This window comes from Coffea arabica, chromosome 11e (genome assembly GCF_036785885.1).
Source record: "Coffea arabica cultivar ET-39 chromosome 11e, Coffea Arabica ET-39 HiFi, whole genome shotgun sequence".
Lineage (NCBI taxonomy): Eukaryota > Viridiplantae > Streptophyta > Magnoliopsida > Gentianales > Rubiaceae > Coffea > Coffea arabica.
In genome coordinates this window covers 29,415,089-29,487,177 of record NC_092331.1, presented here as the reverse complement: position 1 = coordinate 29,487,177, position 72,089 = coordinate 29,415,089, and the positions used below count along the sequence as shown (strand labels likewise).

The following is a 72,089-nucleotide window of genomic DNA, read 5'->3' as shown; positions in this document are numbered from 1 at the left end:
CTACATTAATGCAATCTTATCTTTCTTTTTCCTCTCACATCAATCAATCTCACTCTCTACTTATCTCTTAACACCCGATAAATTTTACACAGTATCCGAAACTTAACCTTATTGGCCGAATTTTTCCGAACTTTTCGCACTAGTGGGTCCCACGTCCAATATATATTCTTAATTTTCTAAAAACTCTCCAATACTAGAAAAATTATCTAAAAACTATAATTGCTCATAAAATTTATCTAGAAAATTTTCCGGATACAGAAAGTGCAGAAAACAAGCCATGAAAAATGCGAAAACCTAGAAAATGCAATTTACGGGTTCTCACACTCTCTCCCTCTTAAAAGAATTTCGCCCTCGAAATTTTACCTTTCAAATTTAAAGTAACCAATGGCCTGTACCTTCTTCGTCTTCAGAGTCAGAAGAAACGAGATTCTTCATTCCAGTCCCTTTTCCACTTGACGGTCCAGGGTCGGTCTTGGTTGGTTGCTGGGTTCCTTTCTTTTCACGCGCTTTACTCGGGCAATGAGCAATTCGATGCTCGGCGCTCCCACAGCACAGACATCTCCCTCCTCTTTTCCAACAATTCTCTTCAAAATGATTGGATTTTCTACAATAGCCACAATATGGTAGAGGAATTGGGGTCTGATCTCCTTGTGAGATATCTCTCAGTGGTCCTTTTTCCCTTGAGTTTCCTCCCGGCGTATCCTCCTTAAGTGTCTCCAGAATTGTCACACCCCTAGCTCCACGACCCTTCTTCGCCAAGGGCCTACCTTGCTCACCCTGTTCTGGCAATTTACCCCTTTTCTTGCCCCTTTTCTTGGCATAGAAGATCGTCCCCTGTGGCCTTACAATTCCTGCCCTTTGAGCTTCCTCTGGCGTCCCCATAGAAGTATTACCTTGTGCCATTGCTACAGTCTCCTTGGAAATCTCTTCGTATTTCCTCTTTAACTCCATGTTTTGGTATAAGAGCTCAAGTTTCTCCGAATACTCTTGCTTCCATTGCCTTTCCCAGTACTCGGTCAGCCTCCCTTGAACCTCTAGTTCATCTCGGAGAACCGAAATTTTCTGATACGGATCAATCCAATGTGTCATCTTACGGAAGTGCTGGAACTTGGGTACTAGCCTGTCGGCCAAAACAATGAGTCATAATACATTCCTAAGTACAAGTGGCATTCTCGATCCTCGTACAGTTATTGTTTCCCTTTTCTTCTCTTGATTCTTGGCCTCGCTTAGTTCCACGGCCACGACCACGTCCACGACTGCTTACTCCTTACATATATATATATTTATATATATATATATATTTTTTTTTTCTCTTTTCTTTTTCCCCTTTCCCCAAGGTAATTCAACGCATAACCACAGTAAAGTGACAAAAGTAATCAAATTCTAGCACACTAATTACACCAATGACATATGCACATATAACACACCATGTATCAAGAAAACGGTTAATCAGATACACCAATACATGCCAAATTAGACAGATAATCCTATGCACAAAACTCAAACCACTGTTATGTCATAGCGGTATCAAAGCAAATCAAGAGTAAAGGCGATATAGTCCCAGACCCAATTAAAATAACCCCGTCTGATCCCTCACGTCACTTACCATGCAAACTAGATATCCAATAACCTCATGGACTCATTCCAGCCAAACAAAGCCTATTCATGTTCCCAATATGCAAATCTCACATACTTAACACCGTTTCAACTCTGAAGTACTCAGGCACAAGAATCCGAAATAAGACAATTCACCTCTCGAGCTGGCCAGTCCCAAGAGTAAATCATCTATATTACAGATTCCTACCCGACATACATATCTATCTTCCTCGAATCCCATGATAAAGATCTTTACACTTATGGCATGTCTGGTTCATAACTTGCGCTCAAACGAGCACTTAGACATATTCATGAAATCAGGACCATACACCACTTGGCCCAAGCTCATTCCGCGCAGAGACCACGCGAAGTGGCTCTGATACCAATTGTAACAGCCCCACTTTCCCCTAAGGCGAACCAAAGGGGTGAGCGGACTGCCTGCCCAGCTCTCGCCAGGACTCACGATGCAGACTAGAACTATCTATAGCGATCCGGAACTTACGAACGAGCGTAAACGAGTCAAAATGGTAAAATAACCCAAAATTTTAAAAAAAAAGAAATTCGAAGTCGGCCATGAATAGTGACCGACCCGTCAGAACCCAACCGAGATAGCCAACAAACATTCACATCTGAACTTTAGCGTTTACAAATCAAAATGACATACAAAAGTTTTCAAAAGTTAATATATACACACGGTTTGCCAAATCAAAAGAGAAAACGCCCCAAAAGTACACTTAGGATTTTAATACAGGAGCTATACAAAAGATATGTTCAACTAGCTCAATTTGGCAGCCATTTGTCAAATCCAGACCAAAAGAGTTTATTTTCCTGTAAGGAAAACAAAAGGAACGGAAAGGGGTGAGCTTGCGCTCAATGAGGTACCAAACAGATAGCATTAAAATCATGGCATTTCACATTTAACAAATCAGATACACATGTCAGATGTAAAGCAAAGGAACCAATGATTCAAATCAGAAGGATACGGGTGGCTCTCAGGAGCCAAATTTCCAGCGCAATACTTGATCCAAACCGGTTGACTCTCCGTCAACGTATATAGAACTAATGCGTCCGTAGACCCCTCTTATCACCGAATTCCGTCCACCAAACACCCCTTTACCGGGCCCGCTCACCTCAAACGAACAAAATGGTAATACTCGAGTATACCCGGAATCAAGGGTCTCAATACCCAAAATCCCCGAACAGACTACCGTGGTTCGTTATCTAATCGTCCAGGCCCTTGCCGGCCCGACTCGAATAACTTAGCCACAGGATTGAGCTCATAGGTCATAGAAATCCGAACAGATGCAGACACAGATAACAGATTCAAATTTTGCATAGAACTTGGCACATGAACAGACTAGAGAACGAGTGTGATAAAGTACACCCTCGTCTCGAACAAATAAACAGATTGCAGAGCAGAAATCAAGTTAAACAGCAATGGAGGGGAGTGGTACACTCACCGGCTCAACTTCAAAAGTTTTTACTTCAGATTGGCCTTAATCGCCAAGAAACCCTAAAATAATCAAAATAAACCAATTGAAGGTTTCATATCCAAAATCGAGTAAACGGAATGCACAAGTGAGGCTCGACTACACGTCGTACGCCTTGCCCAAAAATACTAATGCAAGGGTGCAAAAACATGATTTTCTTGGAAACAAAAGATAACATGAAGACCTAGGGTCAACAACCCAAAAGCCCTTCATTTCCATCAAAAGGCAAATCCAACTTAAAGAACCAAACGGCCTAGAAAATCGGACAGCATTTCCCCTAAATTTCTTACTTTTCCAGCCATTAAGGCTTCATGATTTCCTCAAATCAGTCCTAAAACCTCACACAAAAGTCATCTCATTTCCCAAAAGCCGTTCACTAGGCTCAAAGCAATACAAGTACAAAAGTTAGCTAGGAAATGACCGGAATAAGAGTAAGCCTTAAAACATGCAAACAAGTACAATGAGACTCGATAACGAATCATAAAGCCATGCCAATCACAACCCCAATAGGGTTTCATATACATATATAAGCATAATAGCAAACCAGAAAATCAGAAAATATAACTCATTTGATCAATCAACAAAAACAGGTTTGGCCTCCGTATGCGGTAATGGCACAAAATGCGCTACGCTTATCGGATGAGGGCGTAAGACCCACCATCTCGAAGCTAAAAGACAGGGCTACAACAATGTAGAAGGCCTCTCAGTCCAAATCCTAGCACAACTAGGTCAAATGTGCCAAATACTAAACCAGAATTACCAAAATAGGTTTGCAAAACACACAAAACTGTAATGAACACAACTCAGTATATACAAGTCCAAATGCCGAAATTACAAAGGAATAAGCTAGCTAAGACATCCAGCTACATATCATCAGAAGACACCAACTTCAAAATCCAAACCAATGCCAGTCAAAATAGACAATTACTATCGCAGTTCGCACATTCTGTTCACCCAGAACAGCAACAGTAAAAACGGCATAACTCACTCTACACTACTCTAAATGCCCTGAAATTTTGCAGGCACTTCGAACTCATCAATACCGACAACTTTCATGTTTTGAGGAAAGTCCAATTCGGCCTCTATATATGACCTAAAATTTCGGACAGAATGTTCAACCAAGAACCCTAATTTTCCAGAAATTCTTCCAAATTCAAAATTGATTGCAATTTCCTATCATATGCACCTACTAGAGCTAAAGCCCCTTATTACCAACCATCAAAAACAACCACACCATCAAGATCATATGAAACCAGAAAATTCATCATAAAATTGAAAACTTCACCAAAACACTTCAAATCAAGAAACAAGTCACATAATCCATCACTTTAGGTCCCATTAAGCACCATATAAGCATCAATAAGTGTAGTAGAATGTTTAATCATCACTTACCTAAGAAATAAGAGAAGAGGAGTTGTAGACCACCCTAGCTCTTCAAGAAAACTTCACCAAACAACCTCTATCACCAACTAGAAAGATTTTTATGGAGTAGAAATGGATGTAAGCAAATGTTTTTGGGTGATTTGCACCAAGTAGTAGCTAGAACTTGAAGAGTTTCTTCTTCCTTCCTTGCACAAGAGGTTCGGCCAACAAGAGGTAAGAAATGGTAATTTTTTGTGCATTTTTGAGATATTTAACCAATTTTTGGTCAAAAGTCAAAATAGTGAATAGTAACTCTTAAGTCAAAACCAATGTAGTGGTGACACTTGTCACCTACATTAATGCAATCTTATCTTTCTTTTTTCTCTCACATCAATCAATCTCACTCTCTACTTATCTCTTAACACCCGATAAATTTTACACAGTATCCGAAACTTAACCTTATTGGCCGAATTTTTCCGAACTTTTCGCACTAGTGGGTCCCACGTCCAATATATATTCTTAATTTTCTAAAAACTCTCCAATACTAGAAAAATTATCTAAAAACTATAATTGCTCATAAAATTTATCTAGAAAATTTTCCGGATACAGAAAGTGCAGAAAACAAGCCATGAAAAATGCGAAAACCTAGAAAATGCAATTTACGGGTTCTCACAGTAATCTGATTCCAAGTGATAGATCTCGGAATTGTGATTCAAGATCTAACCAGTTATATTTGGAATAGGACTATTTCTCCTTTTTTTAGTATTTTTAAGGCTCATGTCTTGAATGCTAAATTCATAACCTTGTATTGGATCCTGTAAATAATAGCTATTGGAAGAGTCCCAGTCTTAACTCTATAATTAGCTGTTTTGATATTTAATGTTAAAACATCTAAAATATTTTTATCTTCCAAAGTGACTATAAAATTTGAAAAATAATCAAAACATACTGGTTCTCCACAAAGACTGATTTTTGACGTACCTAGGAGGAAATATGTAGCCTGTTGCACTTTTTATTCATCGCAGTGCAATCATTGGCGATACGGAAGTGGTTGGTTTGAAAAGGACAACTCGGTTTGGCAGTTTGAAAGCCCCGCCTCCCATTGGCCTAGCGTGCGTGGAATGGTCTTTATCTCATTTTAATTGGTCAAAGCATTTTTGTATTTGTGTCTGGAAATATTCAATGACCAGTGCATAAATAGTTTACCAGAAAAAGGTTAAGGCATTTACAAATATGCAATCTAAATCATCAAAAGTTATTCTGATCTAGAATATGGTTTCACAAATAAAAAACTATTAAATTTTGAGAAGTTAAAACTGTGAGACAATGTGATCAGTTGTGCATGAAATTTTGAAGTGTATCTTTCAATATTAAAGGTGCACAATGCCGAATTACAAATATTAAAATGCTTCAAAGTACTGTAAACTTCATATAATATACAAACTACTGCAATTAGACGCCTTCAACTCGATTATGTACAATATATCTAACAATTTGGGCTATCACGAAATTCTTGAATCTTGACTAAAGGTTCTGAAATGGTTCTCGGACATGACCTAGCCAAATGGTTATGTGATTGTGCATAAAGACAAATTGTGGGGGACAGGACCTCAAAAATTCCATTTTGCATAAGTTTGTCTATAAGTGTAAATAAGTTAGAATAGAATGTAAATACGTTATAAATAGAACGTAAATAAGTTGAAATATAGTAGAAAAAAATTTTAAATTACCTCTTTACTCTCAAATGAAGTAAATTATAACTTGTGAAGCCATGGATCTAACCTCTGACACACGTCATCGAAGCCTGTTATGTACTCCATCCGTCCCAATATTAGGGACGTTTACAGGGAATGCAACTTTTTATGTACAGTGGTATCATTATTGATAGTCAAGCCTTTGTTCCAAATTTACCCGGTCGCAAGTACAATGGTCAGCTGCACTTTGTGTTTTTCATGGAGTAATGATTTCGTGGATCCCATCTTAACCAAATGCATCCTGCATCCCTTTGTATGTTAGAGACACGCGCTATTATTGGCCTTATAAGGTGAGAGTTAGTCTCACGTACTCCTGTGGCCTCTCCAAATGGATAATAAATAGCACGTTCCACCAAATTTATTTGGATTTTCTAGCACATGCACTATGAGGGCAACCATGGAACGTTAGAAGGAAAATAGTGTAGTGTGACTCTAATTTTGGAACAATGAAAAAGGTGAAACATGACATTAACAATGGGATGACGAGAGTATAATATTGAACAATTACCAAAAACCAATGCAAACTAAGATAACTAATTGAGCAATCGTATTTTGAATAGGAATAGACTCTACACCACAATGTGATTCCATGTTGGTCGCAAGGTACTTTTAGTACATGACTTTGGATCTTCATTTGATTCCAAAGCATTGCTATACTAAGCGAAAAATTAACACCAGATTCCAAAGTAAATAGTATGAGCCCTAGAATTAATTTAATCTATGCAAGAGAAGAAAAATAGGGACTGTAATAAAGTGGAACATCTTCCTTTTTATCTTGGGCAAATTATCCAATTGGCCCTTGAACTCTTTGTCTAGGTAAAACTAAGCCCCTCATCTATTTTTTGCTGACTTTAAGCCCTCGAACTTGTAAAATTGGGCACCCGTGACCCTTTTAGCCAGTTTCTCCGGTTTTGCAATCGGAAGGCCAATTCACACGAATGTCATTGCCCTTCTTCAAAGGGCATTTTTGTCCACATCTTCTAAGCAAAAAGGGAACAACTCCTCGTCCTTCCCTCTGCAAAACCCTCGCCGCCGCCGCTTTCTCAACCTGACCCTCATCCGATTTTAACCTTGCTTTGTCTTGAGATACATCAGCTCCACCACCGGCAAAATCAAGCCGTACAAAGCCGCGGCTGCAAGCGTCATGAGGAACCCCAAAACATACATCTTGGTGGACTCACCCTTGGGCTGGTCACTACTGGTGTGCATAGCCAGAACCCTAGCTCCCACGGCCAGCAAAACAATGGCGTTGACTGAATATGCAGCAAACTTCTGCTGGACAAGAAGGAAAGCAAAGACAGCAGTAAAAGCAAGCTATGAAGCAATGATGATGGAAGAGGTCGAAACAGGGAGCCGAGCCATTCCGTAGGCGTACAAGTAGTCGCCTATGCTGGTCAGGAGGCCGATGACGGCGGCAGCAATGAATAGAGGATATTTCATCAATACTAGCTTGGTGTTTGGCCTTTCAATTTTGCGGCCATGGAAATAGGAGATGAGTAGTGGGATGGCAATAATAGGAAATCCTACGGTTTGTAACCAACCGAAAGCCAGATTCTTTTGCCTCTTTTGACAAAGTAGAGACGCATGATTATAGAGTGATTAGACCAGTCTTTTGTCCTCTTGATTAGTTTATAAATTTTTTCTCCTAGCAAACTAGATTGCGTCAGAAAAACAGCTCAATTGAACCAGTTCAAGGTCAATGCATACAAAAAGAAAAAAGGAAAGAAGAACCGATTGGAAACACCTAAGAAGACCCTCAGGCTTAGAAGGGAGCCAAGTACTCCTCAAGGCTTCTCGGCGATCTAACGAGGAAAACCCCGTCTGAATTCCGACGAACCCAAGAAGCTTCCGCCGCTCCGTGCCAGTGGCATTTCCGATGCCAGAGTCTCCTCCTCCGAGTCGCCAAGTGCTGGAAAGAGAATAGAAGGCTCTGAAAGTGTCCTGAATGTGACCACAGCGGAAGATAGGAGCGGGCCTGGGGTGAAGGACGGCGAGGAGAAAGAAGCTGATTCCGGCAACGCCGATGAGGAAGTAGAGAGCTGAAATTACGGTAATGGGTAGGGGAGTCCGAGGTCGGGATGGGATTTGAAGTGGTGAAATTATGACTTGGCCGGAAGTGATGAATTTTTCTGCTTCGATCTGTTGAAAGTTGAAACTTGCCAAAGCTGCGACAAAAATGCCCTTTGAAGAAGTACAATAACATTCGTGTGAATTGGCCTTCCGGTTGCAAAACCGGAGAAACTGGCTAAAAGGGTCACAAGTGCCCAATTTTACAAGTTCGAGGGCTTAAAGTCAGTAAAAAATAGATGAAGGGCTTATTTTTACCTAGACAAAGAGTTCAAGGGCCAATTGGATAATTTGCCCTTTTATCTTTATCAATTAACTAATTATATTTTATATTTTTTTCCTTAAAAAATTCATAAAGGCAAAAGGAAATATGGACTAGTTAGCTGTTCAACAAATATATGAGCAGAAAAATTAGAGATACGATAGAAAATGTGCTCAACAAATAAGTGGAAGAATTCTAATCAATTATATTCTTGTCAAGAGATTTACGAATTACGTTAGCTATGCGTGTCTATACAAGAGTTTGCGAGAATTAGTTCGTCAAAATTTGACTTAAAAGAGCTTGCATGCAAATTCGTCAACATCCGTTCCTTTGATTGAAGAAGAAGATGCAAGATCTCTCAGCTCTGATAGGCTCCTTCCTAATTGCAAAGCCACCTTCATCTCAAACAATTCACCATTTTCCCGTCTCTCCATCAAGTTAGATTCTACTGATTCTTCCATGAGTTTAAAGAAACCGGCATTGCTCCTGTACATTTCGAAAACCATACCAACTTGTCCTCCATGCTCTAATGTGTTGACAATGCTTGCTAATGCACCACCCGCAACTCCAAGCATGGCTGCCAAGTAACCAACATAAGAAGAATAACCCACGTATGCAGAACCAATTGCTGCTAGCCCAGTTAACAAAGGACCACTTATGGCTAACAATTTGCTCAGCTTCAAGGCTCTTCACCCAGCCTCAAATAGTCTGCTTTATCTTTTTTTCTTAAAACCTCAACAATTGATCTCATTTCCTTCTCAAGTTTCAAGTTCCATCCGTTGGAATCCACATTACTGGTAAGCTCTCCAACTTGTCTTTGCCGTTGTTGAGGCCACCATACCGCTGGTTCTACCTTAGATGGGAACTTTTCAAGCATTATGCCGAGAATGGGAAGTGGATAGGCCTTGTCAAGAGCCAAAACTTTCTCCATTGATTCTTTTACATCATTATCTATTGGTTTGCCTATAGCTATGGTGGTCTGAATTTGATTATGCAGCTGCTGAAACAGTCGTGCAGCATTCCGTTGCTCCTCTGCCAATTGGGATGGCTGAATTTTTTTCATTATGAACAACATCCCTGTTGCTGACAGAAAACATAAGAGTAGAAGACAGCTTTAAGGCCGATACAGGAGCACCACTAACTGCAGTTGTGGCAGCAATACCGGACATTGTTGCAGCAGCAAGTGTAATTGCATTGATGGATGTCAAGAGTAGGCTGTTCCAGGTATTTCTTTGCTCTCCAATATTCTCGTGCATCTCCACTCTATCTGCAATAGCCTCCAATATTGCATAAAGCTTGGCCATGACCAATGAATCAGCTCCATCAGTATCATTTCTTGTAAATTTGCTATCACTAATGGAGATGGCCTGTTTCTCTACAATGGAAGTAGTCAAAGAAGGAAAACTTCTACTGAATTCTATCTCATCCACCAATCCTCTGGTTTGGAGATTCAGAAGAGGAATATTCATTTTCTTTGATTTTGGGATATCAAGAATTGCCAAGATAGAGGCTTTCTTGCATAAATCAGGCGCTGAATGGGGAGATAAGTGCAGGAAGCCTGAAGCTTGAAGGCTTACCATCTTTATTCCTTTTGTTCGAGTGAATTTGGGTATAAACTCGATCAAGTGGTCATCTATATATGCTGTCTGAAATATTTTGGTTTCTGCTTGTGTAACTAATGAGTTTGAAAATGTAATGGCATGATTCGAGAGGATCCTAAGGTGTACATATATGGAGAAAGAGGGCATGTAGTTGACAATCCAACGGTTTGACTACTATATAGGACAAGATTTCAATGTTTGAGTGGGATCACAGTGAGAGAATTGGCACCTTGGATTGACTTTCAAAATTATTGTCCCGAGAAAAAAGTGTTGAAACAGCCAACATGGCCCAAAAATGTATGGACCTTTGGCCATCTAAGCCCTTTCAGCATTTATCTAATCCAGTCGACCTTATAATATTTTCTGTCCGTGCAAATTGTAATAGCAGCTTTCAAAGTTGACATCCTAACCTACCACATAAAATATGAGAATCCTGAATCATACTGATACATTTTTATTGCCTTCATGCCGAAGAAAGAGACAGGTTATGCTATTTTTAGCGGTCTGAAAATGGTCAATCACATGGCCATGGAAAATTATGTTTCTACGGGTAGTTAAATTTTGAAAATTCCAAAACTACTCTGATGGGTCCTGCATTCATAAGTGTCGTTTCTCTGCATCAATCTCTTATGGTGATTATATTATGTCTCAGTTCTTTAATCAAGAAAATATTTCTCTGGTGGTAGAATTGGACTCGACAATACATACCCGGCCATAAAATCATAACTGTTATCCTTTTTCACTTAAATCAAGGATTATATAGTACAAAGCGGCCGTCTGATTTTGTGAATAGGTGAACATTACATTAAATGTATTATCATGAGCTAAAGTTTCAAACCAATAACATCTAATGGTTATATAACAAGGTTCAAAACTTTGACCACTGCATTACGTTAGCCCTTAAATCACAAGATTTGTTTTCTGTGAGCCCGAAGTCAGAAGATCCTAGCATGAGATTTGACTGTAACAAATGATTTTAGATCAATTAAAGCATCATTAAGTAGATCTTGTTTGGTCTGAAGCAATTAAAGCCTACAGATCGAAACGATTAGAAACACAGGAATCAGATGTATAAAGAACTATAAGAATCATCACATTTTACCAATAATTTTAGTTAAAAATTATACAGATTACATTAGATATATATATATATAGAATAAAAAATTTTCATCAAATTTTATTAGTAATCCTAGTAAGAAACTATACAGATTACGTAGCTATTCATGTGTGTACAGGGTTAATTTACAGGAATTCATCAAAATTTGACAAACAACCTATCAAAAAAGTTTGCTTGCAAACTCCTCAGCACCTTCTCCTTTACTTTTTGGAGAAGATGCGAGATCTCTCAGCTCTGATACCCTCCTTCCTAATTGCAAAGCCACCTTCATCTCAAACAATTCACCATTTTCCCGTCTCTCCATCAAGTTAGATTCTATAGATTCTTCCATGAGTTTAAAGAAACCAGCATTGCTCCTGTACATCTCAAACACCATTCCAACTTGTCCTCCATGCTCTAACGTATTTACAATGCTTGCCAATGAACCGCCCACAATTCCAAGCATGGCTGCCAAGAAACCAGTATGAGAAGATGAACCCATGAATGCAGAACTAATTGCCGCTAGCCCAGTTAACAAGGGGCCACTTATGGCTAACAATTTGCTCAGCATCAAAGCTTTTCCACCCAGCCTCAAATAATCTGCTTTATCTTTTCTTCTTATAACCTCAACGATTGATCTCATTTCCTTCTCAAGTTTCGAGTTCCAGCCATTTGATTTCGAACAGGTCTTGTGGGCGGACTCTTTTGCTTGCTGAGGCCACCAAAATGCTGGTTCTACTGTAGCCGGGAATTTCTCGAGCATAACACCAAGGAGAGGAAGTGGATAGGCCTTGTCAAGTGCCAATACTTTCTCCATTGCTTCCTCGACATCATGACCTGTAGGACTGCCTATAGCTATTGTTGTTTCGATTTGTTTTTGCAGCTGCAGGAACAATCTTGCAGCATTTCGCTGCTCTTCTGCTAGTTGGGATGGTTGAATTTTATTCATTATGAACAACATCCCTGTTGCTGCCAGAAACATCAGCGTGGAAGATAGCTTCAAAGCAGCCAAGGAAGCACCAGAACCAAAACCAACCGCAGTTGTGGCTGCAATACTGGACATTGTTGCAGCTGCAAGAGTAATTGCATTGATTGACGTCAAAAGTAAGCTGTTCCAATTGTCTCTTTGATCTCCAATATTCTTATGCATCTCCACTCTATCTGCAACCGCTTCCAATACTGCATAAAGCTTTGCCATCACTAATGAATCCGCTCTTTCATTTTCATCACTTTTCTTTGTAAATTTTTTGTTGCCAATGAAACCTCTAGCCAACTCCAGCTCCTTCACCAATAGTCCAGCTGACTGGAGATTGTGAAGAGGAATATTACCAGTCCTTGATTTTGGGATATCAAGAATCGCCATGATGGTGCCATTTCTAGATATCTTGGGCGCAGAATAAGGTAATGAATAATGGAATAAGGCTGAAGATTGAAGGGTTGCCATGTAAATTTGATTCTAAAAGAACCTGTTATAAAAAAATAAAAATAAAAAAGAAATTGAATCTATTAGGCAATAAAATGACCTGAAGATTGAAGTCTTAGTTAGGGATATATATCATAAAATTAATGTGTCTATGAGTTGTGATATTGGGATTTTGAACTTTGAAGTGCCAAAATAGGATATGATAATTTGGAGAGGATTGAAGGTGGCGTGTATATATATATAGGTAGAGAATGTAAGAGTTAAGTCGAGACATGCAGTTATAAAGTTCAACCTTTGAATCGATTCATCGTTGTTAGACTGTTTCTAAGGTTGGATCTCCCCCTGAAAATTGGCTGCTTGATTGACTTTCAACGTAACACTGCCAAAATAAAATCGCAAGTAGTCAATTTTTTTACACTAGTTTGCCGTTTTAAACAGCCCACGAGGCAACGAGACAAGGGAAAGACTATTTTTTTAAGGAAATGAAGTATTGTGCAAACTGACAAAATTTCGGTGTAAATTGATACAATTTTAATATAAACTTGATTTATAATTGAGTTAGTGTAAAATTCACGATTACATCAAATAAACTTGATTTATAATTGAATTAGTGTAAAATTCACGATTACATCAAATAAACTTGATTTATAATTGAATTAGTGTAAAATTCATGATTACATCAAATATATTAATTTATATTAAAATTATATCAATTTACACAACTGGAGAGGTCTCGGAACCATGAAGAGAATAGCTATTTCATTTTCTTATGATGAGGTTTGCAATGCAGTACATGTTACGGCAGTAGAAGAATAAAATTCTCGATCTATTAGTTTTGAAAAAGTCCATGTACCTAGCTTGAGTGTAATTAAGTGATAAATGCAAGTTTAAGTCCATGCTTAATTTATATTTGAGACATTAAAATGGAAAAAGGTCAAATGAAGCAAAAGATCTTGTATCACACTTTTTGTATATATTATAATTTGTCCTTTACGAATATGCTTTTTTATTCTTTTTTGTTTCCTTAAGTTCCAGTAACTAATGTTGGCTGAAAGCAACATACAACAAATTAAAATATATATATATATATTAAAAAAATAGAACTTTTATGAATTTCTATTGTATTTTTTTGTTTTTCTATTTTATACTATTATTTTAACCCATTTAGGTTTGTTTTTTCTCTCTTTTTTTTGTTTACCTTCCACTTTTCGTCCCCCCCCCCCCAATGCCCTTCGCACCTCCAAGTGTGACGCATGGGATGCCTAACAATGAAAAGATTCTAAGAACTTTTTCCTAATCACTAGACTAGCACCTGTGGTGTTATCAATTTTCATTGTTTTTAATTACTAGAACCTTTAAAAAAAATATTTAGAATATGATGTTTGTAAAGGGAAAAAGACAATACAATAAAATATGGCATAAGTAGTGGAATAGGAAGTAGAACACAAGATTTGAGGTGAATTTGAGATATTCTATTCCACTTTAATTTCGGTCTCACATTTTATCCCTCCTTCTATATGCTATCACGTGTCTTCCTATAAAAACTAATGGTATCTCCTTGTAAACATTGGTCACCAAGTCTGTTATTTTAATTAAGCAAAAATATAACTCAGGAATATTTGTGTCACATTAACCATTTGTTTGGCTTGAATATGTAAAATTAGCAAATATCAATTGTATTTGATATAGAAAAATAGCGATCTTTTACAGCACACAAGATTTGCAACATTAGACAGGCATCTAGAGTCCAAAATAACAGAATATAAAAAGATTGATTGTGCCATTTCAACAAACATCAAGTCTTGGTAGCAAATATAAATTAAATCAGTGCATCAAAAATTCAGGGCCTAATGCGCATTATAAACAGAAGAAACAATTTACAGAGTAATACTGTCAAGCATACAAAATTCGAATTCTGAATTTGATATTGGAGAAAAGTGTAAAAATCCTCCGCTAGAAACAATTGCTTAGTGTCCATCACGTTCCTCAGGTAATCCAAGGACGATGTGGATATGTTGTCTCACTTTCAAAGTTAAAAAAACAATTAAATAAATCTATATATAAGATGAATGACGGCATATTCAAACCAGAAAACCAATGGTTAAACTATAAACCAAGTCAACCAAAATAATATTCGTATCTGAAATAAATAAATAATATCAGAAATCTTGTATGCTGGTTAAAATTTCTTTGATGACCATTTCTTGTTCCCTGACATTCAATTTCAAGGTGAAATAAGAAGCGCGTAGACAATAACTCAGACTCTCCAGCCCAATTGCAACTGATGACGGTTTAAGAGAGGAGCAAGTCATTTTTGTTTGGTTCTAAAGCAATTTATGATAACTGATTGAGGAAAAGATTTCCAAATTAAATTTCTTAAAGCTATTCAAATAAGTGGTTACGACAAAAAAAAAAAAAAGTAAAATCACATCAATGAGAAGCAAAATTTTCTGTAAAATATATTTACAACTTGAAGTAAATTAAACTAAAACTACGTATCGAATAGACAGGAACAAGGGCCGATTCGGGTTTACAATGGCTTATCAAAAAATACTTAATTGGTAGAGTTTTTAGTCAAAGTACTTATTTAAGTGCTTGATCATATTGTTTGAGTGCATACTTACACAAATGCTTTTTCTATTTGACAATGTGTAATTTTAAATTTCTAAAACATATTTATCTCTTCATTTAGTTCAAAATTTATAATAAAATTGTTAAATTTAAATTTTTTATTTTTTGAAACACAAAAGTTACTGTAATACTATCAATTTTAAGCTAACCAGAACAGCATTATTAGCCAAAACTCTATTTCTAAATTCAAAAAATGATACTCATCAGACATTTTAAAAGTGTTTTCGTCATCCAAGAAAAACATTTTTAGTAAAAGTACTGCAACTCCAACCGGTCTAAACATGATTTTGACTAATATCAATGGGTTGTGTAATCACATTTTGACTCCTTGTGCTTTTCAGAAAAATATAACGTCATTGCATATTCTTTGCTAATCACAAGTCTATGAAGTCTGAACCTGAGGCCAAAAGCGCGCGTGAAATGGTCTCAAACTCTCAGCTTGCGTTTGGTCAAATAGTTTGCGGTCACCACCATGGCCCGACCCATTCAATGCTTGACCAAATTCAATTTCTCAACCAGTCGTCAAGGCATTTTCTATTGCCCCCGCGTACAGGTGACGAGGATTGAGCTCTATATGGCTATGGGTGCCATTCAATGCTTGCAAATTACATTTTCCTGGAGAATACAAGCGGACCACTTCTTATAAAAAGATCGTATATTTGAATTTTATTATTGATATGAGAGCTATATTGTTGAACAATTTGTAAGAATTTCTGTAAGTGGCCTATGATCCGGAAAGTATGTGCAAGTGGTGGTAGTGATTTGGGTTGAACTTACCCAAACTTTTTTCCTGCCAAAAAAAAAAAAATTTACATTTCCTTGAGAACCCGGTTCTTATGTCTACACAATTATGATACAAAGTATCTAATTACGGTTTTATTCTCGGTTATTTACTTTAGTTGTTTATAGATTTTGATTACAAAGAATCAGTTTTTTAAACATTCTCGTTTATTTTTGTATTTAAATTATAGATTTTTTTTAATGACAAAGAAAGCTAAAATTCATATTCAGTCAAAGAATAACTTTTTCTGATTCAGAACATAGATTGTTTCAATATAGCCTTCTAGCTAAGCAAAGATTGGAGAATCCTCATTAGTCTAAAACATGTTCGTCAATAAGGTACTTGTTAAGAGTAGGTAATTTCCTGAAAACTCAATTTAGGATGCTAAGCGTAGATATGGTGCCTCCTAGATCTGGTAGAGTTTACATAGCTTGCTTAATGAGGCTTAGGGAAACAAGTGGGGAATGGCAAATCTGTGTGTATCTGAAGGAAAGATTGATTAGAAGGAAATTATTTGGTCATATTGCATCACCTAAACCCCCTACCTGTCAGATTGATAAAGTCGATGTTTTCATTATTAGTGAGAAATGGAAAACAAGCATCATTAGTTCCCTCTTTCTAATAATGAAGTAGGATTGATTCAATGTTTACCTCTCTGCTCATATTATGGCAACGCTAAATATGCTTGGATTTACTCATCCACAAGTTTCTACGTACACTGCGAATTCTAGTTATGTCAATGCTAAAGAATGCATGCAGGAAAAGATTAAAGACAAGCAGCAGAGGGAAACTCTAGCATAGATAAAGAACACTCGAAAATTTGGCACCAATTCTTGGACCGTAATGTCAAGCACGAGATTAAACAATTCATCTAAAAACGTCAATTTCCTCTCTGCTAAAGAAGAGATTTTCTGGGGAACAGGTCAAAGTGATCCTTGGTGGAAATGTTGTGGAGAAAATGCTGAAACTCTAGAGCATGTTCTTTTCTACTACAAACTATATAAATATGCTTGGAAGCCATTCCTCTGAGATGGGAAAAAAATTAAAGAACACATATGAAAATTCTAAAATTGGTGAGAGGCTCTTCAACAAGCTATGGTAAAAAAACATCTGACAGAACAGAAGATATTGAAGTTACCTCAAATCTCCATGCAAATCTAGAAAGCTTAAAAAAACTAGTCCTTCAATGGGGATATAAAAAAAAAGATACGAGCCAGCTGGTTTCTAAGAAAGCTACAGAAGAGTGGGGAGAATTCAAAGTTGCCAACTTGAGGGGAGCTCAATATGGTAATTGATGCCCCAATTTGGAGAACAACCAGCTCCTAATCAGAACTCTCCAAGAGCAACGTGCTATTACCTTTTATACAGATGCTGCTATGGAATTTCTTAAGCTCAAGTTTCGACTTGGTATTGCTGCTAAAGAAACTGAAACAAATTCCTATCCGCTTGGTACACAACTAACCAACGACGGAGAGATCCTTCTTAATGGATGCTTATACTATTTGTGAACATCTTTGCTTGAGGGCTTGGAAAAAAATTGGACTTCAATATTAATCCTATCAAAGTATAAATTCCTCATTGATAGGATTAATATTGGAAGCAACCACTACTCTCCCTCAAATGTCATTATCAATGATATTAGTTCTCTTTGGAAATTCTTTTAGCAGTGCACATTGTCCTCTGCAGGAAAAAATGTCAATTTCTGCGGTCATGACTTGACAAAATTTTCCTTAAACCTTATTAATAAAATTAGATGAAACGACAGCTTCCTTGTGTGACATAAATTAGTGGCACAATATAATTGTCTTGCAGTTGTTAGTTTATAACTGATATTTTATGCACCCTTATTGATGCTAGTATTAAGGGACATCCAATACATGTGCAATTTGAAATTAATTTCATACAAATTTTCTTCTTGACACGAATTGTAAATTTATCATTAAAAAATTTTAGTTTATTATTATTTTGTTAATAAGGTTATAGTTAATTTAATAGTTGCAATGCTTAGAGGTGATTATGTGGGCAAAATATGATTAGGTGGTTAGAGAAAAAACTTTATAAAATTTTCAAGGGTAAAATTAGAAGTTCAAAAAATGGCAAAAAATGTTTATACCATCACCAAGACTCTCTCTTTATATATAGTAAAGATACGGGATGATGAATTTAAAAAAAAAAAAAGAAAAAGAAAAATGAACTTGTATAAAATGGTCTAACTTATACAACTACCTAGTTGATTTCTTAAATCTTTTTTTTTTCAATTCCTTTGACCTCAATGGTGTGCCAATCTTTCTTTCCTATGTCCCTCCTTAATCCCTATAATTTTGATCAATATACTTAATTATAACCATTACTCCAGTCCATCATTTATTTGTTAATTAGTAAAACTAGAGAATTAATCAGTGTAGGAGCTTCACTAATAGCCACAACCATTTTGAATTGAACTGTTTACTATTAAAATTGCAGTGGCTTGGTTTAAAAGGCGGTAACATTTTTGAACGTCTAAAAGAAGAACAAATAAAAAAGGCCTCAAGTAATGGTTTTTAGCATTTAAGAAAAAGGGGAAAAAAGATTAAGGAAACATTTGCGGCATTTGCATCATAACGAATCTTCTGTCTTACTTTATGTGTCACTCTTTGTGCCACTTTTTATTATATTGCTATTTCTCCTTCATAAATATTGTATTTTAATTCTTTTTTGTTTCCTTAAATTCCAACAATTATTAACTGAGTAATACACAAAATTTAACAAACTCAAAAAATCAAAATACACAAAAAAAAGTGATTTTTTATTTTTTTATTATATATTGCATTTTAAGACTATTGTTTTTTTTTTTTTACTCAGTTAATAATTGTTGAATTTTAAGAAAAAAATTAAAATATGATGTTTATGAAAGAAAAATAGCAATATAATAAAAAATGGAACAGAGATGGTATAGAGAGTGAAACAGAAGATCCGTTGAACCTCCACATACTATTTTAAAGATAGAATATATTAGTTTAGATGGCATTTGTTGAGAAATTTTATCTTAATTTGGACTAACTATGCAGCAAGCCCAGTAGTTAGTTTTTGACCAATATAATATCACCAATTAAACTAATAAGGGCCCCACAATCGGATTTGTATGTTCTATGATGTGAAATTAATTGGCTGCATAATGTTATTTGTAGCACTTTCATGGATCAAAAACTAACTATTAGGCTTATCATATAGTTGGTTAAACCGAGATAAAATTTTTGTTTTTTTCGTCCTTCCTTTCAAAAATTAGGGTAAACTATAATTAAGTGAAATAACTAAGTTGGGGAAGGGATGGGTTAGATGGTACAAAGGAAGCGAGTATAAATAAAAAATCCTGAATTCGAAACTTCTCACTTATATTACAAAAAAAAGTGAAATGAGTAATTTTGGGGGGGGGGGGGGAAGGGGAGGAGGATTGGGTTGAATGATGAAATGGGAGAGATTGTATCCTGAATTTAAGACCTCTTACATATTAAAAAAAAAAGAAATAAGCAAATGCAGAACTCTTAGATAGTGTTTTAAACAAGATTTTCCTATATTTGCTCCTCTTCGTGTAGAAATTGATAGGAGAGAGATTTGAATGTTTGGTTATCAAGAAACTTATGGGACCTATCAAATAAGATTTTCCTGTAGAAATCAACAGAAGAGTGAGTCACAAGAAAGTTCCAAGCAATTAGATTTCTTTTACAACTCTTTTCTTTCGAAACTATTTCCTCCATCCAAAACTTCTACATGAATTAGAACATTTGAGACCTCACAACTCAAATTTAAAAAAAAAAATGCTTGTAATTAGACATTTTATTTTTATTTTAATTTATCCAATTAATAATTTGTTGAATTTATATGATATTCATGTAGACACCAAATTTTTGAAATATTTCAATATTTTCTTGAAATTTCATCTATTTATTGGTTCTTTATTTTCATGCATTCTAATGCGAATTTTTCTTATTTTTGTAGGTTTTCTGAAAAGAAGAAGAAGAAAAAAAAAGAGAAAATCCAAAAAATGAAAAAGGGAAAAAGGGAAAAATCAAGAAAATCAAGAAAGGAAAAATCAAACTCAAAAGAAAAAAAAATGAAAAAAAAACAGAAAGGAAAAAGAATAGTTGGAAGATGCCAACAAGTTTCCTAAGACTTATTCATTTACCTTTTCTTTGACCCTAAGTCATTACACATGTCACACACTAACCCACCAACACTTTTCTCAATTTTATTTTTGTTCTTTTCTCGGCTCTTTCTAAGAATTCTTTTCAAACCTCACTCATATTTGTGGTTATTTTCTCTCAGTTCTTTTTGGCTCAAAAGGAAAGAATAATCACAAAAATAAAAACAATGGACATAATTTCTTCTTTCTCCATTTTTCTTTCATTTTCTCTCTCAGTTTCCTCTTTGCAAAAATCTACCAGCACACACACCCCTCACAAGAACACACTTTCACCACTCTTCCGTCACTCCTGTCTTTGACGACAACACAAACGGAGGAAGAAACAATCTATGGATTTGGTAGCTTCATTGAAGATTTTGCTAAAGCCGTTTAGTCGGAGTCATCCTTCCATTAAATTTTTGTAAGTTTTCCCTCATATTCTTCTGTATGGCCATGGCTTAGGCTTCGTTTGGGAGTGGAGGGTTTGGACAGAAAAGAAAGGGAAAGAAGAGAAAGTTAAGTTTTCCTTCACTTGTTAGTTTTTAGTAAAAAAGAAAAGAAAGGAAATTGCAGGATTTAAAAGAATGAATAGCAGTCAAAACTTTTCCTCCCAAATTGGAAGGAAATAGGAAGAAAATTTGAGGGAGATTGTCAATTTTTTTTTTAAAATGCCTATTTTGTCCTTAAAAAGGTTTTGAACAAATATTTAATGACTTCCATATCCAAAATCATTCTACTAATTCTCAAAACTCCTAAACAATATAACAATCTCTTCTCTTCTCTTCTATTCTCTCATAACTTAAGTTTTCCCTTCTTTTCTTTTCTATCCTAAACTCCCAAACTAAGCCTTAGTCTTTCTGATTCCTTTCATGTTTCTAAATGAGAAAATTACCTTTTTGATGGGGCTGCTTTTGCTTGTTAAAAATGACTTATTTACGCTAGCACGGAGCATGGAGAAGATTTCTTGTTTAAAATTTGGATGGTTGATGCGCAAAATCAAACGAAATGGGTTTCTTGAATTTGAATCTGTCTTGCTTTAATTTGTTGTATTTTTTGCTTTTTTATTGTTAAATTAAGTTTGTGATTGCTTTAATTTGTTGTATTTTTTGCTATTTTATTGTTAAATTAAGTTTCTGATTGCATTATAGAATCAAAATGAATTTTTTTGTCAATGATCATCATCCATACCTACTCCTATCCCTACCTATTCGAAGGGGCCAACTACTTTAGAGATAATTGGTTCAACATAGATTGTCTTGGTATGATTTGTATGAGTTTTGGAGTTGATTTGAGAGTACTTTTTGTACATTTTTGGTAAAAATAATATCAAAAACGCGCTCTAAGCAAAAAAATCGAATAGGAATGTGGATTTTGGTAAATTTTGGTGACAAAAGCGGTGGTCACCAACGGCGACAATGATCAGCGATAGTGTCACCACCGGTGTTTGCCACGGATGACCATGATGGAGAAGAAGCTACTAGGGAAGAAAGGAAGAGAGGAAAAAGAAATAGAAAAGAAAGAAATGAAAAGAGAAAGGAAAGAAAAGAGATGGAAAAGGAAAAAAAAAAAAGAAATAAATGGCTTTTAACAAAACTACGTTGTTTGTGGGGGCATGGCATCAAAACTGCATCATCATGTTTAAACTCATTTAATGTGTATTTAATTCAGAAAGACATATGTGGGTTTTGAATAATTTTACTATGGCTTGAAAGCTTTAAATTTCTTTCATATATGTTCTTATTTTATTTGCAATTTGGTCCTAAACTTTGTACTCAGTTATTTTGACCCCTAATTCTTTGCAAAATTTATTTTAACACCAAAAGATTTCTAACCTTTCCACTTTAGTCCCTAATTGTTTCCTTTCTTTAATTGCTAATTATGCTTCTCTTGAATGCATCTAATTTGCCTCCTTGAGTGTTTTAAGTTCCTCCGTGTGCTTGGCATAATAATGTGAATTTAGTATATCTTAATGCTCTCTTTTAAAGTATTTCTAATTAAATTGTTATGTTGATCCTTTTGTTGACTCTTGAGCATTGATTGGTCAATATTCGCTCATCTTAGTCATTTCTTCAAACAGGAGGAACCCCTACAATCTCTTAAATTCTTGAAAATAGGTGCTCTTAGGTGTTTCTATGTGTCTATATACTTTGTGTTTGTTATGCTATTTGTCTTATTTAATTTGAGTTTTTTTTATTGATTTTCATGTTTATTTGCTTAATTTAAATTCATTATTTGCTAAAGGGTTGGGCTGATTTGCTTCGGAGTGATTCCCCTTCCTGCAATATCCACAAACTAAGCAAGAAACCGATATCTGGCCTCCTCGTGGGGTTCCTCCCGATTGTCCCCTTCCTAATTGAGTTCCTCCTGACAAAGCCCCTTCCAGTTTCATTGGCGTCAATGGCAGAAGAGATGAAAATCTTACTCCACCCACTCATCTACCAGCTTTGGGAGGTGGTGCATCCTCTCTAGATTTTTTAGGGTTATTACTAGGCATGCCCCTTTTTTGTGCTTGGAAAGCTCTCAATTGGGATTCACGCTCTCCACCCTTTGGGATCTCTCAAGAGCCTCCCCAAAAGTATTTATTGAACTGCAGTTAGGGCTTCCTAAATTTCTAGGTTTAACCCTTGGATAAACCGTCTTTTCCACTTTTTGTTTCGTGGCAACCAACTCCAAGGCAAACTTCAAAAGTTTAGTGAACTGAATCTCGTACTCAGTAATACTCATCAGTCCCCGACGAAACCTTATAAACTCATTCTCTCTCTTTTCCTGGATAAGAGAGGGAATGAATTTTTCGTTAAACTCTTAGATAAAATTCATCCAGGTCTAAGGGACTTGTTCCCTTTTGCACTTGGTCCTTATAACATTCCACCAAGAGCATCCCGCCTCTTTAATTTGGAATATAGCAAAAGACACCTGTCTTTCCTCTGAGTATCTCATGGCTTCGAAGATATTAATAATATTCTCTAACTAGTTTTCAACTACCTCTGGATCAGGATCCTTAGAAAACTTGGTCAGGGAAAACTTTTGAAACTGCTCTAGAACCTTATCCTCTCCTATTTTTTGATCCCTAGGTTGGTTCGCGAGTCCGGGCCCTTGGTCCTGCCGGGGTGCTAAGCGTTCTAGGAGATCCATCATTCGATTTAGAGTCACAGCTACTTGGTCTCCTACATTGGCACTTGGTTTGCTGTTTTGATCGGCTGTGAATTCCTGATCTCCCTTTGTTTCTATGGTTGTCTAGGCCTATGCCCACGACGTCGTTCCCAAATTTCATATCTCTCACAACCAGTCAATATATGAATAGGTAATAATCATTTATGCATGCATATAATAGTAGTTAATTACAAACCAGAAACACATTCACTTCATATATCATTACTACAAAACAAGTTCACAACCAATTAAATTACATCATAAAGTAGAGTCAATTATAATACATAGCAAGTTCTAATACACTTAGTAAGAAATCAAACAACCTATTAGTGCAAGTACATTCTTCAACACCAAAACAAACATGCCAAGGTTCCAATCCACCATCCCGTACAAAAGTTTTGACCTACTATTTGTTAGATCAATCCATAATAGAGCTAGTGGATTGTATCTCTTCAACTAGTTCAACTTCATTTCCAACCCTAGAAACTTCTTCCCCCGGTCTTCCCTGTCTAAATTCACCTCCACAACTTCTTCAATCATGACCTCATATTCCGCCAAAATCCCTTCAGTCCTATCCCTTACCTGTCTTAGTATCCTAGTGAGGTGGTCATTAGTCTTCTGCAACTGTTCATGCAAAACATTGGTTCACTTTTGCTCATCTATCACATTAGTTTCCAACTCTCGAATCCTATCACTTTGCATCCTCATGACTCCCCTCATTTCTTGCATTCTAATATGAGCTCTCTCATTTGCTATTGCTAGCCTTTGTCTCTCATCCATTATAGCTAGTACCACTCGATATGGAAAGGAGCAAGTCCTCTAATAGTCATATCGACTAGTCATCCAACACCCTAGAATGTACTATCAAACAGGTGCACCTGGTCCCTCTTGAAACATGATAATCTGACGTGGCCCTTAAGGCCTCCCATGTCTGCCATTTCCTTCTATTCTTACAATTACAATTAGAATTAGAATCTTACTCAAACTTACCTAGAAATCTTACACTTAATATCCCACTCTATTAAACTTAATTTTTACAGTTATATAATTTTTACAGTTATATGATATCACATGTGATAACTCCACCTCACCCTAAGGCGCACCCTAGGGCTTAATGGATTGCTTGCTTGACTCTCGCCAAGACTCACTATAATAAACTCTCAAAATAACATTTACTCTACCAATTCAACCATGACATTCACACATATATACAAACCAACAGGATTAAAGTGAGAATTTATCCACTAATTCTCATAGTATAAGTTTGTCTACAATAAATAAAAGTTACAAGCTATGAAAACTCAGCTTCAAGTCTAGGGTATAGGTTTGTGAAAATTTCCAAAATTTACAGTCTTTAATTTTCTTCCAAAATCACCAAGTTTTCTTGTTTAAATCAAGTGAAATACTACATGCATGCTAAGATTAAAGTATTAGGAGATATATTGAGCAAAGATATGTCAATTCACAGCCAAATTTTTTGAGATAAAGCTGGAAAAATCCCGGCTTTCTCTCCCTCGGCTTTCAAAAACAATTTTCAGCAAGGTTTCTTCAAGTTTTCCTTCAAAATCACCAACTTTTTCACTTGATTCAAAGGTAAAACACACAATACATCATATAAAGCAAGAGATAAGACATATAACATGATTTCCTAGTAAAATCTATCCAAATTCGAATAAAAAAGCTGTAAAACTAAGCTTTCTTTTCCCGCAGACAAAGCTAGAAATTTCCAGCAGGAAAACATTTTTCAAATGAGGTTTTTTCCTTTTGCAAAATTCCTTTTTCTTAACTCAAATCCAATATGCAACAAGTATCCAAGTATATTGAGAGAATGAATGGTATTGCTAGCAATTTTTTTTACCTCTTTTCTCACAAATGAAAGCTAGAAATGAGCAGGCAGCTTCTCTTCCTCCCTCTCAATTTTCAAGTGTAGAAATGAACCAAAGTTTCTCTATTTTCTTCCCTCCACTCAATTAGTTTGGAAGCAAGGAGGATGTATTCTCTTCCTCACTCTCAACTCTTTCTTGTTTTGAGAGGAAAAGAAAAAAATGGAAGCCAAGTTTCTCTCTCTCTCTCTCTCTCAGGTTCAAGGTGAAAGAAAGACGAGAAATGTTGTTAGTTTGAAATGAGTTTTATTCTTGTTCAAATTTTTTTGCGTGTCATTTTTGCGAAGTGTTCATGAATTTAACAAGCGTTATCTTGCATGCACAAGAAAGCGTTATTCTGCAAGGGCCATGCATTTCTACACTATTATACTATTACCCCACTAAATTCTTATTCTAGCTAGTATTAATTTCCATAAAGGTTGATCATACAATAATTTAAAGTACGCTTATGCACTTAAATTATAAGGAAAGCATTCAAACACTTAATCAAGCAATAATAATGTAAATATAACGCATTCAATTTTTAAATAAAAATATGAAATATATGGATTAATTTTTCGAGCCGTCACACTAGGCAGACCTGGGTAAGTTTGAGATTGTGGGATACAAATAATAGAGTGGGATGTTAAGTGTAAGGTTTCTAGGTAAGTTTGAGTAAGATTCTAATCCTAATTGAAATTGTAGGAATGGAAGGAAATGGTGGGCATGAGAGGCTTTAGGAGCCATGTCGAATTATCATGTTTCAAGAGGGATCGGGTGCATCCTTTTAGTAATACGTTCGAGAGAGTTGGATTGACTAGTCGATGTGACTGTTGAAGGACTTGCTCCTATCTGGATCGAGTGGTATTAGCTACAGTGAATGAGAGATAGAGGCTAGTAATAGCAAATGAGAGAGCTCATATTAGAATACAAGAAATGAGGGGAGTCATGAAGATGCAAAGTGACAGGATTTGAGAGTTGGAAACTAATGTGATAGAGGAGTAAGAGCGAACCAATGTTTTGTGTAATCAATTGCAAAAGGCTAATGATCAACTCACTAGGGTACTAAGGTAGGTAAAGGATGGGACTGAAGTGATTTTGGGGGAATGGGAGGTCATGATTGAAGTGGTTGTGGAGATGAACTTAGACAGGGAAAACCAGAGAGAAGTTTCTAGGGTTGGAAATGAAGTTGAACTAGTTAAAGAGATAGGATCCACTAGCTTTTTTATGAATTAATCAAACAAAATAGAAGGTTAAGACTTTTGTATGGGATGGTTGGGTTGGAACCTTGGCATGTTTGTTTTGGTGTTGAATGTGCTTGCACTAATGGCTTATTTGACTTCTTACTAAGTGTACTTGAAATTGCTATGTATTGCAATTGACTCTGCTTTATGATATAATTTAATTGGTCATGAACTTGTTTTGTAGTAGTGATATCTAAAGTGAATGTGTTTCTGGTTTGTAATTAACTGCTATTGTATGCATGTATAATTAATTATTACCTATTCATATATAGACTAGTTGTGAGAGATATGGAAGTTGGGGGACGACGTCATGGGCATGGGCCTAGACAACCCCAGAAACAAGGGCGAGATGGGGAATCCGTTGTCGATCAAAACCGCAAACCAAGGGCCAATGTAGGAGACGAAGTAACTATGACTCTAAACCGAATGACGGATCTCCTAAAATGCTTAGCACCCCAATAGGACCAAGGGCCCGGACCCATGAACCAACCTAGGGACCAAGAGATAGGAGAAAATAAGGTTCTAAAGCGGTTTCAAAAGTTTTTCCCATCCAAGTTTTCTGAGGGTCCTAATCCAAAGGTAGTTGAAAACTGGTTAAATAATATTATTAATATCTTCGAAACAGTGAGATAATCAGAGAAAAGATAGGTGTCTTTTGTTGTATTTTAATTTGAAGGGGTGGCATGTTCTTGATGGAATATTATGAAGACCAAGTGGGAAAGGGAACAAGTCCTCTGGACCTGGGTGAATTTTACCTGAGAGTTTAACAAGAAATTTATTCCCTCTCTTATCCAGGAAAAGAGAGCGGATGAGTTTATAAAGGTCCATCAAGGAACGATGAGTGTTGCTGAGTACAAGACTCAGTTCACTATACCATCGAAGTTTGTCCTAGAGTTGATTGCCACCGAACAAACAAGGAAAAGGCGATTTATCTAGGGGTTAAATCTAAAAATTCAGGAAGCCCTAGCTGCAATTCAAATAAATACTTTTGGAGAGGCTCTTGAGAGAGTCGAAAAGGTGGACAGCGTGAAGTCCCAATTGAGAGCTTTCCAAATACAAAAAAGACGCACACCTAGTAATAACCCTAGAAAACCTAGATGGGATGAACCACCTCCCAAAAACTGGTAGAGGAGCGGGTGAAGTAAGATTTTCACCTCTTCCACCATTGACGCTAGGGAAACTGGAAGATGTTTTGTCAGGAGGAGTTCAATTAGGAATCTTCTTCTGACGCTAGGAAAACTTGAAGGAGTTTCATCAAAATGAGCTCAATTAGAAAGGGAACAGTTAGGAAGAGCTTCTTCTTCGAGTCTTGAATACCTAAAATATAATAGATAGATTATTTTTTATAAAGGTTATAATTAGATAGGCAAATGTAATTGATAGGTTAGATAAATTTATTTTCTTCTATTTCCCCCTTTAGATTGTAGTTAGATCTCCTAATGTAAGAAATAGATTTTGTGTTTTTATGTGACTTATGCACTTATGTGCTTTACTTGCTCTTCTTAAGATCTTGCATCTAGATATTATACTTATGTATTATGTGCTCTATATGCTCTTATGCGTTTGGTTGCTTTAATTTATACTTTTTATGGTCTATTATAGATAATGAATGCACAGCATCACCACACTAATTCAATGCTAGTTGTAGTCTTTCTCATTTCCTTACTAGTTCAATTATAGTAAGGACATGTAAAAATGGATTAGTCTAATACTAGACTGATAGGCTCCTTTGTGTTTTAAGTTCATGCATTGTGTACCATTCATTCCATGCATATTTTTATATTTTTAGTATTTTTTTCATTTGCCTATTATTCTTCCTATTTTATTCCCTTAACTGATACACATCTAAACCGTGTCATTTGGACTTGTATTTCACTTAGGAAATTAGAAAACAAATTAATCCATTTGCTTGTTTAGATTAAAAGAGTCATCCCTCTGAGTATGGAAATGAGTGATTATGGTTATTTTAGCCATAAATTCACATTGACCCTTCATAAAAAGTTAAATTATGTCATGAATCTTGCTTCCCATACCCATTATGTTGTATTTTCTTTCTTTATTCGTTTATACTTTTGTGTACAAATTATAATTTTTATCTTTTTTCAATCACATTTTTGTATATCTGTGATTCTTTTAAGAGGTTGTTCATTGGGTTTTACAATTAATGCGATTGGTACCACTTAGATTTTAAAGGGACATTTTGTCCCTCTCTAAACACCCCCTCAGACTTAGGTTCATATCTATATAGAAACATCCAAATGTGATAAGTTTGAGAGTTGCATTAGGAAAATTTTTACTAAACCCCGCAACTAGTTTAGGTTAGGTTGAAAGAGTGTCTTAGATTTGAATCAATTGAATCCTTGTCCTTCAACTAGTACTCTCAAATCTTTTTCTCTTATTTCCAAAAACTAGGAGTTGTTTAAAAAGGGGTTTTTTCATTTACCTTTTCAAATTATTATTTTCATGGTAATTTGGTACACCTAAACTCGATATCAAGTGGAAACTCCTCTTTTCTGAAAATATTTTTTAAACTATTATTTAGATAAAATTGTTGCACTTTTAAAAATCCCATTTTAGCCCAGTTTCCCTTTTTTTTCTAAAATCAAAAATCCATTTTTGAACAACATCACTTTTTTTATTCTAAAAAATGGGGTGTGATAGTTTGGCGACTCTACCAGGAGACCATTAGTGAGTCCAAGCGTTTGGTTTGTTCACATTTTCCTTTTCATACTCTTTTCACATATTGCATTTGCATATCTTAAGGTTACATTTTTTTAGGACTTTTTTGTATCTCACACTCATATTCGTTCCTCGTCCTCCATGTATGTGATGAATAATTTTTTATTTACTTGTATCGCACTTTGTATTTGGGTTAAGAGGAGTAGTTATCCTAGAGTTTTCATGCATGCTTAATGGTATTAATCTCTTCTCTCGAATAAAGCACTTCATACATGCATACATTATTTTTAACCTCTTTATTGTTTTCTCGTGGGTGCTATCCTACTCTCCTTGTGGGATTAGAATCGATTTTCTTAGGTATGTGGATAGTATGTCTTGCACCCATAGTTATACTTAGGGGGTTACTCAAGCCATCGACTTGAGACTTTGGGATTGATAATCCTTTGCCTTTGGGTCTAACGGTTTGGGGACCTGAAACCATATCAAGTTTAGATGCATTAATGAACTCTAACTTCATGCATCTATCTAGAAATTATATAGGATAAAGTCTACTTTACCCTATTAGGGACACTAGATACAATGGGAGAGATCCAACCATTTTCTTTATTTTATACTTCTGTACCAATTGTTATTCCAATTTGCTTACATAATTTTTATCAAATGAACTAACCCTATCTTTTTTCTTTCTTGCATGCATTCATAATCCTTAAAAATAAGAGTCCTAGTATGATACTCATTTAGGAAACTACCTTACTAGATAGGTTGTTACTCGTTTAAATTACACGTTTATTATATTGAAATTCTAATGATTGGATGTCATGTCTAGACCTACCCCGACATGTCAATGGGACTTCTTTAGATCATGTTTAATTTCTATTACTACATATTTATTCGTTTTGATAAATTGTCATCATACATTAACCATAGATGAAATGCCACATAGTGAATCCAGCGTTAGGAATAGACTATCCTTTCTGTTCCAAATATATAACCCAATGAGACTTGCATAATTATTTTTTTTTTGATACTATCCAAAGGAGTAGCGTACAATGTAAACGTAGGTTCCAATCCATTTCATGCTGATAACATTGAAGATTGTGATGCAACTTTTACACACTAGAATATACGCCTCTAATAATCACTTTTTGCCCCTTTTTCTCAAAGTTGGCAAAATTTCTTGCATAAAGACACTAAATTGAAGAAGTTTGCAAATGATTCCCCATTATTGAGATAATAACTACTTCGAGATCAAATTTTTATTTAGAATACTCTTAGGCTAGTGCATTTCACAAAAATTGGAAGGTTTTCAAAAAAGTCGAAAACTAACGTAGTCAATCCTTGACTAAACTGTTAATAACATCCATTTCATTTGAGCCAGTTTTCCTAAGTCATGCTATTTATTGAGGCTGCAATCCATACTTAACTAAATAGACTAGTCAAGACATTGCAATCATTTCAAAAATAGTTCTTTTTACGCTAAATTGACCTTTAACATCTTTTCATGTGCCAACCAAAATAATCAATCCATTCGGATTTTGTCCTCTTTCCATTATTCCAAGCATCTCATATCGTTCCAATTAGTTCAATTTTTAGATTTTTTTCCAATTAAATACAAATAAATTAATCGAATCTATCAGGTATTGTATGGTACCTATCTTAGAGGATTGCATTCTTCATGTTAAGCCAACTCTTGGCATAAAAAAACTCCCCTATAGGACATGCGCACTGTTTTACAATTCTGCTTACTAACTTTGAGTATTTTTCATTTTTGTTTTTGCCTTCCCTGCATTCATAAAGGATGTTTCAATAAGAGAGAAGAATTTTTCCTACATTTGGCAATTTTGCTTGGATAAAGTTTTGAAATTAGAAGTATTACTTGATTCTAGAGTAGATACCACAATTCAAAATATGGAAAATTTATTTAGTTACATGAAAACCCGACTTTAGAGGATCTTAGAGATTTTATGCCATAGAGGTTCAATGGCTTATTTATGTAAAAACATTTTGGTGTTTCCAACATGATTTTGTCAAAAAAAAACAAAAACCAAAACAAAACAAAAGGAAAAGTAGAGGTATGTTTTGTAGAGATTTCTCTTTTTCTTTTCTCAGTTGTATTTCAATTGAACAAAATTCTTGTTTCAAATATTTGCAATAATAAAGTTATTCATCTAGACTTTTCTTGTTTTGTAGTTTTGTAAATATTTATGCCCATTCAATTCTCTTTTACTCATAGGGAGACTTTATGATGGACTTTAAGAAACGGGGCTTAGTTAAAATTTTTAATTCTGCCATTTTTTTGCATGAAATTTACAAGTGCATGTTTAAGTTTCTAAAATCATTGCATGCACTAAATTTGTGGCCTAAGGAATTCAATAACCCAAATGGATCATTCGAACTTATTAGTTTTTCTTAAGAAACAAAGCACGATGGGTTTTCCCTTCCATTTTTATTATTCACATTTCGCCTGACCCTATTAAGTCTCCAAAATCAGTAGATTAATTACCTTGGTTGACACATTTCAAAGTAGAGCAATTTTTATTTTAAAATGGTTCATTGTATCTAGTTAAATTCAATCCATATCTAATTGAAAGCAAAAATGCTCATTACTCTTATTTGTTTTGAAAATGCTTTAGGCGTTCATTTCTCTATCAATATAGATTTTATCATTTTTTCTCTCATTTGATATGTCAGAAGTACAATTTCATTTCAAATAAAAGCCTTGGTGATCACACACTTACATTGAGGGATTTTTGAATGACAAGAAGGAAAAGATTTTAACAATGGACTGTTCTTTATTTGGTTGTCATGTGATATAAGAATGATGTTTTGGCCATCTTTTCTACTATCTAAAGACTGTTATCCTTTGTATCCCTGTTTCAGCCTAAAATAATGGTTTATTTCAAAAGCACTTATGATCGCACCCCACATTGAGGCAAGAAATTTGAAAGTTTTTAATAATAGCAAAGATGCTAAATTTGTTAGAAAAGATGTGAAGTATTCAAAAAAAAAGTTCATCTATTCTCTAAAAGTTAAGGGTTTTGATTCAACCATCAATGTTAGAATTTTGGTATTAACAAAAAAAAAAAAAAAGAAGGACAAAGAATAGAAAAACAAGAAATTCAATGCCAAAACCCCACCTTTGATGAAGATAGAAGTCAAATACAGTACAAGATCTTTGATTCCAAGCCCAACACTAGGGTAGTTTTGGAAGAAATACAATTCTAAGTGTAATATCCTTGAATGTTTTTTAGCTACCATCTTCAAGCCATATTACAAACTCATGAAATCCATCATTGACTTATCTTTCATAACAACTTGAAGTGAGGATTAATCTTTAAGAGATCTACTAATCATTCATGATCACAAGATTATAACCTATTTTGCTATGTTTAATTATCTCTTTTACCCATATATTACGAAACCCATAGAATTTGTATGTTGATTGAATTCATAAGAAAACAGGGAACTGTTTGCTTTCATCAAGATAAGGTATTAAATGAGTTAGATGCAATTTGGGTAAGAAGCTAAGAGAAATCCTAATGTATAATCTTTAACTATTATTTCTCTCAACTTCCTAAAAATCTGAAATAATACCCACCTAATTGATCTTGAAAGATGAGCTAACAAGACAGAATGGCCTTTCTCCCCCAAACATTGATCCTAAATGAGGAACAAACTTATTGCAATCTCGTCTAATTTTGAGAGGTTCATCATGAATTCTCCTATATGAGTTTAAGCATGACATTTTTGGCTTATTTTTCATTGCAATAGTGTAATTTGTATTTTTTTGCATGTTCCCAATGATACATCAATACACATTGCATGTTAGCATTTGACTGTTTTATATATTTCATAGAACACAATTTTTCTAATCCATGTCAAATGAATGGAGAGTCATTCATATTAAATTTTGTTTTACAATAAAATGCCCCAACCTAGAAAAGTTTTGTATTGTATTTGCAAGGGTATTTTCAAGGGTCAAGCAATACATCTTCAAATCTATTACTCAAAATTTGACTTTGATAAGTCAACACTTTTATGAGTAGTAATTGTTGCATTATTTTCTAGAATAAAGAAAGAAAATTTCTTGAAAATTTAAGTGCATATTGCACTTTGGCAAAAATCCCTACTATGTGCAGGTATTCATGGTTGAGAACGAGGAAAAAAAAAGTTAAAAGTTTGCAAACCTAAAGGCCAATCACGAATGAAATAGCAATAATGTCACATTCCAAAGTGGACACAAGGCTTATTAATTTAGAAGGAGCATTTACTCTAGCAACCCATTTTGAATTTGCCAAAAAAATAGAAGAAGAAAAAGAAAAAAAATAGGAAGAGAGAGAGAGAGAGAGAGAGAGAGAGAGAGAGATTTTCCCTTTAAATCTTAAAATTTTTACAATTAAGCTTTTGGATTATTTTACTTTTGGGATGCATTTCTAAATTGGAACAATTTTTTGATTGTTTACATTGGGCCAATTTTTATTGAGAGAAAATTGAGAAAATCTACAAAAGAAAATTTTCAATAAAAACAGGGGCAAATTTTATTTACAAAACAAAAGAAGGCAAAATTTGAGAAAATCTGTAAAGGAAAATTTTCAATAAAAGGGGAAAAATAGGACAAATCTTTTTGTTAATAATACTTTACATTGGGGTAGATTTTAAGGAGTGATTTCAAATTGATTTGATAGCGATTCGAAATTCATTTGGAATCCTCCTATTGCATGCACCACTACTTGACCATCGGTTCTCTCTAATAATTTTGGAAGAAAACTTGCTGATCAAGAGGAGAGTGGCGTATAGCATCTTTTCCAAATCCCTTAAAGGAAATGTTTCACTTGTTTTTCTTAAGTTTCAAAAACTTGACAATTTTGACTTTCCTCAAAGATTGTTTGTTTCTTTTACTTTCTTCTTCTAAAGGTTGAAAACTCAAAAGATTGCCAAAGCCTACCGGGTAAATGTGACATTGCATACATTCTATGTTTATTATGTTTGAACAGCTTGCACTCTAATTTTCATGTTTGACAATTTAGATTTTGTACTTTCTTTTATCCTAGTAGCATGGTATTGCATTTTTAATTTTCAGCCCAGCAGGTTAGACAATGCATTTTACATTTCAAAGTCTACCTTGCATATTTTACTTTCTCTCCCACTAGTTGTCTGGGTTCGACTCCAATCCCACTGATAAGTGCATATTTTATGTATTTTTAGTGCATTTTATTAGTTAGTTTTGGTGTATTTTAGTCATGTTTTTAGCTAATTAACTAAGTTTTTGTGAAAATTTGCATTTTTTGGTTTAAGTGATAAAAATTGCATTTGCATGGATTTTAATGGTAAAAATTTCATTTTTTTGTAGGTTTAAGGATTCAATCATCAAATGGCATGAATTGAGAAGATAATTGGATGATTGATGATGGTTTGAAGTGATAAAAAGAAGACATGAAGTCCAAAATATTCAAAGGACGAAATGCAAGTTTTCCAGCTTTGAAATCTTGTGGTATTTTGACTATATCTTGAGTTACAAGTATTGGATTGAGGTGACTCTTGTACCATTTTGAATTGAGGTGACTCTTGTACCATTTTGAAGACAAGAGATAGATCTACATTTGGTATGAAGACATCGAGATCCAGTTCAGTCGTTTTCCTAGTCAAAAAGTCAAAATATAGAAGTGCATTTTTCATGGTTGAAAGCTGAAACAAAGTTCTGACCAGTTGAGGGTATTTTGGTTATTTATTGGTCCATAGAGCTCCAAATTGGATGATTTTTTAAGCATTGGAAAGCTAACTCAAAGAGTTACAACTTTTATGTTTTATACAAAAGCTAGTCCAGCCTCTAGCATCAAGGAAATATCAGTTGAATTTGGACAAAAAACAGAGCAAGGATGAATTCTGTCTAGAAAAGTGCAAACCTGCAAAAAGAGAAAAACCAGGGGTTAAAATGTGGGCACAGGCCACGTTTTCTACCCGCGTTTTAGTGGATTTCGATTGCAACTTCTACTCTTTTCACACAACCTTTTTGACAACTTTTTCTACAAAGATTCCGGTTGGAAATGATCAGATGAGCATGGAAACTTTGAGAAGCAATCTTTGAGAGTTTCAAGAGTCAAAAATGACACCTAGAAACAACTCATTTGGCTCTTAAATTCCTCTATAAATATAGGCATTGGAGAAGATTTGGATGAAGATTTAAAGAGCAAAAATGGAGAGTTAGAGCTCATGTGACAAGGGTGACGTCTCTTCTATCACTTTCTCTTTTGTATTTAAGTTCATGTTTAACTATAATACAAGTTTGGATTTGTGTTTTTATCATGTTTAGCTAAAGTTTATTCCTAGAGTTATGGATGAACTTTCTATATCTTGTTAGTGATGTTTACTTGGTTATTTGGTGATATTATTTTGAACAAGTTATTTATCATTTTTGCTTTTCTAATCATGATTAACCGGCCATTAATTGTGATAATCTTAAGGTGTTAAGTTTGCAATGAGAATTGGAATTTAACACTAGTTCAAGGAAGTGATAAACCTAGGGAATTCACTCACACAGGTAGAGGTACACTTATGTGGCTTTAGTGACTTGTTTCATGTAATTTCATAAAAGAAATGAACTTGTAGTTGATTTCATAACCACGACAGTAAGTATGACTTAACTACAAGTATAATTGATTCACTACGAGAGTAGGTTTCACATACATTAGGAAATTATGCCATAACTAACCAAGATAATAGCATTCACCTAACTGGCAACTTCACTTGCAAGAATAGTAAGGAATTCCATACTTCTAGGAAATTTCTATTGTATTTTTATTACTTTTATAGTGTAGATTTTATTTCTTGTACTTGTAATAGTCTAAATAATAAAGGAGTTTGAAAAACATCGGTAATTGACAATCTTCCTTGTGGGATCGACACCAATACCCCTATGCTCAATAAACGACTCGTATACTTGCGAAAAATCGTGTGTGAGGTATTTAGAAATTTATAAACGTAAAACTTGATTATGGATAAACTAATTATATATGTATACCCCGCGCTCGCCACCCACTAGCAATCTAGGGTTAGGGTTCATTTTATATTTCTCCCACTAGTTGTATTGGTTCAGATCCAATTCCACCAACAATCTAAGTCTGGGGCACAATTTATATTTCTCTTGCTAGTTGTTGGGGTCGAGTATAATCCCACCAATAGTCTATGCATTGTATATTTGTCCCACTAGTCGTTTGAACTTGGGTCTACTAAATGGTCTAGGTTTAGGAATCATACAACTTTTAAATTTACTATTAGCAAGTTTTGGCATCCACCATATACCCTTTTTCCTCCCCATCTTGGCAAGCTTTAGTGTCATCGTGCACCCTCTTCCGTCCCTTCTTGGTGAGTCTCGGTGTCCGCCATGCACCCTCCTTCCTCCATTTCTTAGCAAGTCTCAATGTGCCCCACACACTCTCTTTCCTCTCTTCTTGGAGAGTTTTAACGTCCGCAACTCTCTCTCCTAATTTTTAGTGTAGTAATTTTGTGTCATCGCACACTTTTCTGTAAGCACCAAATTTTTGATATTTTTCAATATTTTCTTAAAATTTTATGTATTTATTGATCATTTATTTTCATGCATTCTAATGTGGATTTTTCTTATTTTTATAGGATTTCTGAAAAGAATAAGAAAAAAAAGAGAGAAAATCAGGAAAAGCAAAAAAAGGGAAAAAGGGGAAAAAGAAGAAAATCAAGAAAGGAAAAATCAAACTCAAAAATAAAAAAGATAAAAGATAAAAGGAAAAAGAATAGTTGGAAGATGTTAATAAGTTTCTTAAGACTGATCCATTTACCTTTTCTTTGGCCCCAAGTCATTACACATAGTCACACACTAACCCACCAACGCTTCACTGATTTTTATTTTTCTTTTTTTTTCTCGGTTCTCTCTAAGAATATTTTTTAGATCTCACTCATATTTGGATTTTATTTTCTCTCAGCTCTTTTGGCTCCAAAGGAAAGAAAAATCACCAAAAAAATGGCAGACATAATTTTCTTCTTTCTCCATTTTCCCTACATTTTCTATGTCAGTTTCCTCTTTGCCAAAATCAACTAGCATATGCACACCTCACAAAAACATACTTTCACCACTTTTTGTGCATTTTTGTACAAAAATATAATATCAAAAACACGTTTTAAGCAAAAAATCAAGTGGGGAAGTGGATTTTGACAAATTTTGGTGACTTGAGGTGGTGGTTGCCGGTGGTGGGCAAAGGTGGTCAGTGTTGACGCCACTACTAGTGTTTGCTATGGCCGATGTGGAGAAAAAGCTACTGGGGAAGAAGGAAGAGAGTAAGAAGAAAGAGAAAGGAAAGAAAAAAAACAGAGAAAGGCCAAAGAGAGAGAGAGAGAGAGAGAGAGAGAGAGAGAAAAGGAAAAGAAAATAGGAAGTAAGTGGCTTTTATCAAAACTACGTCATTTTGGGGGACATGGCATCAAAACTACGTCATTCCACTTAAACTCATTTAATGCGTATTTAATTCAAAATGACATATTTGGTTTTAGCCCTTATTTTTGAATAATTCTACTATGGCCTAAAAACTTTATATTTCTTTCATTTAGGTCCTTATCTTATTTATAATTTGGTCCCTAAACTTTTCGTAATTGATTTTGGCCATAATTCTTTGCACAATTATGTTTCAACCCAAAAAATTTCTACCCTTTGCCATTTAGTCCCTAAAAGTTTCTTGATCTCTCAATTGTGATTGTTTCCTTTCTTTAATTGCTAATTATACTTCTCTTGAATGCATTTAATTTTCCATCTTGAGTGTTTTAAGTTTGTTTGCATGTTTAGCATGATAATATGAATTTCATACATTTTAATCCTCTCTTTTAAAATATTTCTAGTTAAATTAGTGCCTTGATTCTTTTGTTAATTCTTGAGTATAAATAGGTTAATATTGAGTTGTTTATTATTATTATTATTATTATTTGATGGATACTTAAATACCCAAAATATAATAGATAGGTCATGTTTGCAAATGTTGCAATTAGATAGACAAATGTAATAGATAGGTTAGATAGGTTTATTTTCTTATTCCCCCCGCCCCCTACATTGTAGTTGGAGGAAACAAGTTTTGTGTGTTTATGTGGTTTATGTACTTATGCACTTGCTTTTTTTAGGATTTTGCATCTAGATATTATGCTTATATACTATTTGCTCTATGTGCTCTTATTTGTTTATTTGTTTTAATTTATACTTTATATATTTTAATATAGATAATGAATGCATGACATTATCATACTAGTCCAATACTAATTATGATCTTTCTCGTTTTCTTACTAGTCCAATGCTAGTAATTAAGTTTAGAAGTGGACTAATTCAACACTAGATCCATAGGCCCTTTGCGCATTAGATTCATATGTTGTGTGCCATTTATTCCATTCCATGCATATTTTTTCTTTTTTTAGGATCTTCTCGCATTTGCATGCTATTTCCCCTATTTTATTCTCTTACTCCATAAGTATTCAAATCATGTCATTTAAACTTACATTTCACTAAGGAAATTAGAAAACAAGTTAATCCATTTACTTGTTTAAATTAAAAGAGTCACCCCTTTGCGTATAGGAATGAGTGATTATGCCTATTTTAGCCATAACACTTCATTGACCCTCCATAGAAAGGTGAATTATATCACGAGTGTTAATCCCCGATGCCCGTTATGTTACATCCCTTTCTTTGGTCATTTATACTTATGTATACAAATTAGAATTTTTATCTTTTTTGAGTCTCGTTTTTGCACATTCGTGACCTCTTAAAAGGATCATTCATTGAGATTTGTAAATAATGCCATTGATACCAATTAGATTTTGAAAAGGCATTTAATCCATCCCAAAAGCCCCTTTTGCATCGATCTAGAAAAGGAAAAAACATTCAAAACGTTCCTCACATTTTATAAAATGATTTTTTCATCCCTTATTTTTAAAAGTGTAATTTTACATCTCTTACAAATTCACATTAGTCAAATTTGGTCCCTACTTAGATTTTGACTAGTTTTTTGCCAGAATTTATTACGTGCTTTGCATGTGATCATTTTTTAGCTGTAAAATTGTCAAATCAAAATTTATATAAACCAATCCATAGCCCCTTACATTTGACAAAATTAATTTTTTTGTTCCTCACATTTCACAAAATGAATTGTTTCATCTCTCATATTTTATAAAATAAATTTTTTCATCTCTCATTGGTCATGTGTACTAATAAAATTTTTTAATCTCATGTATATATCTATTTGATTTCACCTGAACAATAGAAATAACATCTAATATAACTCTATTTGATTTCGCCTAAACAGACTAATTGTAGTTGTACACTTGCTATTCAATATATATATGGGTTTAAATCTAACAATTTTATTTTAAACCCATACATATATTTTTTATTTTACCATGTGAATCTACTCAATATTTGTACCCTTTTCTCTTTTAGTAATAATTCATTTATTGAATTGTGTAACAAGGTTATCTAATTAATCGGTCCAAACTCGAATTTTAAGATCATGCTGACAAATTTCAGTTTAAATTTAAAGTTTTTACTCGCCACCTTTAAAACCAATAATTGAATTTATTGCCTTGTGATTGTTTTAAAATTTGAAAGTGTCAATCACTTATTTCTTTTTGTCATACTTTTCCTTTGTTTATTTTTTCTGTCCAAATTTAATTTGATATAAACACTTGAAAATGTTTAGGATTAAATGTCTTCTTTGTTTTTAATTTTCGAGTAAAAGGAAATGAACATGAGTGAAAAACTAACAAAGTTTTCTAAACCTTTGTGTATATCTATTTAATTTCATATGAATAATACGTTCAGGCAAAATCAAATAGAGATATATTAGATGTTATTCGTATTGTTTAGGTGAAATCAAATAGATATATACATGAGATTAAAAAAAAGTTATTCATACACATGATCAATGAGGGATGGAAAAATTTATTTTATAAAGTATGAGGGATAAAACGATTCATTTTGTGAAATATAAGAGACAAAAAATTTATTTTGTCAAATGTGAGGGGTTATGGATTGGATTATGTAAATTTTGATTTGATAATTTTGCCCCTAAAAAATGATCACCTGCAAAGCACGTGATGAATTACAGCCAAAAATTAGTTAGAAACTTAGGTAGGGACCAAATTTGACCAATGTGAATTTGTACGGGACGTAAAATTACATTTTTAAAAATGAGGGATGAAAAAAGTTATTTTAAAAAATGTGAGGGACGTTTTGAACGGTTTTTTCATTTAGAAACTCAAAATGTGATAAGTTTAAGGGTTACATTAAGAAAATTTTGACTAAATCTCATAACTAACTTAGGATAGGTAGAAAGCATTGCTTTGATTCTAGTTGATTGAATATTTGCTTTCTCTTTTTTCAATAGTGACTTTTGATCATTTTTATCTTATTTTTGAAAACTAGGAGTCATTTAAAAAGAGTTTTTACTTTTACCTTTTCAAATTATTATTTTCCTTTCAAAAGAATATATGTATATTTATTTATATATAAACGTATTGTTAAAAAATGTGATTAAATTTGAGGTAAAAAACTCTTCCAATATGTAAAACTTTATATCTAGCATGTTTTTATATATTTTAAAAATCAACAAAAGAAGAAATTCAATATAAAATGTTTTCTATTAATGAACACACTAGCCAATTTTCCTCTGACTTTACGCCTAAACAAACAAATAAAGAAAAAATAAAGCCTAGGCAAGTAGTATTTGGAAATAAAGAAATAAGATCGTTGATGGATAATGTTATATTTTGTTTTTTCAAATTTTATTCCTGCATAATCAAAGACAAACTCTATGATTATAATAACTAACTATAGGAAATTAAAAAAAAATCACACATTAGACATGAAACTCATAAAATTGTTTCTTTTTTTTTAATAGAGTAAACATTGAGAATGGTTACTAAATTATCTAAAATAGTACTTTTTGTTGGCCCAAAAAGTCAACCAAATCTCAAAAATGGGTTTTTTGGGCCACTCTCTACTAAATCAACTGGAAGTAACCTGGAATTTAGGACATTTTACCCTTAAAAACCTACAATAGCAAGTCAAATGTGTGTTTTTTTTTTTCCTTTGATTAGTTCATCAGCTAAATTGTCTGATATCTTATCTTATCTTAAACTACATAAAGCGCCAGAAGGTCGAGCTATAGTTGATTGTGCCGGTTTCGCTGTGATTTCGCAGCTCATTTCATCGTTTTTGGTCTTTTCACAGGCTCCATGTAGGCCCTTTGGCTGCTGGTGCGGTTTTCCTCATTTTTGCTTTTGTTCCCTTCTTCCGATTGTGCCCTTCTGCTGGTTTCTTTGTAATTTTATGCTCAATTTTGTCCTTTTGTTTCTTGTGCATCTTCGGCTGCTGCAATTGTTATCTAACAGTTTTGTCCTTTTGTTTCTTGTGCATCTTCTGCTACTACAATTGTTATCAAACTTTATTGACAAAAATATATTAATTTATCGATTTGATTTATTAACTTCCTTCAACATATAACTTCCTTCTTTAACTTTGTATTAACGTCTCCTTCTTCAAAATATAATTTCCTCTGCTCTTTTATATTTATTAACTTTCTCCAAAATATATATATTAGCAAAGATATTGATTTTCTAAAAAATATACAAATCAGTAAAAATTCTATGTGCATCTAATATATATAGAACAATATAAATTCTATGTGTTACATTATCTATTCATTGATTTTGAATGAGATATTAATTCATCAATAAATAAATTGCTTCATGATTAAATAAATATTTATTCATATATGCTATTCAATCAAACATTATTAATTTTCGATATCAATGAACTAACGAACTCTTCAAAATTGTGTTATCTTTAAATTTTAGAATCTTATTAATTCCCAAAAAAATTGAGTAAGATATTGATTGATCAATAAATAAATTGCTTCATGATTAAATAAATATTTTTTCATATATGCTATTCAATCAAGCATTATTAATTTTCGATATCAATAAACTAACGGACTCTTCGAAATTGTGTTATCTTTAAATTTTAGAATCTTATTAATTCCCGAAAAATTAATGCAAGTACTATTCTTTCCAGCAACATTTATTTACAAATCAATCGATCTAATACTCATTGAATAAAAAAATGATTATTTGATTAATAAATACAATAATATGATTTCTTAATTTCTAATATCACATTGTTAAAAATCTTTAATTTATATATGTTGCTTCGATATCACATTGTTAATTTATATACAAGAAACAAGATACACACATTGAATAATAAAGATGTTGCTTCGATGATATTCTCTCTTAATTATTGTTTCTTTGCTTTTGTTTGTTGCAGCTGTGCAGCCGCTACCTTCCATTCCTTAATGCAAACGCGAATTTTTTGGGCTATACAAATCTATATATATTCTTGCATCCTATTCGTGTGCCTTTATATATATATATATATATATATATATATATATATATATATATATATATATTCATTTTCTCCAAAATATATATGTCGACAAAAATAATGATTTTCTAGAAAATATATATATCGACAGAAATTTTGTGTGTATCTAATAAATATAAATCAATTGTGCCACTTTGTATTAGCTTCCATTAATATGACCAATTGTTTTTAAAAATATAGGATAATTTCCCTCTATTTCAAAATGTGACTTCCATAATATTTGTTAACTACTAAATTATTAATTTAAAGCTTTTGCATTTTCGAGACTATTTTTCAAGACTAAAAAAATATTAAATATCAAAGAATTACGTAGGTCACTAAAAATCCTATGTATATCTAATATATACTAACGAATAAAAATTCTATATGTATCTAATCACTATATATAAATCGATTATGTTGTTTTGTATTAATGCAGATCAATAAAAATTATATGTGTTTAACCTATATCTAATATATATAAATTAATAATACTGCCTTGTATTAACATATAATAAGTGTTATTTATATCAAATAATTATAATTTTGAGACTATATCTATATTTATAATTTTCTCTCCTTCTTTATATTTATCCGCTTATTTATTAACTCGCTTATTTATTAAATTTGTCGAAAGTGTGTATATTGACAAAAATATTAACTATTAAAAAAATACGCAAATCACTAAAAATGCTATGCACATCTAATACATAAAATAGCCTTCTTTTTATGTTTATTCGCTTATTTATTAATTTTCTCCAAAATATATATCAGCAAAAATATTAAATATGAAAAAAATGTAAATTCTTAAAAATCCTATGTACATCTTATATATGCAAATGAATAAAAATTCTATGTGTATCCAATCAGTATATTTAAATCAATTATGCTGTTTCGTATTAAATATATAAAAAAATATGCAGGTTGCTATATACACAAACATATTAAATATAAAAAAAAATATGCAAGTCGCTAAAAATCCTTTGTACATCTAATACATACAAACGAATAAAAATTCTATATGTATCTAATCAATATATATAAATCGATTATGGTGTTTTGTATTAATGCAGATCAATGAAAATCATATATGATTAGCATGCATCTAATATATATAAATAAAGGGATCAGAAACATCCCCTGAGGTTTCTGACAATTTCATTGACCTCCCCTGAGGTTTCCACAATTACACTGACCTCCCTTGGCAGAACTTGGGACCCAATTGCTGACATCATATAATGCGAAATTACTATTATACCCAAGACATTTTGTGTTATTATAGGACTAAAATCTGATAAATAAGTCATTAGGGTCAAATTAGAACTTTCAATTTCATTAACCAACTTAACAGTTGGAATCTTGCTAATAAAAAATACATAAGCAACTGGCACCAATTTCGTTCACCAATATGGCGCCATTTTGCTGATTGACATCAGGGACAAGACAACAAATTAGTCTTTTACATATTGTGAAGAAGGCATCGGGCAGAAGAAAGAAAAATAAGAAGAAATGCAGTGAAGATAGAAACTGAACAAACCTGCAATTTTCGTTCAACTAGTGAGACAGTGATGATAGTACTCTAGTTTCATGATTTTGAAGTAGAAAGGAGGGAGTATGGAAGGCAAATTCTGAGATTTTGAATGCTGTAGATCACAAAAATAACAACAAAAAAGGTATGCAAGCTCTGTTATCTATTAATGTGATATGATCGATTGTGACTTGGTACTTCCAGAAGATATAAATTTTCAGAGTTCATCATGTAAATTTGAAAGAGAAAAGAGGGAGTATGTCAAAACCATGAACTTAGTTAGATGATAAAGTCAAAAGCATGACAAAAATCATCATTTGTTATGTTGATCATAGTTGTTCAATGCTTGATAAGCTGAATAGATGATGTAGTTAGACATGTTGTGATCACTGGTACATGTAGTGACCTGTTACGTTCATCATCTGTTATGTTGACCATGGTTGTTGAATGTTTGATATTCTGCAATAAGTTAGATAAATTGTCTATTCTGCCAAATATAGTTTTACACCTTTGAGTTGTGCCCTGTTCTTCATTTATTGAGTAAAAGTGTTTCATCATCACAAAATCATGTTAATGGCTGTTAGTGCTGATCTATTAATGTTAATAATGTAGGATGGTGAATAATGGTGCTGATGACATAGTTGTGCATTACAAGGGAAGGAAAGTGAAGATTCCGAATGTTGATCCTAATAGCTACTTGTACATTAACTTGTTATATGATGTCGCTGAAAAAACATTGAGTGAAATGCCTGAAAATGCGAATATGATGATACATATGAGGCATGAAATTCCTGGAACATGTGAAATGCGTGATGCTAATGATGACAATGCAGTAGTTGAGATGTTTAAAATGCATCAATCTGGAATTGTAATCAATTTGCATGTGTATGATATGGAAATTATTCCAAGTAAGCCTGATAGACCTTTAAACCATAACAATGTTCAGAACACCCAAGAGAATTTAGGCATTGAACAAACTTATGAAAGGGTGGTTGTTGACCTTGGAAATTCTGATGATGAATTTGAGGACTCTAGCTCTGGCGAGTCATGGAAACATACGCTTGATAGTGATAATGAAGGTGATATAGATGATGACAGAGTTTCAGTGGAGAGTAGTGACTTCAGTGACACTAATTTTTCTGATTTTGAAGAAAATGAGAATTGTGATGTGGTTCCTGATTCCGAATCTGATAAGGACTTGATCTTATAAGAGAAGTAATGAGATAAAAAATGTGGGTGTACAACCCAAGAGAGGGCATTGAGTTTGACAAGGGCCAATTATTCACCCATGTGGACTCCTTTAGAGTAGTTTTGAAGGGTTATGTCATTCAAAAGGGATTTCCAATAGTAAGACTGAAGAATGAGAAAACTAGAGTGACAGCTATTTGTGGTATAGATGGCTACAAATGGAGAATTCATGCAAGTCCGATGGCTGATTCTATCACCTTTATGATTAAATCTTACCAACCTGAACATACTTGTGTGATGGATAAAAGTAATGTAGAAGCTACATCAGATTGGATTGCAAAGAAGTTGGTGTCTTTGATGAGAGCTCATCCTAACATATCTAGCCAAGGCATAGAAGCAAAGATGATAACAAAGTACGGTCTTAAACCGAGTTACATGCAGCTTTTTAGAGCAAAAAAGAAAGCAGAAGAGGAGATTCAAGGAAATTTCATTGATTCTTATAGCAAATTACCAAAGTATGATGTACTTCTAAGACAATATAATCCACAAAGCATTTGCAAAATACATTATGATAGGCCAAATCTCCTTGTAGAGCCCAGATTTTTAAGAATATTTGTTAGTTTTAGAGCACAGAAAACTGGTTTTCTTGAAGGTTGCAGGCTATTCATTGGCTTTGATGGCTATCACTTGAAGGGTCCCTTTGGTGGTGTTTTGCTCACAGCAGTGGCCTTAGATGGCAATGATAGTATATTTTCAATTGCATTTGCTGTAGCCGAATGTGAAAACAAGGAAACATAGAGCTAGTTCTTTCACTTTTTTGAGGAGTTTTTTGGACCATTCAACAGCCACTTACCTTTAATCTTTATGAGTGATAGGCAAAAGGTACTGCTCAGAACAATCTACTCTTTGCTTGGACTTGTTAAAGGATCTGAAATAGCTTTTTTGACTCATGAATTATGCTATTTTAGAGGCTCAACCTTGCTTATGAGGAGATATTTCCAAATGCTAGTGGCAGATATTGTTGCAGGCACATTTGCAGCAACTTCAAGCAGCAATTTCCAGGCATGCTGCTTAATAGTTTCTTTTGGAAGACAGCAAAGAGTTTTGATCACGTAAGCCACAATGAAGCAATGTTAACCATTAAAGACATCAATATACAGGCTTGGAAATATTTGGACAAAATTCCCAAGAAAGCCTGGTGTAGATATGCATTTCTAAAAGAAATTAAATGTGACCATGTCACAAATAATTTCACTGAATCGTTTAATTCATGGGTTGGTGATCTCAGAGGCAAACACATACTTACCCTTGTTGAAGGTTTGAGAAGGAAGTTCATGAAATAAATGCATAAGAGATACCAAAAGGGATGCACATTAACTAACAGAATCACCCCAAAATTTGCTGAAAAACTCAAAAAAATTGCTCAAGCATCAAGGCATTGTACCCTGACTATGGCAAGTGATGATACATTTGAGGTTGGTGATATGGACAGATCGTTCATAGTCAATTTAAACCAGAGGACCTGTGACTGTGGTGTCTTCCAATTAGTTGGACTTCCTTGCAAACATGCTGTGTGACGGCCCCACCTCCCCCTAAGGCGAACCAAAGGGTTTAGCGGACCGCCTGCCCATCTCTCGCCGGGACTCACTCACTACTACATTTCTCAAGTAAATTACAAGGTACAACTCGAATAATACATCCAATTCTCCAAAAATTACATATCATAAGCGAAGCGGAAACTAGGTCTAAGCGTCGAATGTAGATATACATCCGATTCAATTCCAAATATTTATACAGGTCCAAAAGTACATAAACCAAAACCAAATCTAAACTATACAAGATGTACGCCATCCAGTCACACAAAGATCCAAATACAAGTTCTTCCTTTACTTCGATCCCTGTGGGAAGAAGAAGATAATAGGGGGTGAGCTAGAAGCTCAGTGAGTGACCAGTAAAATCAACAGCCAAGTATATTTCACAATAAAGCATTGATATGATGTCATGATGCAGTAATCAAATGTTCATTTATTGCTCATGTGAGCCAGTGAAGTTCTTGTGCTTAAATATCCAACGCTCGTTTAGATCAGGTAACCGGGAAGCAGAAGTAAGGAGCCATCGTGCTCCAAAGAATGTGTAAACAGTAGTGGAGACATTGGTTCTAAGCACAAGACTTTCCAGGATCTCATTGAAGCCAAATTATGTCATGGCACACACCCAAACCCAAATGATATGCAATGGAGTAATAAATGCAAGAATTAGTTCAAAAGTAACTTTGGAAATAGTTGAGGGATCACTCACCAACCACGACTCACGAACCTCATCCATCATTTATTATTGTCTTGCTCAAGTCCAAGCCCTAGATCACAAATGGAAATAAGGACTAAAACGATCAAAGCGGAAAAACAGTAAAGGAATGCATCGGGCGTGCGCGGAAATGAAAATGGTACAAAACGGTTTACACGATTTTGCCCATAACTGGAGCTGTGATTATCAGATCAAAATGTACTAGGCAGTGTCTCGAAACTTAGACAAAGAGTTACAACTTTCATGAAGACACCTCAACCTAGTTTTCAGTATATCCAAGTCAAATTTGCCAAATATAGAACTAGAACTCCAAAGGCTAGTTTATCTTTCTCGTGAAAATTTGGCAGCATGCCCCTTGTATTTACCTAATTTTCCAGCCATTTATGGCCTCATTATTTTTCCTCAGCCAATCCCAAAGTCATACATATCATAGATTCAAGTAAATAGCCGTTCCATAGGCTCATAACAACATAAGAACAAAAATCAAAGTGATAACAAGTGTGGAAATGTAACCTAGCAAAAGACAGATTTGACGTGTGGTTGCGGAAAGAACACATCCGAAGCTACGCTTATCGGATTGAGGCGTAACTTATACCGTTTCGAAGCTAAGACACAGGGCTACAATTTTCATGAAGATCACTTAGTCCAGTTTCCAATGCAACCTAGTCAAATTCCCAATTTACAGAACCAAAATAAAACTAGTCGGCTAATTAATCGCACTGTACTGGAATGGTCATATCTCAGGTTACCAAGGTCCGATTAAGGTGTTCTTGGAGGCGTTTAAAAGCTAAGACAGAATACTAAAACTTTCATGTTTTGTCAAAAGGCTAAATCCCAACGGATTATAGTGAATAAATACAACCAAATAGACTAAACTGTCCACGCGGAACTCTGGAATGTACCCTAGAACAGCGAGGGTATTTTCATCTTTTCACAAGCTACATAGCTCCGATTGAGTTGAAAATTTGTAGGCACCTATAAAATACCATTATATACAACTTTCATGTTTTAGGTCAAGCCTAATTTGGCCTCTAAATATGAGTACCAAAACCGGACAGAACTGAATTAGGAAATTTCCAGAAATCTGGAATTTTTGAAATCTCAAGTCAATCCTTCCATTTTCTTGCTTCCAACACTACCAAAGCCCTTTATATAATCTTATATACAATATATACTAACTATACAATAAGTTTAGGTAGAAATTTATTAAACCCTAACTTGCTTAAATCATCCAAAGTTCATCACAACAACTTGCATATCTTGTAATCAAGCCAAAACATGAACTAGATAGCATCTTAAACCAAAATAAAAGAATCAAAGCCATAAATCAGACTTTATACCTCAAAAACAAAGCTTGAAAGAGTGATACTTCACCTCCTTTGGAATTTCTTAGTTCCCCAAGCTTCCCAACTCACAACCCGCACTTTAATCGGTTTAGAATTTTGATTCTTCACTTGGCTGATGTAAATCAAGAAGAAAATTTGTTTCTCTTGCTCTTCTTTTCTCTCTCTCTTGTCTCGGCCCTAAGCAAGAAAAAATGAGGGAGAAAGAGCTTAGTTTGTCTTATAAGAAGGTAAGAGGATTAGGACTAATTGTAACCACAAGTTGGGCCAACACTTGGCTTAATTACAACCACGAAAAATTCTCTTTCTTCTCCTTGCATTTTGGCCACATATTTTGGTCAAGAGATAGCTATAAGGGGAAAGATATTTTGCTCAATTCGTAATGAGCTTGTATGGCAAGAAAGTGGTGATCAAGTGATGGTTAAATTGGTAGTACACGGTACGCGTCGATTCGAGCCGTTTTTCCTTAAATCACACGTACTAGGGTTTTCACTTCTTATTCACTAATCTTGTATCATTGCTTCTAATCACATATTATTTCTCACTTAAAAGTCATTTTTAATCACCAAATTTGATCCTTGCTTCGTACCGAAAATTCATCCGGCGAAAATCGCGAAAACCCTAATTTTGCTCTAATCTTGAATCCAAAAGTGAAACCCTACTTTCTAAATTCATTGGCACTTATTGTGGGGTGATTGAGTAGTAGGGCCATTATAAAGTGATATTTGTCAAAGAAAAGGGAATTTTTAAGAAAAATATAAGAAATTTGCACGGCTTCTGGCCGGATTCTCCACAAAACTCTATTCACCAGAAATTTTTCCCTTTTCTTCTGCCGCGGGGCGTCACATGCTGCACTTGGCATCATCTACAAAAGGGAAAAGTTGGAAGATTACTGTGATCATTGGTTCTCCAAAGACATTTACCTGAAGCCATATGCTTCTATGATTCACCCTATACCTCATGAAAAGAGGTGGCCTCCTATGCATGAAGTTACCTCTAAGGTTGTATTGCCCCCTCCTTTGAGAAAAGCTCCTGGTAGACCAAGAGTTAACAGAAAAAGAGAACTTGATGAAGGACTTCATCTCAGCCAAAAAGGTCTAATACCTTAAAGTATGGAAATTGTGGTCAGTTTGGTCACAACATGAGAACATGTCAAAGAGCTCTTATGCAAAGAAAGAATTCGGCTAATGCTCATGCTCAACAAGTATCATCATACACATATTTGTACAGGTATCATCATACACATATTTGTACAAATTAAATGTTCTTGCTTGACTCATCAACTGCTTATGTTATTTACTTCATGACAGATGCCAACTAGAAGAGGGTAACCAGGCAGAGGAATTGCAAATTTAGGACTGCAAGGATTTGTTCTCTGGGTATAAATCATGTTTCAGTTATGCAATTAGTCCTTAGTGTTACCTAATCATATTACTTAAACATGTAAATTTATTATGACAGGATCATGCACATGGGAATGTGCCTGTTGTGCATTCAAGTAAAGGTAGCAATTCAAGTCCTTCTATTGGAAATGCTGCCATAAATGTTCAAGTTAATGTACAGACAGGTACAATTGCCTCTAAAAGAAAGGTACGGGCTCTTTTATTATGAAATCCAATCTAGTGCTACTACATATGTATTCAATAAGGCACAAACTCTTCTATTTTGAACAACTGCAGAGAGGAAGGCCTTCAAATGCTACTTCGACAAATGCTGCAATAGGTTCTCGCAGAAGAGTTGCACCAGAACTTGCTCAACCAACTAATCATCTGTCAACAGCTCCTGTTCAAGCCCCTGGTGATGCTCAAGCTACTACATCTGTTAGCATGAATGCAGCTGCAACTCTGAACTCTGCCAATATTAGCACCAGCAGTAGTTTTAGCCTGCATTTCTAATTGCTACTGTTATGCTTACATTTCTCTTTTTTTGTGCTTAGTGGTGCTTTGTTCATTAATATACTGCTTACTCATGCTTTTGTATATGGTGTTTTGTGAAACTATAACTAAACAATGGTTTTGCAATCCTCACCTCTGCCTGAATTGCTTTAAGGCAGATGGTGTTTTGGATAGTATTGGATTGCATTTCTATTTATTTAAAATATGGTTATGAAATCTGTAATGATATTACTTTTGGATTGCAGTTTTGGTTTGCACCTTATTACTGTTAAGGTTTTATAAATGACTATTTTGGTTCTTGTTTCATTTAATGGATCTCAATGTTGCAACTTCAGCATGTGACAAATAACTTAGTTTCTGCACTGCTCATGAACTTGTTCAATTCACTTCTTAGTTTCTGCACTTCTTAATGCTAGTTCATAATATGTTGAAAATAAAAAACAAATCCTATCCAACGTCAAGTTATTGCCGTGGTGTTCCAGATCCAAAGATCAAGATCTATGATGTTGGCATGAAGAAGAAGGGAGTTGATGAGTGTGACGGCCCCACCTCCCCCTAAGGCGAACCAAAGGGTTCGGCGGACTACCTGCCCAGCTCTCGCCGGGACTCACTCACTCACTACAGTCCTCAAACAAATTACAATATAAATTTCAAATGCACATCAATGTTCCACAAATTTACATATCCCAAATGCAGCGGAAACTAATTCCTAAGCATGGAACGTACACGTACATCCATTCAAATCCAAACATTCATACAAACCCAACTATTACACAAGAGGAATCTAAAACTCAAACTATACAGGAGATAATCCAACCAGCCACATGAATAAGTACTACAAGCACTTCCTTCGCCTCGAGCCCTGTGGAGGGGAATAAAATAGTTTTGGGGTGAGCTAGAAGCTCAGCGAGTAACCAGTAAAATCAGTAATCAAATATATTTCACAATAATACTTTTCGATGATGTCATGATTCCGAGATCAAATGTACGTATTTTTGCTCTGGTGAGCCAGTGAAATCATTGCACTTAAACATCCAACGCTTAAATAGATCATTTAACGTTAAACAGTAAGAGGGAGCCCCTTTGGTGCTCCAGATGAACAGTAAACAAGTGGTGGAGACGTTGGTGTTCAGCACAAGACTCCCCAAGAACTCATTGAAGCCAAAACATGTCATGAGCTCACATGCAAGCATGCATGATATGCAATTGAGTAAAGAATGCAGGAAACAGTTCATAAGTAGCTTTGGAAATAGTTTGGGGTCACTCACCTCCACGGCTCAGGAACTATCCATCATATATCATTGTCTTGCTCAAATCCAAGCCCTTCAACTCAAACTCAAAGCAATCAAATACTTTCAAAGATCGGACAGCATATCCCCTTACTTACTTTTCCATCCTACAAGCAACACCATTTCATCTCAAATCAATCACATACACATCATAGACTATCAAATACACCTTTCGGCACAATATCCATAACTGAAGCTACACTTATCGGATTGAAATGAATCTTATGGCGTTTCGAAGCCAAGACATAACCCTACATTTCTTATGAAGACCTCCAAATCCAAATCATGCATTTTCATGGTCAAAAATAGAAATTTCCACAAAAATAGAAATCTGGGCGCGAAACAGGGCGCATGTGTAGTCAAGGGTAGTTCGGTCATTTTACATGATACAGTGCTTCGATTGAGTTGAAATTTTACAGGTAGTTAGCTAACTCAATTACCAACAACTTTCATGTTTTGGGCAAAGGCTGATTCGGCCTCCATCATGGCCTAACAGGTTCAGGCAGAACAGGGTAGCATGAAACCCTAACCTGGAAATTTCGCATAAATTCTGAAATTTTCCGCAACCAATCATATCCAACATATACCAATCTCCATTTTACACTATAACAGGCCATCAATCCATGACTAAACAATAATTATGATATAAAAGCAGAAAAATCACTAATAAATCAAAAATCCATCAAAACTCCACTTCCAACCATAAAACCCACCAGAAATCAACATATTTAGCCACTAAATCCACTAATTTGACATTAGCATGAACAAAGAAGAAGTTTGTAAGCAAAGTACCTTAACACCTCAAGAAAGATGATAACTTAGGGTTTTCCTTTCACAAATCCCTCCACTAGAAGCTTTAATCCTCCTTAATAAGCAACTTTGATGGAGTAATTTGATAATTCAACGGTTGAAACTCAAGATTTGAGCAAGAATTGAAGTGGAAGTTGAAGAAACTCTCTCTTGTTCTTTCCTCTCCATAAATTTCGGCCAAGACAATGAAAATGGAAAGAAATTGGGTCAAAATTTGGTTTAGTAAAGGTTAAGACAAGTCCAAGTCAAAGTCAAGGTCCAATGTTTCAAGGACAAATGTCATCCAAGGGTTAATCTTCATCTTGTTGTCTCCCAATGGTTAATCCCTTTAGGTAATCTCTAATTATCTCTTAACACCTAGTAAATTACTCCCTGTACATAAAACTTAACCCAATTGGCTGAATTTTACCGAACTTTCCGCACTAGCGGGTCCCACGTCCAATATACACTCTTTATTTCTCATGAACTAATTTATACCAGAAAAATGGTTGGAAAAACATATTCACTTATAAAAGTCTCTGAAAAATTTTGATAATAAAATAAAGTAAGAAAAATGCACGCGAAAAATAAAATAAATAAGGAAAAATTTTTCCTTTTCTTTTCCTTTGGGCGTCACAATGAGTTCCCATTCTATGTCCACTTGGTTAGTTGGGAAAAGGAGAATGTCTCCTGTGAAGCACTTGAGGCTGTTTGTATTGCTTGCAACAAGTACGTGACTAAGTATGCTGGGAAGGACGCATTCTATTTGAGGGTTAGAGTTCATCCTTTCCATGTCCTGCGTATTAACAAGATGTTTTCAATTTGCTGGAGCTGATAGGCTTCAATATGGTATGAGGTGTGCTTTTGGGAAGCCATAAGGAACATGTGCTCGTGTTGCTATTGGTCAGGGACTTCTCTTTGCATGGTGCAAGGATGCTAACAGCCACCATGCTCATCTCAGCTTTGAGCCATGCCAGGTTCAAGTTTCCTGGTCGCCAAAAGATTATTATTAGCAGGCCATTCAGAATTCACCAAATTCAGCCGCACAGACTATGTCAAATGGAAGCAAGAGAATCTGGATCAGATTTCTGGTGTTAATGGCACTCGTTTTTCTTATTTCACTAACATCCCCTCACTTTTTCTTATTTATTTCTGATTTTTATTAGTTTTCATTAATTCACTAATATAACTTGTACACTTACCTCAGGGGCATTTATGAGAACAAATTTTCCTCTCTTTCCTGGAAACACTTTTTTATGTTCACTTTTGTGGTCATGGGCTGATTTTGTTACAAAATCAGAAACCTCAAGGGAGGTCAGTGTAATTGTGGAAACCTCAGGGGAGGTCAATGAAATTGTCAGAAACCTCAGGGGAGGTTTCTGAAATTATCCCATAAATTAATAATACTACTTTGTATTAACATATAATAAGTGTTATTTATGTGAAATAATTATAATTTCGACACTATTTCTATGTTTATAATTTTCCGTCCTTCTTTATATTTATCCGCTTATTTATTAACTCACTTATTTATTAACTTTGTCAAAAGTGTGTGTACTGAAAAAAAATATTACATATCAAAAAATTACGCAGGTTACTAAAAATCCTTTGTATATCTAATACATACTAACGAATAAAAATTCTATATGTATCTAATCAATATATATAAATCGATTATGCTGTTTTGTATTAATGCAGATCAATGAAAATTCCTATATCTAATATATATAAATTAATAATACTGCCTTGTATTAACATATGATAAGTGTTATTTATATCAAATAATTATAATTTCGAGACTATTTCTATATTTATAATTTTCTCTCCTTCTTTATATTTATCCGCCTATTTATTAACTCGCTTATTTATTAATTTTGTCGAAAGTGTGTATATTGACAAAAATATTAACTATTAAAAAAATACGCAAATCACTAAAAATGCTATGCATATCTAATACATAAAATAGCCTTCTTTTTATGTTTATTCGCTTATTTATTAATTTTCTGCAATATATATATATTAGCAAAAATATTAAATATGAAAAAAATGCAAATTCCTAAAAATCCTACGTACATCTAATATATGCAAATGAATAAAAATTCTATGTGTATCCAATCAGTATATATAAATCAATTATGTTGTTTCGTATTACTACAAATTAATGAAAATCATATGTACTTAACATGTATCTAATGTATATAAATTTAATTAATTTTCTCCAAAATGTATATATTAGCAAAAATATTAAATATGAAAAAAAATATGCAAATCGCTAAAAATCATATGTGCATCTAATATATGCAAATGAATACAAATTCTATGTGAATCCAGTCAATATATATAAATTGATTATGCTATTTCGTATGAATACAAATGAATGAAAATCATATGTACTTGACATGTATCTAATATATGTAAACTTAAAAATAAATCAATCCAATATTTATTGATTCAAAAAAACAATTATTCAATCAATAAATACAAATATATGATTCTAAATTTATAATTTCAAATTGTTAAAAATCCTTAATTTGTATATATTATATTTATGAATTTATATTCTTCACTATATTTCTTTTCTTTTAATTTTTCTAATACTAAACTCTTCCACTATCTAACACACGATCTTGAATCTTTGGTGAGTTTCATACAAATTACATTCCAATCGATATAATTCATACACTACATTGCTACTCTCATTTCATAATACAACTACGTTTTTTTCCCTATTTTATATCTCAGGTACTCATTGGTGATATACCCTCGCATATACAAACAGACAATATAGGAGTCATCAATTGCTATCATGCTAAAACTTGATGGATCTTTCAGCTAGAAGGAATAGAAATAACAGAAAGTTGGCAAATATTCACACAAAAACACTTCTTACATGAAGGAAGTTTCATTCTGTTCACTCTGCTCAATGAAAACAATTATCATCTGCAGCTCTTCAGCAGAGACTTTATCCAACAATCATAATTAAACGTGTCCACTACAGCTTCTTGCACATAGCAATTATCTGTTCCCTAAATTTTCTTTATTCTACTTCCACTTATATTTAACAATATAAAAATAAACATATCGAAATTATTTCAAATTATTAATTTATCTCAACTCTTAAAAAATGATTTACAGTCCATTAATTTAAATAATATTTACATCCTGTTACTCTTAAAAAATTAAATACAAATCACAACAATATTACTATATCTATTTATAAATATATTAATCCAGTATATTGTTCCTCTATTTATTATTCCAACCCTACTATCATATAAAACACTCTAAATATTAATTATTAAATAAATTTTACATTACTCTTAAACAATCAATAATGGGCACCCACGAGGCACCTCCGAAACTCGCGGGCACAATGCCTAGTATAACCCAAAAGGCCCAAGGAGTGGAGTGACCATTTCTGCCCAAAAAAAAAAATTCATCCGATCGTGCTTGTTTAGGTGGTTTAGTGACCATTTTCGTCCATTTATTCTTTTCTTTTTAAATAAACAGGAATATACCATTGGCACTGACCAGGAGCGATACAATTTTTTTTTCCGGGTGGGAAAACATAACTCTACAAGTTGGTGCAGTAGAAGAAAATTCCGCTGGAAAAAAAAAGGCACCCACACACAAAAACGCACCCAACTGTGTGTTTGAGAATTGAACAGAGAGATGGCTCGTCAAACAACGAAATCACTGATCGGAAACTTGGCAGCGAAGCTGCTGCAAAACCCTAATGGGAAATCCCAGCAATTGCGCCACTTCGGATCGCCGCCGCCACCGGCGGCCGTCTTTGTTGACAAGAACACTCGCGTCATCTGCCAGGGAATCACCGGCAAAAACGGGACCTTCCACACCGAACAAGCCATTGAGTACGGCACCAAAATGGTAAGAAAAGGAAACAGACAATGAGAAATATTCATTCGTGAATTTAGATTGCGTAATTAATTATCGATCCATGGAAAAGATTCTGCCAAGTAATTTTGCATTTCTCTGTCTTGTGTACCTTGCACTTCATGGGTTGTAAGTTTTTTCTCAAATTCTACATTTTCTTTTGGAGTTGATTTTTTCCCACATGTTTTGTTGGTATATTTGTTAGGTTGGTGGGGTTACTCCAAAGAAGGGTGGAACAGAACACTTGGGACTTCCAGTTTTTAACTCTGTTGCAGAAGCTAAGGCTGAAACAAAGGCTAATGCGTCGGTCATTTACGTACCTCCACCTTTTGCTGCTGCAGCTATTATGGAGGCAATGGAGGCTGAATTAGATTTGGTTGTGTGCATCACAGAAGGAATTCCTCAGCATGATATGGTAATTTTCAGCTTGTTTTTACTCCCCCCCCCCTCTCATTTTTGAAGTAATCAAAGAATGAGACGAAAAATGGATGTTTGATTTTGTGGGTGACCTTATTGAGAATTTTTCTATTACTATATCAAAATAGTTGGAATTGGTTTGAAGAGCGTGCCTTTTGCTTTGTAACAGCTGAGATCTGTTGCAAAACCGTTGTTGGATCTACCATTTTCCTTAAAAAGACCTGAAAAATTTGTTATCTCAAGATTCAATTTAGTATTCGCAGGAGAATAACCTTCTTGGGCATCTAACCTTCTCACATTGTTCTTCTTCTTCTTTTAAAAGATACTTTGACCCAAAAGAAGAATTATGCTATGTATGTGATGAATGATATATGCAAAGAAATTTGGTGTCCCTGACCAAAGTTAAAGGTCTATTTTGTTAGGCATGTAAAGTTTCCACTGAGACTCCTTTAAGTGGCAGCAGTACATTTGATTCTCTGTTGAACGCTGTAAAGCCAGTCTCTCTAATAAAAAAGACGTAAATTTTCGAAAGGAAAAACCATAGAGTTTCTAATAAAAAAGAAGTAAATTTTCAAAAGGAAAAATCTTACCTAGAAATTTTCTTAAAGAAAAACAAGAGGGAGGGATATGTTGGAAAGTTATATCTTGCATATTAGTGTTTACACCTCTTCTAGTCTTATAACAAATTTCACTTTCAAGGAGAATTTGTCAAAAGATCCTATTGCTAGATGACAAGATTGGCTAAGTTGAACTTTGGAAAATTTTGAGAATTTCTTAACTAAGTTACACGTTTGGCTGATTGTTACTGCATTCTGTTGTTTTGTAGGAAAACTGATCACATAAGACTTATTATTCTGTTACAATTATCATGATGTTACCTCCTTTTTTTTACATGGATAGAGGAAAATTTATTAGTCAGAGCAGCTTCTGGACTGTAGCCTGGGTTTAATTAATTAAGATGTACCCGGCAGACTCAGTGGTCAGGATCTTCAGGATAATTTGAGTGCTGTACTTTAATATTAATGGTGCGGTTCTGCATGATTTGGAGATATTCCCAGTGTAACTAAAAGGTCTTTCATACTGTGCCCAATTCCAGAATTAGTTCTACACGTATGACTAGGTGCAGTTCTGCATGATTTAGAGATATTCCTAATAACTAAAAGGTCTTTCATACTGTGCCCAATTCCAGAATTAGTTCTACACGTATGACTAGCAACATTGCAATATTTCGGGATCAAAGATATGTTATTGAGCTATAGAAAGATCAATTCTCTTTATTTCAGATTGGCATACCGTGATGCTCACGTCAATCAGTCTAATATCTTGGCCTGCTTTAGGAGACATAGTTCCTTATGTTGATACAAGCTGAAGGCAGTAATATGGACTTGCACAAGGTTGCAAGTTTTCAGGGTGGAGATCTTAAATGACATGGTTTTAAAATTTGTATAACCTATCTGTGTTAGGGCTACCAAATCTGAAATCATTGCTCTAGCTACTTATGATTGATACAAATTCTAATTCCATGGAGATGTCAAGGTACTGAACAAGCTGCTATAGCATATCTTTAGCTTCTTCTGAGCAAGATTTTCTGGTCTTTTTGATCCTAGAATGTCTTCAATTGCTGGGTTTGCCATTGTGGTAGAGATCTTCGTTAGATCATAATCAAAGAATATTGATTAGCTTTTTTAACTTATTTTGGATGTGGTACATGGTGTTAGAGTGTGTTCTGTCTTCTTGCTGTCAAAATTGTCTATCATGAAGGTTTGGATGATCTTGAATGTTTAAAAAAAATGCTGGAAACCTAGCCTTAGATGTCTGAGGATCAAGTGAGTAATTTCAGTGGTATATTTCTTTAGTAAGAAAGTCTAGTTTGTTTTAAGTATGGTTCAATTACCTATGCACTGGCAATAATTTACAAATGAAGTCCAGATATTATATTTTGCTTATGAGTTTTAATTTAAGTATCCTTACCATTGGTTTGTTCTATAGGTTGATATATATTTATGTAAATAGATGTAGGAGTATTGTTTTCATGTCGAGAAAACATCAAGTTTGGAGCTGCGCATTGTTTGGGGTTTTGTTTAAGGACTTGGGATTGTGCTCATTTCATCATTGCGAAATAGGCTGGATTAAGTTAGTGATATTCAATCTTAACGTGTTATGCATGTTGTGTCTTCCTTTTGGTAGACTAGTTCCACCATTCTATTTGTTGCTCTACCTGAGGAACAAATGATCTCACCAAGTTTTTTTAGCCATTATGTATTGAAACTGCTGATTACAAAATATAGTCTAGCATCTATACTTGTCTTTTTGGTGATTTTATTCTTCTGTATGGATTCTCTTTTTGAGAAAATAATGGTCAAGTTTTGTGGAAGTTATGTCAGTTGTTCCTGCTATCGGTCTATATTATAAGACTTAATTGAATTACAACACTTGATAATCAAACAGAGCTTACATTATGTTTCTGAAATCAATAGATCCTTGATTATGCTTTAGAAAAAGCACTTTGTTTTGGAAAATAAGATCTGTAGTTTCATAAGTAGTTTATAGAAAAATTTTATAATTCCAGAATAGTGAGATTGAAATTGCCGTAAAAGTTCCAACTTCTCGTTGGAGGTGACTTTTTGTTGTGGTATGATTACTGAATATGGAATTTGCTTCTATCAACAGACAAAAAAAATGTTGAAACAGTTAAGTCAGCATTTTGGGGTGATCAATGCACACTTTAAAATGTTGCTTTTAGATGCTCAAATGCGCATGTCCGCGTATATGTCTGTGATTCATACAGACTTGCAATATGTACATGTTGTTGTCCTTACTTTTTCCTTTTTTTTGGAGGGAAGGTTGCATATATTTAGTTGAGAAATCAATGTGACAAAAGAAGTGTTTCTGCTGTATATTTGGCATTTTTTTTTGTATGTTGTTTCTTTGTTCAATGCCTGTTCTTTCAACTTTGGTTGCCTTTATTTAAGTGCGGACTTCCTATTTTGAGCTGCAGGTAAAGGTGAAGGCTGCTCTTAAGAAGCAGTCAAAAACACGGCTGATTGGACCAAATTGTCCTGGTATTATTAAGCCGGGAGAATGCAAAATAGGTATTATGCCAGGATACATCCACAAACCAGGGCGTGTTGGAATCGTTTCTAGATCCGGTACACTAACTTATGAAGCGGTGAGCTTTCTTTTCTGGACATAAATTCTCTGTTAATTTAATATCATATCTACCAGGTTTGTAGGATGAATGTGTGGCTTCTTGTTAACCCTGAAAATGGATGCGATGCTGGAAGGAAAAAGACAAGTGGATTTTATCTTTGTTTTGAATCTTTAGTTGTCTGTGTCCCTAGAATATCTGCTGAGTGCTGAGTTTTGAACCCCTTGTATCAGTTTTTTGTGGTCTCTTGAGTATTTTGTGATAGATATCTTGTTAATTTCAAAATCAGAAGATGTGATCCAATCAGAGTCCGAAAACAGAGATGTCTAGTGCACCATATATGCTAATATAGGATTTTCTACATTCAATTGATTGTGTTTTCCTGGTTATTTTTGTGCACAAATCTGCTGCCAAAGCTATCTATTTGTTAATGAAGTTTATTCTCAGAAACTTCATTTTTTGAAACTCTATCTCTCAGATCTAATTGTTAGGGAGTTCGCAACTGATTTTTTGATTCGGTGATAATGTTTGGTACCTGATGTTGTGGTAGTGCTTTTCACGTGTAACTCCTTGTAACCTACCTTAAGTATGCTTTAGATGTGATTGTTGGAGCGTGAGTTCCTCTTTACGTGAGTTTAGATCATATCCTAGGAGCATATGTATAAATTCATTTTGATTTTGGAGTCTGAGTTTCTCTTTACCTGAGGTTAGATCATATCCTTGGAGCATTTGCATAAATTCATTATAGTAACACCGTTGTAAAATTTTTGAATGACCTTGTTTTTCTGTAAATTTTAGGTCTTCCAAACAACCGCTGTTGGTCTTGGGCAGTCTACTTGTGTTGGTATTGGTGGAGATCCTTTTAATGGCACCAATTTTGTCGATTGCTTAGAGAAGTTTGTTGCTGATCCACAGACTGAAGGTATTTTCTTTTAAGCAAGATTGATGTCAATTGACTGTTCAACACTTAAATTCACTACTGGCACAGAATTTGCAGTTACATATGAAAAACTTGTTTATGCTTCTATTTATTGTTATTTGACCCCATGTAGAGGAAATGTAAGTTGAGGTTCTCTGATACTGTGATATATTGGTGCAATCTCTGTCAATTTGATGCAATTACAAAAAAATTTCACGTAAAAAAGTAAAGTTTCTAAAAATAGTTGCTTTATAGGATTCAGTCTTTGAGAACTACATCTTATGCAAGACACAAGACAGCAGATTCGGTATATGACTGGACTGGTAGTTTCTTTATTTGGTGTCTGCTGTATGCGTTTTTTCAAAATGTTCTCTTTGAGTATTGTTTATTGTTCAAACTTCTATTAATTAGAACTGAAATGGGAATATTCTGAATCTGGAAAACTTGTTAAATAATTGTGGTTGCTGACTGGCTGAGGATCTGATATATATTTCAACAGTAAAACACATGAAAACTTATTTCATCTTAGTACAATTTATCATCCATTCATGTATACCAATGTAGAGGAATTGTCATTAACTTGCCACTCTTGATGCGGTGCAAATTGCAATTAACAAATGGTTTGGACCCTTCATTATCCTCTCAATGTAGTGAATATGCACACTATGTTTTCCCATTTCTCTTATCGAAAGATTGAACTAGAATTTTGTTAATATTTGGACTTATAAAGTGAGCCAGTTGTTGTTGGCCTGAGCTGAAACTGCTCTGCTTCTATTTCACTCTGGTTGCTTCACACAAAATCCACTGTTTACTAAAAGCTCACGAGATTTAGTTCAGGAACACAGTCAAAGGAATTGGAGAGCACGTAAATAGATTCTTGTGTTAAGAAATGAAGCCACTGCTGTCATATTGCAATTTTTTTTCCTCAGCCCTGTAAGTAAATACTGTTTCTGCCAAAAATGAAAAGGAGTTGAAGCCACTTGGTGCTTTTGTCCTTTCTTTTGGTATTCTGTGGTTTATGTTCTGATGGCACACCTTCCGTGTCTTATTTTTCTTTGGCATTAATATTTTACTTTCTAGCACTTAAAATGACTGAGGCCTATGCTTGAGTTTTTGGTTTATGTTTTTAAGATTGGTCATCTTTTCTTCCCTTTTTTTTTGTTTTAAAAAGATAAGTGGGTAACTTATATAGATTATGGAAAAGCAAATGGATATGCTAAGATCTACTAATGTATATATTTTATGGTCCAGGTATTGTTCTCATAGGAGAAATTGGTGGTACAGCAGAAGAGGATGCTGCAGCGTTCATAAAGGTGAGACTTAATCTATGGGGACAAAGGCTTTCATATATTGACTGCTTTTTCATTTTTTGATTCCCTGAAAATCTTTTGAATGCTTGATTTTAATCATGAGCTTAAGACTTCTATGGTTCATTTGAGAAACCATGTGTTGATTAGCAATAACTGAGTTATCTGTACGAAGAAGATGAATGTAAATTTAACATGTCTTTCTTGCTTGTCTTCAGTTTGGGTTTTACAACTGAACGCATCCTTTCTTAACTGGCCAGTGTAGTGTCAAATTTATTTTCATTTCCTTTCTGATATAGGATTCTGTGATTTTACTTCTGGGCGTCATTGATGAGCCAAGGATTCTGACCAGAAAAGTGTTTTCATTTCTTTCCAATAAATTGTGGTGTTTGTTCTGTAAGATGACTTTTTGGCAAGAATAAAGTCCCTAAAAACTGGGATGTTAACATCAAATACCAGGAATTTTATTCCCAACTTTAGGTCGTAGTCTTTTTTCTCACTTAATAAAAGGACTCAAATGACCGAAGCTCATAGTTGGACATGCGGTTCATGAGTTCCTCTATCTATTATTTTGACTGCGACATTGCTGAAACTGAGTTCTTATATATAACTTCCATGGTGTTGTACTAAGGAGAACATGTCGGCTTTCAGCCTAAGTAGTCATGAAGAAAAGAAGGGGGGCAAACAAGCTGAGTTGAGCCTGAATATCAACAAATTTGAGCTTGAGCTCAACTTAATGTGTCCCTACCTGAATTTGACCTTGAATTTGCTGAGCTCTAAAAGAAAAGGCCTGAGCTCTGAGCTTAATCTGGCTTCCAAAATGTTTTTCCTCCAAAAACAATTTCAAACAAAAATTGTCCAAATCAAGCCCCATGTGAACTGAAAAGAAACCAATGACCAAATTTTTACATTGATTTTCAATACCAGAGAACAAAATAATCAGTAATGGGGTTGAAAAGCTAAAATTTCAGATGTGGTATTGCTCAACATTCGTATCTAGTTTTTGAACAAGTTCTGCTTATGAAATCAGTGTAGTGCAAACGGAGCCCAACAAAATGTAGAAAACAGAAAAAAGAGGGAGAAGAGAGGAGAGAAGTTGATGAGATGGGAAGAAGATGAATAGATAGAAGGGAAGATGAAGTTGATTCCTGAGAAGAATATGATGGAGGGGATTATTTCACCAAAATCCAAAAAAAAATTTAAAAAAAAGATGATAATAAGCAGATTCAAGAAAAGAGGATGACTAAGGATATCGAGGAAAAGGTGATGAAGATAACTTTGTATGGTGTTTGCCTCTTGGGTTTTGCACTGTGTGTTGGCTCTTTGATCTTCATATTCTGCATCATAAGTGTAGAAATCGTGGTTAAGTTTTTAAACAACATAATTTGTTATTCAACTTCTGCATGCCAATGATGCTCCATTTCTTGGATCCCTTTTTGGTTCTTCTCAATTTCAACTTTTTCTAGTACAGTAAATTTCTTTATATGAATAGAATATTACATTTTTTAGTGTGGATTTTTTGAGGTTTATTCCATAATTGTGTTTTTGGTTTGTTTAGTGGTTCATTTTAACCCTAGTTAAGAGCAGTTTTGACTATCCACATTACTTTAGGTACTCATGTACGTCCACTTTTCTGAAATATCCAAACAAGAAAATGTTTTCTACCGATATCTAAATTCTGAGAAAATTAAATTACTAGAAATCGTATTACTGGATCACCTTACTTTACTGGCAACTAAACCAGGTGCTAGTGCTTATCAGGTCAGGGGTTGTTTCCTGGGGTAAAAGTTGAAGTCAATACCACTTATTCTACATATGTCATATGTCATATGTCATATCATTTTATGACTGCCGTCTGGGCATCCTGACTTAGCTATCAATCAAGTCTTTAGGAAGCCAAAGTAGGTGTTCAAGGCTTATATGATTTTTGTAATCTACCCTTTATTTTCATGTTACCCTTTTAAAAACCTAAATTTGTGTTGAATATCAGTAATTGCCAAAGGTCCTTGTTCTGATATAGCAGCTCTAACTTCAAGGAATCCTGAAATCACTAAAACTTGTCTCAGGAAAAAATATGTAGTACTGGCCGATATATGTATCATACACTATCATGGAGCTTGGAATGGAAATTTAGTTCACCCCGGAATGCTGCTATAACCACATTGGGAAACAATGGTGCAATAAGCAATACAAGACCTAAAAACAAAGGAAATTGAAAAACTAACTCAAAGTTTAGAAAAGACCAAGCAAAATAAAATTTCTATGTGCAAAAGAAAATATATTCGGCTAAACAGAACAGAAGTATTAGAGGGAGAAAGTCTGTGATTAGATTGGTTGATTTGGATGTTGGATTTGAGGAAGGAATGCAGTACATAGATTTTATATGTATTTTTATTTTTTAGGTTGCAAAACTGAGTATAACCTCCATTTTATTTTTATTTTTATTTTTACTTTTTTGGTTGCAAAACACAGATTTTAAACTCCATGAGTTGTAAATTAATTTACTCTGGAACAAATGGATTTCAACAAGGGCTTGAAGTTAATTGTTACTTGAACTTTGTGGCTGGTCCATCAAAAACAATTTAGAGCTGACAGTGGTGTACATGCCCGTGCCCTGAAATTGTAATGCCTTTGCTTGTTCCTAGTTTTGAGTTTTCTTTGCTTGCCTGTTTATCAGTAACAAACTTGAGGACATTGTTTGGGCTTTTTTGTAATGTGAATTCCAAAGCTAATAGAAAAAACCAGTTAAATATTATCAGCCTGTATTACTAAGATTAAATATTCAGACAAGGACTGTAACTAGAAATAGTGAGTATTAATGGTATGGTGGACAGGGAAAATCTGAAATGTCTGGCATTGGAGAATTGAAAGTATGATGGCTGTTGGGTTGATAGTTTCGTCTTCTCATGGTCTCAAAAAATTGTGCATACCCTTTCCAATGTGGTATGAATAATAGAAAATGTAAATCTAATTCCTCTGAAGCGTATTAAATTCTTAATTTTCATAAAACTTGAATTATTTTAATGTGTTTGACTTAAAAAGGTTTTAAATGTGATCTATTTTTAATTTTAACAGGAAAGTGGGACTCAGAAGCCTGTTGTTGCTTTTATTGCTGGACTCACTGCTCCACCTGGTCGACGAATGGGTCATGCTGGAGGTATTGTCTTGGTTTTACTTTCATTCAATGTTATGGTTTATCCTTGTATTTGGCACCATCGTTGTGTCCTGGCAAAACTGATTGTTCAGTACTCAAAAGAGTAGGTCTGCTTTAGTCTTTTGCATTATTCTTAAGTTCTCTAGCATTCTTCATTGCCAGGGAGGTGAAAACACAAGGAATGAGACTATTTATTTTGTGTTATATGCTTTGGTTGTGAATTTTCTCAATATTTGCTTATTTTTTGTTGATATATTGGATTTGTGAACTAACTGTACTTACATTACTCAATACCTCCATTTTTTGGGAGAGAAACTTTTGACCTCAGTAAAAGGTGGAGAACTAGAATGAGGGAATAAAATGAGTCTTTTTCTTTAGAGGAATCCCTGCATACAGTAGGGAGTACATTTACAGGTTACATTGAAACAAAATATTCAGCCAAGATTGCATGTAGCAATAATCTAACTACTTCCGGAGAAACATATAAAACAAGTCTATTGCTTAGAAATCCATGGAGGTTTCTCTAAGGCCTGAGATGCTCTGCTATACCCTATTGCTTTTTATTACCCAAAACATAGCAAGTGCAGCACATTCTGAAGCTTCCTGGGATAGCCCAAAGACATCAAAATGAACTTAGTACCATTCGTGATCCTGTCGATTGGATTTTCTCTCAAATTAAGCGGTAAACACAGAATGACGCAATGTAGTACTTGTGAAGCACGAAATTTTTGAATTTCTTACTTGTTTCAGGATAAAAGGAGCATACATAATGGTGGTTCTCTATTCTTTTAACTTTTTTTTGTTTCCTTTTAAAATCATTTAATTATGCAAATTTTTTCCACTGCTAATTTTGGAGTGTTGGATTTGCAAGTGAAGAGACATGATTTGAATTGCCTGCATAAATTAACATTCGCTCGTTATAACTACCTTATGGTTTTGTATGCAATCAAGCTCTGTTGTCTCGATATGCCTGCAACTTTTGTTTCCTGGTTTCTAGGCCTAAGTTCTACCAGTTGCAACAACAATTTAGATTTCCATTAATAATTATCTACTGGTAATTTATGATTTTCTGAAGATTTCTGTGCACTAAAGATCAAGATAATGAATTTTCAATTGTCTTCTTTTTCTTGTTGGTCCTAATGGCAATATTGATGATTTCTAGCAACATTATTAGGTGGTATACTATTTAGTGGCCCAGGTCAATGCTGTATATTTGTACATATACATCATGGAATGATCTTGTTACATTCTGCTGAGTTCCTTTATAAGATATTTACCCATAGAATCTTGTATCTTGATTTAATGGAAAACCTGTACTGTGATTAAGGTAGTTCTTTTTCTGGCTTATGGGTAGTTCTATTATGTACACTTTGGTTAGAATTGGTCTGTTGTTGAGGATGCCATTTTTGTGAAAGGAACAGCTTTGCTAGTTTCATTGGTGATATCCTTTGAGAGTTCTATGAGCTCATGGACAGATATTTTTAAATTCTAGAGAGTTGTGTTGCTCTGCTCTTGGAGATCCTATTCCACTTTGAATGTAAAATTTTAGTACCATTTTTGGGTTGAGAAGTAAACCATCTGTTTAATCCTTTTCTTATGCCCCTCTTTTCTATTCCTCTTTTCCATCTTCATTGATCTCTCTCCTGTCCACCAGTTGCATTAGGACATGGCTGAAAGCTTGGTGTTTTTGTTGCTAGAAGGAGAATAGGATCATTTCTTTGTTTATTTCCAACATAGAAGAGCTTAGGTATTTTATGAAATTTGTGGGGCTGATCCAATCTTGTGTTTTTCTTGTTTTGTTTTTCTGTCTTGTTAGCTGAAAAAAGAATACAAGAAACTAGTTTTTATTGATCATTTGTGCATGACTTAATGTGTGAGGGTATTTCCTCCAGTAGTAGCAATAATGTGTCACATAATTTACATAATTATTCAAATTTGAGAATTTAAAGTGGAGTGCATTTCTTAATATTGACTATCGAAGATGGTTATAGAAAACTGAATTTCCAAGTTTATGTCCTTGCTTTCTGTAGATGCATCTGCAGAAATTCTTTACATTGTAATCTGTAATTGAAAAAACTGAAGCCAACAGTGTCATCCTTATTTATACTGCCTTGACTTTTTGTTATTCAAATCTGCTTTAAAACAGAAAAGTTGCTTAGGTTAATTCTTTTGTTCTATGAAAACCTGTGTATGATCGGATCCTGGTATTGTAGTTTTACTAGTGCAGTCACAAGGAGTCCGGATTTCATTGACCCAAAGCCAAAGGAAGTCCAGTTATGAAGCCTCTGTATAAATATGAACTATGCTCTCTCTCTCTCTCTCTCTCCCCCCTTCATCTTCCAACCCCCCGCGCGCGGGGTCCATCCCTCCTTCCTATGCAGCCTGCTTTTGAAGTGTTTGACTTCTAGATTTATGTCCAAATATGTTAACAGTGTAAAAGTATTTACTGCTGGTGAATTGTCGTAATAAAATGGCAAAAGATTGGTACTTTGATCCAAGCTCAAATTGTGAATGATGATTAGGTGGACCACCTGACATTCGACAGATTCTGGGGTGGGATAAATGTTGTAGTTTGATACTGAGATCTTTGTTGTATATATAGCTGTAAAAATTTTTTGCTTACTAACCAAGGTGATTATACGAGTAATTCACCTTGCATTAATTTTGAAATCTCTTAGAAGTGCAGCTATAATGCATGAATAAATGTGTTCTAAATCTATGGTATTTTCAGTGGTTTGTATTTGTACAATTGTCCTAGTTATCTTTCGTTTGGATGTGCAGCTATTGTATCTGGTGGGAAGGGTACAGCGCAGGACAAAATCAAGATCCTCAAGGAAGCTGGAGTTACTGTTGTAGAGTCTCCAGCCAAAATTGGAGCCGCGATATTTGATGTCTTCAAGCAAAGGGGTCTTGTGTAAGGGTTATTATGGTACTTTTCCGGTGGGAATACTTACTAAGATTGTCCAGTCGTCCTGAAATGCTTCCTAGCGCTGATGGTAACAAAGATGATCATTTTTGCAACTTCATTGAGTTTCCATGACATGTAGGAGAGCTCCAGAAATATCTCCATTCATCTGAGTGATTTATTGTTCATCTTGTGCGTAGTTGAAGTTTTGAGATTTCAATTGTTCAAGTCTAAAAATTTTCCTAGCCTTTGCTATTTTATCTTACAATAATGTCACACAACAACGAAACCGCTTGGTACATATCAGCCACCAATTGTGGATTATATGCAACGTATTGATCATGCAGTTGAATTATTCTTTTCTGCTGAAATGTGTGCTTTGTGTACTTGGTTCATGAGATTTGTGTAGAAATGAGACATCAGGGTTTTTTTTTTTTTTTCGACACGACAGATTCTATAACTACATCAAGATTCTTAAAGAGATGTAAATTGCAATTCTTTAGGGGAAGGGTTGGATTGGGTGGTAGGGGAAAGAGATCGTAGGTAGGAGGTCTTGGCATAGTTTTTAAACTCGGCCTAGCCTAGCAGTTTATTGGGTAGTCTGATAATTTGGTCATTAGATTGGGCACGGTTTTTAGTTTGATTGGACAATGAATTGACTAGGTCAAATTCGAATAAATTTGTTTGACTTAGTGGTTCAATCGAAAACTTGTTTTTTAACAATTGTGGTCTGTGTTTGAAACGGAGTGTATATATGCTTGTAATGAGATTTGTACATTGGACTTTCATTTAAACGTATATAAAATTTTAGGATTAATCTTTTATGTATTGACAGTGTATACACTTTCATCATTGAATGTATGATATATAATCTGAATTTGAATTTGAAATTCAAATTTTATAAATGTGTTGTGCATCTAATCATGATAATGTATATTGTAAACACTGTTAGTGTATATAAAATTTATCTAAAATTTCATCACTTGTTTAGTTTTTATTTGATAACTAAATATATTTTTAATAAACTTGTTTACTTTTTTATTATATAATTAATCCTTTTAATTTTTAAATCAACAATATTTGAGTAGTTAAAAAATTACTTTGTTTTTAAACAAAAGAAAAAATAATGCTATATATTTTTTTAAAACAAATGATATAATTTTGTTTTATATTTGACTGTATTATTTATTTATGTAAAAGTATGATAAAATGAAATTAAATCTTCTATTAATATCTATATATTCATTGTATATCTTTCTAAGTACAATAATTAGTATTTAAAAGCACTTTATCATATATTATATATTATAATTATTATTTTATATTTATAAATATTAAATTAATAATTCACAAGTTCAATCAGTGACTCACAAATTGAACTAGTGATCCATTGATTCAATCCTTTTGTCAGGTTTCTTGTTGGATTAGATTTAATAACTATGAGTCTTGGGTTCTACCCCTTCCATTTACTACTAAAAAATAATAATAAGTTGCCATTCTCTAAAACAGTTAAAAGAAGAATCATTGATTCAAGGGTTAATAAAATTTTATCCCTTTAAAGAATATCCCATTTCTCAGTTTACCTCTTGACCTTTAATTTTGCTCACTTAACCCCCTTTAGAACAAAATTGCACTTGCATTATTTTGATTTTTCATTTACCTTATTTTCCTTTCTTTTAGTTCTTTTTCTCTTTCTTCTTTATTTAATTCTTCCTCTTTTCCACAAAAATCTTCACCTTAATGATTGAAATTAAAAAAAGAGGAATTGCATAGATATATCTTTTCCTTAAATGATTAAAAAAAATTTAAATCACTTTCCTAAAATACAATTTTTTTAGCCTTTCAATTCTTTTAATTTTGGGTTTTCCTCTTTCCTTTCTAGTTTCTCATTTTATTCTCAAGAAAATATCATAAGATGAAATTGTTTTCCTTTCTTTTATTTCTTTTTCTCGTTCTTCTCTCTTTCATTCTTCCGAATAGAAATTCCATTTCAACGAATTTTTTTTTTTTGAGTTTGTAATTGCATATTTTTGGGTGAAGGTTTAAAAGGCATCAAAAATTAATTTTGATTTTTTGTATGATGCCACCTGTCACAAATTTTAATTGATGATTATTAATCTGGTTACAATTTCATCTTAAGATATTTTCTTGGGAATAAAATGAGAAACTAGAAAGGAAAGATGAAAACCCAAAATTAAAAGAATTGAAAGGCTAAAAAAATTGTATCTTAGGAAAGTGATTTGAATATTTTTTTAATCATTTAGGGAGAAGATAGATTTCTGCAATTTCTCTTTTTTAATTTCAATCATTAAGGTGAAGATTTTTGCGGGAAAGAGGAAGAATTAAATAAAGAAGAAAAAGAAAAAGAAATAAAAGAAACGAAAACAAGATAAATGAAAAGTCAAAATAATATAAGAGCAATTTTGTCCTAAAGGGGGTTAAGTGAGCAAAATTAAAGGTTAGGGGGTAAACTGAGAAATGAGGTATTCTTTAAAGGGATAAAATGTGATCAACCCTTGATTCAATTCTTTTGTCAGGTTTCTTGTTGGATTAGATTTAAGGGTTAATCACATTTTATCCCATTAAAGAATACCCCATTTCTCAGTTTACCCCCTAACCTTTAATTTTGTTCACTTAACCCCCTTTAGGACAAAATTGCCCTTGCATTATTTTGACTTTTCATTTACCTTATTTTCCTTTCTTTTATTTCTTTTTCTCTTTCTTCTTTATTTAATTCTTCCTCTTTCTCACAAAAATCTTCACCTTAATGATTGAAATTAAAAAAGAGGAATTGTAGAGATCTATCTTTTCCTTAAATGATTAAAAAAAAATTCAAATCACTTTCCTAAAATACAATTTTTTTTAGCCTTTCAATTCTTTTAATTTTGGGTTTTCCTCTTTCCTTTCTAGTTTCTCATTTTATTCGCAAGAAAATATCTTAAGATGAAATTGTGACCTGATTAATAATTATCAATTGAAATTTGTGACACGTGGCATCATACAAAAAATAAAAATTAGTTTTTGATGTCTTTTAAACCTTCGCCCAAAAATATGCGATTACAAACTCAAAACAAAAATTTTTGTGGAAATCGAATTTTCTATTGGGAAGGATGATAGAGAGAAGAAAGAGAAAAAGAAATAAAAGAAAGGAAAACAATTTCATCTTATGATATTTTCTTGAGAATAAAATGAGAAACTAGAAAGGAAAGAGGAAAACCCAAAATTAAAAGAATTGAAAGGCTAAAAAAATTGTATTTTAGAAAAGTGGTTTGAATAGTTTTTTGATCATTTAAGAAGAAGATAGATCTCTGTAACCTCTTTTTTAATTTCAATCATTAAGGTGAAGATTTTTGTGGGAAAGAGAAATAATTAAATAAAGAAGAAAGAGAAAAAGAAATAAAAGAAAGGAAAACTAGGAAAATG

General features: G+C 34.0%; 2 protein-coding genes and 2 pseudogenes across 2 annotated transcripts; 1 reads left to right on the top strand and 3 right to left on the bottom strand.

Annotated features, from left to right (window-relative positions):
* Positions 1-7,267: 7,267 nt before the first annotated feature.
* LOC140021261 (purine permease 1-like) lies at positions 7,268-8,405 on the bottom strand (annotated as a pseudogene).
* A 416-nt stretch (positions 8,406-8,821) lies between these two features.
* On the bottom strand, positions 8,822-10,111 carry LOC140021260 (probable F-box protein At4g22030; annotated as a pseudogene).
* A 1,283-nt stretch (positions 10,112-11,394) lies between these two features.
* Positions 11,395-12,591, bottom strand: LOC140021259 (probable F-box protein At4g22030). The gene has a single exon (XM_072072025.1). The coding sequence runs from the start codon at positions 12,589-12,591 to the stop codon at positions 11,410-11,412; it is 1,182 nt and encodes a 393-aa protein (XP_071928126.1). The 3' UTR covers positions 11,395-11,409.
* A 43,819-nt stretch (positions 12,592-56,410) lies between these two features.
* Positions 56,411-69,037, top strand: LOC113719204 (succinate--CoA ligase [ADP-forming] subunit alpha-2, mitochondrial). Its single transcript, XM_027244328.2, has 7 exons — positions 56,411-56,810; positions 57,022-57,231; positions 60,232-60,402; positions 61,180-61,303; positions 62,552-62,613; positions 65,683-65,764; positions 68,543-69,037. Exons 1-7 carry the CDS (start codon positions 56,595-56,597, stop codon positions 68,677-68,679), a joined length of 1,002 nt encoding a protein of 333 aa, XP_027100129.2. The 5' UTR covers positions 56,411-56,594; the 3' UTR covers positions 68,680-69,037.
* The last annotated feature ends 3,052 nt before the right edge of the window (positions 69,038-72,089 follow it).

What these genes read in the sequence shown, in the direction of transcription:
- LOC140021259 (XM_072072025.1), bottom strand. Translation starts at nt 12,591, where the DNA reads ATGGCGATTCTTGATATCCCAAAATCAAGGACTGGTAATATTCCTCTT.
- LOC113719204 (XM_027244328.2), top strand. Translation starts at nt 56,595, where the DNA reads ATGGCTCGTCAAACAACGAAATCACTGATCGGAAACTTGGCAGCGAAG. An exon ending in TTGAGTACGGCACCAAAATG is followed by an intron (nt 56,811 to 57,021) that starts GTAAGAAAAGGA and finishes TATATTTGTTAG; the next exon opens with GTTGGTGGGGTTACTCCAAA. An exon ending in ACGAATGGGTCATGCTGGAG is followed by an intron (nt 65,765 to 68,542) that starts GTATTGTCTTGG and finishes TTGGATGTGCAG; the next exon opens with CTATTGTATCTGGTGGGAAG.